This window comes from Lynx rufus, unplaced genomic scaffold (genome assembly GCF_022079265.1).
Source record: "Lynx rufus isolate CCGP_SWC_20201006 ecotype Redwood Valley unplaced genomic scaffold, mLynRuf1.p SCAF_2, whole genome shotgun sequence".
Lineage (NCBI taxonomy): Eukaryota > Metazoa > Chordata > Mammalia > Carnivora > Felidae > Lynx > Lynx rufus.
In genome coordinates this window covers 26,291,968-26,364,056 of record NW_025814834.1, presented here as the reverse complement: position 1 = coordinate 26,364,056, position 72,089 = coordinate 26,291,968, and the positions used below count along the sequence as shown (strand labels likewise).

The 72,089-nt window shown below is 38.9% G+C and overlaps 1 protein-coding gene across 2 annotated transcripts; it reads right to left on the bottom strand.

Annotated features, from left to right (window-relative positions):
- Positions 1-34,515: 34,515 nt before the first annotated feature.
- On the bottom strand, positions 34,516-69,547 carry LANCL1 (LanC like glutathione S-transferase 1). Of its 2 annotated transcripts, none has more exons than XM_047084661.1 (10): positions 69,319-69,547; positions 69,135-69,231; positions 65,908-66,025; positions 50,344-50,551; positions 41,770-41,905; positions 41,074-41,220; positions 38,681-38,863; positions 36,711-36,887; positions 36,196-36,268; positions 34,516-35,573 (listed from the first exon to the last, which is right to left on the bottom strand). In XM_047084661.1, the coding sequence occupies exons 2-10, from the start codon at positions 69,213-69,215 to the stop codon at positions 35,497-35,499; spliced, it is 1,200 nt and encodes a 399-aa protein (XP_046940617.1). In that variant the 5' UTR covers positions 69,216-69,231; positions 69,319-69,547; the 3' UTR covers positions 34,516-35,496. The 2 variants fall into 2 exon arrangements, with proteins under 2 accessions (XP_046940617.1, XP_046940618.1); XM_047084662.1 differs by having other exon boundaries at positions 69,407-69,547.
- Positions 69,548-72,089: the final 2,542 nt, after the last annotated feature.

The following is a 72,089-nucleotide window of genomic DNA, read 5'->3' as shown; positions in this document are numbered from 1 at the left end:
CAAGTGGGATTTATTCCTGGGCTACAGAGCTGGTTCAACATCCACAACCCAATCAACATGATACATCACATTAGTAAAAGAAAGGATAAGAACCACATGATCTTCTCAATAGATGCAGAAAAAGCATTTGACAAAATACAGCATTCTTTCTTGATAAAAACCCTCAAGAAAGTAGGGACAGAAGGAACATACCTCAAGGTCATAAAGGCCATATATGAAAGATCCACCACTAATATCATCCTCAAAAGGGAAAAACTGAGAGCTTTCCTCCTAAGGTCAGGAACACTACAAAGATGTCCACTCTCACCCCTGTTGTTCAACATAGTGTTGGAAGCTCAGCAATCAGACAACAAAAATAAATAAAAGGCATCCAAATCAGCAAGGAAGAAGTCAACTTTCACTCTTCACAGAAGATATGATATGCTACATGGAAAACCCAAAAGACTCCCCCCAAAAACTGCTAAAACTGATACATGAATTCAGCAAAGTCTCAGGATATAAAATCAACATACAGAAATTAATGCATTTCTATACACCAATAATGAAGCAGCAGAAATAAATCAAGGAATCAATTCCATTTACAATTGCACCAAAAACCATAAAATACCTAGGAATACACCTAACACAAAAGGTAAAAGATCTGTAGGCTGAAAATTATAGAAAGCTTATGAAATAAATTGAAGAAGACACAAAGAAATGGAAAACCATTCCATGCTCATGGATTGGAAGAACAAATATTGTTAAAATGTTGATATTACCCAAAGCTATCTACCCATTCAATGAAATACTTATCAAAATAACATGAGTATTCTTCACAGAGCTAGAAAAAGCAATTATAACCAGAAAAGATCCTGAATAGCCAAAGCAATCTTGAAAAACAAAACCAAAGCTGGAGGCATCACAATTCCAGACTTCAAGCTGTATTACAAAGTCATAATCATCAAGACAGTATGGTACTGGCACAAAAACAGACACAGAGATCAATGGAATAGAATGGAGAACCCAGAAATGGACCCACAAATGTACGGCCAACTAATCTTCAACAAAGCAGGAAAGAATATCCAGTGGAAAAAAGATAGTCTCTTTAGCAAATGATGTTGGGAAAACTGGACAGTGGCATGCAAAAGAATTAACCTGGACCACTTTCTTACACCATACACAAAAATAAACTTAAAATGAATGAAAGACTAAAATGTAAGATAGGAAATCATTAAAATCCTAGAGGAGAAACCAGGCAACAATTTCTTTGACCTCAGCCACAGCAGCTTCTTATTAGACCTGCCTCCCGAGGCAAGAGAAACAGAAGCAAAAATGAACTATTGGGACCTCATCAAGATAAAAAGCTTCTGCACAGTGAGGGAAACAATCAATAAAACTAAAAGGCAATTGGCAGAATGGGAGAAGATATTTGCAAATGACATATCAGATAAAGGGTTAGTATCCAAAATCTATACAGGATTTATAAAACTCAACACACAAAAAAACAAATAATCCAGTGAAGAAATGCACAAAGATATGAGCAGACACTTTTCCAAAGAAGACATCCAAATGGCTAACAGACATGAAAAGATGTTCAACATCAGTCATCATCAGGGAAATATGAATCAAAACTACAATGAGATACCACCTCACACCTGTCAGAATGGCTAACATTAACAACTCAGGAAACAACAGATGTTGGCAAGGATGTGGAGAAAGGAGAACTCTTTTGCACTGCTAGTGGGAATGCAAACTGGTGCAGCCACTCTAAAAAACAGTATGGAGGTGCCTCAAAAAGTTAAAAATAGAGCTACCCTACTACCCAGCAATTGCACTACTAGGTATTTATCCAAAGGATATAAAAATGCTGAATAGAAGGGGCACAAACACCCCAAGGTTTATTGAAGCACTATTGACAATAGCCAGCATATGGTAAGAGCCCAAATGTCCATAGAGTGACTAATGTATAAAAAAATGTTTTATATACCTACACACACGCACACACACACACACACACACACACACACTGGAATATTACTCAGCGATCAAAAAGAATGAAATCTTGCCATTTGCAAGATTTGTGGATGGAACTAGAATATATTATGCTAAGTGAAATAAGTCAGAGAAAGATAAATATCATATAATTTCACTCATATGTGGAATTTAAGAAACCAACTGATGAACATAAGGGAAGGGAAAGAAAATTAAGATAAAAACAGAGAGACAAACCATAGGAGACTGTTAAATACATAGAACAAACTTAGGGTTGCTGGAGGGGTGTTGGGTGGGGGGGATGGGTTAAATGGGTGATGGGCATTCAGTAGGAAACTTGTTACGATGAGCAGTGGGTGTTATATGTAAGTGATGAATCACTAAACTCTACTCTTGAAACCATTATTACACTATATGTTAACTAACTTGCATTAAAAAAAAGTGTTGATTCTTAATCTTGGCTACACATTGGAATCACTTGGGGAGCTGTGAAAAAACCCACTGATGCCTGGTGTCCTTCCCGGAGATTCTAATTTATAAAGTGTGGATGCAGTCTGGGCATCAGAATTTTAAAGAAACTTCCAGGTGATTCTAACGTGCAGTAAAGTTTATGAGCCACTGCATTAAATTGTTTAATTTTTTTTTCTGTATGAGAGAACTTGAAAGTGTGATTCAAAATTTATTGAATCCTAATTCATATATAGTCCTAACCACTGTTGAATCAGATTATGCAGATTAAAGGTAACTAGTTAAAGGCTAATTCTGTGTAAAGCCAGGCCCAGTGCAGACTGTAATGAGAGCCGGCAGCCAGAATGCAAGGGAGGAGGAGGAATGCTCATTCTTTCCTCTTGTGTGAGTAGAAGCAGAAGCCTATTAACAGTACTTCTGGATGTTAAGCATCTGAGAAATGATGTCATGAGTACTGAGCAGTGCTTTGGACATAGTGAGCATCTAATACAGATTCATGAAAAAAAATGGATGAATAAATGAACAAAAGGAGGAAATGTTGAGAGGAATACTCAGTGAAAGACGCATGCTTGGGTGAACTAAAATCACCCTGTAATTCTCTAACACTTCTGAAATAAAGAGGTTGCGAGTTTCATCTCTCTCTTCTATTTATTCCCCTGGCATTTTCTGTAGAAAGGAACTATATCTTTGCAATGTTGATTCTCCCTGATCCTAAACAGGAATGGAGATTGCTGTTCATCTCCGTTCTGGTTTGAGTTCACTCATCACTTACTTCCCTCCCAGGAAGCTAGAAAAGGAAAGTACTTTCTTCACAGCTGTCCCAAGATCAAGAGGTTCCCAAAATAAAATTAAACACCGAACATTCAAGGACATTTCAAGATGAGATATGCTTCCTTTTTTACTTTCTCAGCACTACCTTAAGTATTGAAAAGAACATTTGATGAATGATAGTTTTGGGGCGATTTTTAATTTCCTCACCAGCTCAGGAAGCATGTTCCGTCTCCCACTTTGCCATGCTTGCCTCGCTGCCCTCTGCCCTGCACCGCTGTAAACTTGTTCACAGAGGATGTGCCTGCGCTTTGAGACAGCCCTCAGCTCCCTCACATCAATTCTGTTAACGGGCCTTCGTCTCAGGATATTTACACCACTTCAGGTTGAATTAAGTCCTCCTTAACCTTCCCGGAGGAGGCAGGGAAATATTGAAGTGCCTGCTTCCCTTATCCCTTCGCTAAATCAATACTGCACTTGACTGGCTTCCACTTGACTCCTTATGTGCAGTATTAAAGAATTTCTTTCCAGCAAACACTGAAGAGGATCGGACCAAAAAATGAAGTGCCTAAGTATGTCAGACTAATGAGGACAGAGAAAAAAAAAGTGGGAAAAAGTTTTGTCTATTTTTGCCTTTTATGAGTCCTGGTGTCATGATACAAGGTTGCCATTTCCGTTCAGTCTCTAATACAGAAGGGAAGAAAGGCATAGGGAAGTGTCTGGTTTTTCACTTTATTTTTTTAAGTGTATTTATTTATTTTGATAGAGAGAGAGACAGAGGGAGAGAGAGAGAACAAGAGGAGGAGGGGCAGAGAGAAAGAGACAGAATCCCAAGCAGGCTCCATGTTGCCACCACAGAGCCTGACGTGGGGTTCAAACTCACAAACAGTGAGATCATGTCCTGACCCCAGATCAAGAGTCAGTTGCTTAACCGACTGAGCCACCCACGTGCCCCTGGCTTTTTACTTTAAAAATAGAATAACCGGGTTTCCTGGGTGGTTCAGTCAGTTAAGTGTCTGACTTCAGCTCAGGTCATGCATGATCTCAGGGTTCATGGGTTCGAGCCCCACGTGGGTCTCTGTGCTGACAACTCAGAGCCTGGAACCTGCTTCAGATTCTGTGTGTCCCTCTCTCTCTGCCTCTCCCCTGCTCGTGCTAGGTCTCTCTCTCTCTCTCTCTCTCTCTCTCAAAAATAAACATAAAAAAAAGAATTGGTGCCACTTATTTATTTTAGGAAAAGTCTTATTTTTTATTGTAAGTAAAATAAAAATTTTAACATGAAAACAAAAATAGGCAAAAGACTCAATGACGTAACTCTTGGGTTAAATTTTTTTTAATGATTTTCTTTGTTGTTGTTTAATAAACTAACATCTGCTCATTGTAAAACATTTAAATACTGTAGAATTTCATAATTTAGAAAAGGCAAAATTTCCGTAATTCTAATCCCAACAATAATAGTTAAACATATCTTTTTCAAGTTTTTTTCTATATCTATCCTACCATATATAAAAATAATGGCATTTTAAAAATAAAAACTAGATTGTATTTATGTATTGCTCTGCAACTTTCTTTGTTTTAGTTCACAATATATCTATACTAGAGTGTGTTGTATTGCTCATTCTGGGTCACTTAATCCAAAAAAATGTGTGTCAAATTTTCATATCTCAGGTGGATTCAAAACCTTACTCTCAGGCAATTGCCTGAGAAAGGATTTTGCTACTTGATTGTTTATTCTCATTCATAGAAATAGTAGCCAAGTTCCATTTGGAAAGGCAACACAAGCATTTACTGAACACATACCATATACCATGTGTAGGGTGACATAAAAATGAAGAAATTGTTTCAGCCCAGGATCTAGTGCAGGTGACAGACAAGAGTAATTACAGTCTAAAGCCATTCAGTTTAGGTTCCACAACAGTGGTCTAAGTGAAGTTGCTTGGTAGAATAGAGGAGGAGAGACTAATTCTGACCCAGGAGAATGAGCAACACATTGAGAAGAAAGTGCATTTTGCATTTTAATGACCTCAGAGGTTGGGTTGGATTTTGAAAAGTGGGTAAGGAAAAATCTTTTGCACACAGCTCAATTACAGAACAAAGCATGTTGTGTTGTGATTGTTTACTTATGTGGTTTGTAAATGTCTTCCACAAAACAAAACAAAAAACCCCAAACAAACAAACAAACAAACAAACGAAACAGCGCTTTTGGAACAAGAGATCATTTCTTATTCAGCTTTATAGACCCAAAACCTGGTAAAGGGACTGTCACAGTAAGCATTTAATAACCATTCAGTCGGTTTTTAAAAGTTATTTATTGAGTAACTGCTGTGAGCTAAGTAGGTTCTCACACATGATATTTCAATTACGCTTGTAAGACAAGTATTATATTCTTCCTTTAAAGAAATGATGAAATGGAGCTCAGAGAAGTTCTGCATTTGGCTTGGAGTCACACAGCTAGAGAGCTGCCATTCAAACTGAGGGTCTGTTAGCCAAGTCCTGTTTTTCTTCTCTTTCTTTTTCTTGCTATTCCACATTACTTCCCAACAGAAATTGCCATGCTTAGAGTGAATTTCTGGGCTATGAGTGTACCTTTATGTTAAGATGCATTTATAGTAGAAAATTATTTTTTGTTTATCTGAAATTCAACCTTAACTACGAGTCCTGCATTTTCATCTGCTAAATCCTGCAACCCTACTTATGTACAGTTAGCCTTCTCCAGTTAGTCCAGCTGATTCTCTTCTTTTCCTTTCTCTTGCTTTTTCTTTAACACCTCCAGATGCAGCCTCTAACTGGTTAGTTGTGCCAATAAGTGCTAGGATTCAACGCTCAGGGTTGTTTTGCAGATCTATGGGAAGGGGATGGAGATCCTTTCTTTCTTGTATGCTTTTAACGGTATCAGCACCCAATAGCTTTGGGAAAAGAGATTGCGATTCTGCTTTGTTTTGACTTTGAAGACATAAGCGCATGTAATATAAGTTCCCTCTCAGGAAATTTTGATTAATATAAGACCCATCCTGGACTTTGAGTCAACCTTGTGCTTAAAACAGCTACTGTAGGGCACACCTAAGAGAGATACCAGGTGTTTGCTTTCTGGTACTCATGATGGAAGTTTTTATTCTTTTTTTTAACCTATAAAATTATAAAGTATTTCATACATATAAAAATATAGGGACTCGGGGCGCCTGGGTGGCGCAGTCGGTTAAGCGTCCGACTTCAGCCAGGTCTCGATCTCGCGGTCCGTGAGTTCGAGCCCCGCGTCAGGCTCTGAGCTGATGGCTCGGAGCCTGGAGCCTGTTTCCAATTCTGTGTCTCCCTCTCTCTCTGCCCCTCCCCCGTTCATGCTCTGTCTCTCTCTGTCCCAAAAATAAATAAACGTTGAAAAAAAAAATATAGGGACTCATAATAAAATACACTTCTATATTGTACATAATGAATATACTTCTTCATTTTGCTTTATAGATTTAGCATTGTTTTCAAGATTTATTCCTGTTAATACATGTTACTCTAACCTGTTCATTTTTCATGACTGTATAATTTGAGGGTCCAAATTACCATAATTTATTTATTCATCCTTCTATTGATTTTGAAATGATTATTCCTGTATATATGTCCTTACCTACCTGTAAGAGTTTCTTTTAGAGCTATAGAATGGACTTGCTAATTCATAGGGTACAGGCGTCTTCAACTTCGCTAGATATTGTTGGATTGATCTCCAAAGATGGACCTCAATTATACATTCCTGTCATGGGTGAGATTTCATAATGCTACAATTTCTCACTCCAAACTGAAAAAATCAGGCTTTGGAATCATATGTTAGTCTAAATAGGTATAAATTAACTTCTAATTTTAATCAGCATTTTGATTGATTATTAATGAGGTTGAGTATTGCTAGTAATATGATTAGTAGCCATTCAGATTTACATTTTGTGAAATGCCTGTATGTAGCCTTTGTCTATTTTATGACTTTTTTTTGCCTTTTTCTAATTTTTGTAGGAGTTCTTTCTATATTCTGAATATAAATGATTTTTATATGGCTTGTAAATATCTTCTTTAAATCTGTGGTATATCTTTTCATTCATGTGTTGTTGTATATGAGTTTTTAATTTTAAAGTCAAATTTAATAATCTTTTATAGTTTGTACTTTTTCTTTAAGAAATTACTTTTTTTTATTTTGAAGTTTATTTATTTTGAGAGAGAGAGAGAGAGCAGGAGCAGGGGAGGGACATATATATATATATATATATATATATATATATATATATGATATATCTCAAGATAAGATATAAGATATATATATATATCTCAAGATAAGAGAGAGAGAGAGAGAGAATCCAAAGCAGGCCCCTCCCTGTCAGCCTGGAGCCCAGTGTGGGGCTCCAGCTTGCGAACCATGAGATCATGACCTGAGCTGAACAGGATGACACTTAACTGACTGAGCCACCTATGTGCCCCTTAAGAAATTATTATTATTATTATTATTATTATTATTATTATTATTATTTTAATGCTTATCCATCTATTTTTGAAAGAGAGAGAGAGCACAAGCAGGGGAGGGGCATAGAGAGAGGGAGACACAGAATCCGAAGCAGACTCCAGGCTCTGAGCTGTCAGTGCAGAGCCTGATGCCGGGCTCAAACTCATAAACTGAGACATCATGACCTGAGCCAAAGCTGGCCCCTTAACTGACTGAGGTACCCAGATGCCCCAAGAAATTATTTTTAAGAAAACTTCCCAAATCCAAGTTCTTTAAGATATTTTGTCTTTTCTTCTATACTTCTGTATTTTTGAGTGTAATATAAAATAGGGATAATTTTTTACATATTAATAATATTTCTTAACACTAGATACTGAACAGCGAATTTTTCCCCTACTGATTTGTCATAACACTTCCAAGAAACATGTGTCCATATATCTGAGAATCTGCTTCTTGAATTTCTGTTCTGCTCCTTTATTCATTTTCTCTCTACCTCCACTAAAATCTCAAGGGCCAATCACTACAGTTGTATAATAGCCATGCTGTAAGGAAGGATACTTTTCCCAGCAATGCCGTTTTGGAGAAATATCATATTCAAGTGTGTTGATGGTTATTATTCAATTAAAATACATTTAATCCTAAATGTATGATTCATAGAACAGACCCACGCACCTCCTTATTCCCTCTAGTTCCCTCATTTTTATATTGTAAAGAGGAAATTAGACTCTTGGCTATAAGATCTCTTCCTCTAAATTCAAGCTTTGCAAAGAGTACATAGCATGCTTGAAGGTCATTGCTGATGAACATCTTGGAATCAGGCTATTAATATTCACGGAACATGCCTATGCTAAGTGACATGATTGTAAAATATTCTAGAAGCCAACCTTGTAGTACTTTCTGGTAGCATTAAGTGTTTCCAATAAAATCCCATTAAAGATGGAAAACTAGTATCACTAGTAACAACTTAGTATGTTTCATCTCACTATAACTTTATCAAAAAATGAATCTAATGTACATAAACCTTTCTGTCTTTAAGAATTGATCACAGTTTCTTCATTTATTTTTTTCCCATTTTGCTAGTTACCTAGAAGTTTTACACCTATTGTTGAATAAATTTAAGGATAGTTACAAATATATTTCACTATGAACCTTAACAATTAAGCAGTTTCTACTGGCTTCCCCCTGAGAAAGCTGAACACTTTACATACATTCTTACCTTCTCCCTCTCATTTCCTAGAATTTATTGATCTAATCTGGAATTTTGGATTCATATCATTATTTTTTTCATTATACATCTTCTTCAAAAACCATTTCTTAACATTGACAATAGTTGTTTGCATAATTCTTCAACTTATTTTAAATTTTAGGTCTTCCTCTTCCTCAAGTTCTTTATTCTAATTTGGATGGATCACATCATTGAATAAAAATTTAAAAACAAGATTTCCAGCAATGTCACCTAACCATACAACCTATACATGTGGGTTGTAAGAAGTTCATGGGTCCCCTTTCAATGTAGACTCCTGTGTTGATATGGAGAGACTCAGGCAAGATGGAACTTCTTTCCACAGTATTGTTCCATCCCCTTCTCATTTCCATCTCATCTTCTGATTGAGAGAATTTTCCTGGGAATTCAGAGACAAGAGAGAATCCATTCTATCTTCTACTTGGCTTTTCCTCAGCCTGTGATAAACAGTGACTGACATTGCTTCCCTCATACTTTTGTTTTTTTTTTAGCTGCTGTATTTCCTGTAGAATTTATTCAAAATGTCATGGTTTTGGTGTGATTCAGTTTCCCACAGAGGTAGTAAGGGTCATTCGTATACTCAGAAAATGCCCGTGTTTCCAGGTTATGGGCAAAGCTGTCATCAATTGAATTGTGGTGTTAGACTTGACCTAGCCGTAGTGCTTAATAAATATTTGTTGAATAAATAATGCATGAGTTCCAATTAAAGTAAGGGCAGAGAGCTATACTGTCCTGGGGTTTCCTACTCTGAGAAAATGCCGGCTCATGAGAAATGCCTCAATTCATTTTTTCCAATTCCCTTGTTGATAGGTTTCTGTGGAAAAATTTTTAGTGTTTCCTTAATCAATTTTACAATGATTCTGTATCCAAAAGTTGCAGTATTTTTCATTGAAATGGATTTTATTTAGTAAAATGTTGCTAATCACTGAAGGTAACTTGTAATAAGAATCGATACGCATCTCTAATCACTTAAATATTTTTAAAATACCCAGAAAATGCTTTTAATTACTAAATTTAATGACAAATGTTTGTAAAGTTCTCTTTGAAAGCATTAATATTTAACGTGCAGCATGGAGTCTCTGGACATGCACATTCTCTTTCCAGTTGGAGATTTTGAGGCAGTGCAAAGCTCTCTTTCAAATATAGTGCCATTGCGCTTAATTGAAGGCTATTGGAGAATACAATGGGGCTTAAAGTGGTATTTGTGTAATTAGTTCTAAATGCATCTTGTTGATTGTGTGTGAGATTCAAAAGAAAAAAGGAACAAGGCTTCAGCCATGGTATTAAAATGAACGACAGCAGAATATTTCTGAATTCTCTTTCTGAGCCTATTCTCTGTTCTCAGAGATTATGTGAACAATGTTCTTTTCCCCTGAGCAGCACAGAGTAAAATGAATGGAGGGAACAGTCCAAGAAAATGATGCTGGGGAATGCTTATAGCAATGACATCTGGAATCAGGAGGACTTTTTTACTCAAAATCTAGATGGCTCAAAAATAATACAATAAAATAAAAAACAATTAATGCACCATTAGGGGAATATCTTCTGGAAGCTGGTGTTACCCACTTAATCATTGTTTTAACAAATACAATGGTGATATAATGGTAGGATTTGTAACTTTTTGTACGTGGCCCTGGCAAGTTTGAGTATGAGTTTTATCAGCAGTTATACCATATTATACTTTTCTCTCTTCTTTGTCATAACTCTTGCTCAGATTTTAAATTACAAGAATGATTAATCATTGACAGGAATGAGTGTCCAGCATGTGTGTGGTGCGACACTAGGGCTAGAGGTGCAAACTTGGATTTGACAACCCTACATGGCCAACCCTCACTAGAATTCTGAAGAGTTCTCCAGACATATGTACAACTTCTTACTCTCTAGACATGTGACTCTGAACCGCCCCCCCACCCCGGCCTTTTACTTTCCTTTCCTTTTTCAGATCAATGTGAATTTTGATGCCTTGTTTTCGTCTTTTACCTTAAGGTGTAGATTGAATGCAGTTGAAAAGGACCTGTTCCTATTTCCCTTTTGCCAAGGTCTTTGTGAAGCTCTGGGGCTTTTTTTTTTTAATTGCTAGAGAAGGAGGTAAGGAAAAGTACAGAAAAAAAAAAAAAAACAACCCAGAGAGACATCCTTAATTCCCCAAAGAGAACTGGCCTAACCCTCAATTTCCTTTCATCTGGTTCTATTCAGATTCTGTCTGACATCCAAAAGGGAGTGGACACCTCTGTGTCCCATTTACCACACAAACCAACAGCAAGGGAGAGAGGGGAGAGTCATTGAAAGAACACCATGTAAAGGAGAATTCTGAGAAGAACAGAGTTCTACAAAGTGTTTGTCTTGACCTCACACAAAGGGTTCATGCATATGTTTCTTAAGACTCCATTTTGCCCAAGACTTATATCTCTGAGCTTCTGCTCCTGGGGAGAAAAGTGGAGGAGGGGAGAGTGGGAGGTCAGTGTTGATCCTTTGAGGGTCACTTTTATTGCTATTTCAATGGTCCATGCTGAGTATTTGAATATGTAATGTAGAACACATGTCAAGTATATTGTCTATAATTTAATTCTAAATACTCAAGTATTTTAAAACATAAGAGGTATGAAATGTATGCATATGGTTTAATGTAGTATATACCCAAGGAGCAGGAGCACATTAGTGGTTCTATAGTGTTTGAAAAACCCTCTTCCGGAGCCTGCACTCCAGAAACAATAAGTACTTCAAATGTTGCTCTCTGAACCTACATTAGAGAGTTCATTACCTAGCATGAAGGAAGTTAGAAGTACTTTTTCAATGGTGAATTGAGTGGTGTTAAAGATAAATGGATTGGCCAGAAATACAGAACACGCACCTCTACAAAACGTTTTATAAATATGGAGGTATCAAAAATATCCTTTGAAAGGTATTCTATTCTAGGGCCCCTTTGTTTCTGGTCCCCACAACTTAACCAGGAATTCAGTTGACTTCTCTGACCTGAAGGTTGATGATCCTGCTGTTAGAACACCGTCATATCTGCCTTGGGACACTATTTTGTGCAAGGTGCTGATTCTGGTGCCGGATGGACAATGGGCTGGATTTCACAGAGCTTCCCAGGACAGGCTGTGTGCTTAGATAGATGCTTTTGTGACAGAATTCTGTCTTGAGATTCATTTTTCTAGATAATATGCCAATGTGGTAGCCAGATTACAAGGAGATATGGGTCTCACCTCTTTTATTGTTAGAGGCTACTAATATCTACCAGACAGATCCAACCACTGTGAAGCTCAAATTGGCTTAAGTCACTTTGCAATATCAGGAAGAATACTGATAAAAATAAGGCTCAACAAACACTGGCACTTCTTGGTGGGATGACCATTATTTTCCAAACTGAGACACTTTTAGTAATGAAAAGAGCATGATTAGTAATTAGGCCAATAACAGTAGGCATAAATCAGGACACTCCCAGGATGTGTGGTCATCCAATGTCTTTGAGACCCTATGTACCTGCCACCGTGCTAAGTCCTAAGGATAAAAAGTGAATGTGTTTGCCTTTATGGTAGACAGAAGGTGGTGAGAAACCTGGGTGAAACTGACCAGCAGAGTATAATTCCTATATTCACTGTGTTCACTCTAAAATTCCAGTTTTCTCTACTAAGTATTTTTGTGTCTAAATAGAAGGGCTGAGAAACACCACTTTTCTGGACCCTGCCCTATTTTAATCCTGATGAAGTCTTTATTAATTTTTGAAATCGTTTCTCCAATTCATTTAAAAATATTAACTTTGTTAATAAATGGCAATAAGGCTTAGAATCTAGAGTTCCTAAAACAAATCCATTTCAGTAATTAAAAAGTAAGAAGATAGATTTCTAATAAAAAGGTTATTTTTCTAATTTTTTTATTGAGATGTGACTTATAAAAAGTACAAAAGGAATTTTTACTACCACTTAACACAAGATATAGATCACTCTCGACAGCTCAGAAGGTCACCTTATGCCTTCTTGGGAAGCCATTTTGATGATTTCCAGGTATAGTGGATACTCAAATAGGCGTATTAATTTGTTGTCAAATTTCATATTTGGTCTCAAACCCTTTGCATTCAAAGGCTCAAGAAACTGTTATAACAGCAGGGATTGGCAATTTCTTCCTAAGTCTCCAAGGAAAGTAGGAAAGGAGTGGAGGGGTAAAGGAGCAAACGCCAAGTTCTATGTTCATCCCAGATAAACTTATCTAGCATAAACATAGAACAAGCACCGTCCAGCTCTTCTTCTTCCTTGATCATTCCAGAAATGATAAATAGCTAGTTGCATCTTTTTTTTTTTAATGTTTTATTTATTTTTTGAGAGAGTGTGAGTGGGGTGGGGCAGAGGCGGGGGAAGAGGATCTGAAGCTGGCTCTGCACTGATGGGATGAGAGCAGCGAGCCTGATGTGGGGCTCGAACTTAAGAAACATGAGATAGTGACATGAGCCAAAGTTGGACGCTCAACCTACTGAGCCACCCAGGTGCCCCATCAGCTAGTTGCATCTTTAACATTTGAATATTGAGTATTCACTAGGAGCCTGGGAGCCAGGTGTGCTAGACGCTTTTTGTGCTTTATGTACGTTGCCCTGTGGAACCCTCAAAACCACTCTATAAAGTGAAGAGCAGTATCATTGTCTTCATTTTATACTTAGGGAATCTAACGTCCCAGAAATGTTAAGCAATTTGCCTCAAATCACACAACTTCTAAGTGTAGGAACCAGGATTCAAGTCCTTTCTGCCATTACACCAGTTTTCTGCCAACAATGTAAATGCCATTCTAGTGCAAACTTCTCATCTATAAAATAAAAGATGGACTTGCCATTGGTGAAATAACTTGATTGGCGTGGATAGTCTCCAGTCAACAGCACTCGTGTGCAGTTTACCACTAGTTAGGCAGATAGGGAAAGGGGAGGATAAAGCTAATAGCAATCAGCATTGCCTTCTTTTACTCCTTATTCATTTGCCTGTACATTCTTTATATTTTTGTGGGCAATATATGAACTTGCAAAGAGGAATTCCAAAAGATGTCTACACAGGGAAGTAAAAGAGAGAGCTGAGCCAATTATCTGGACATATAAATAAATATTATGTGAAAAATAAATATTTATGTGAACCATATGAAATTGCAGTTTTATGGGTCAGAAAACAGTAGCATATCAGCGAGGTTATGATTCAACTATTATTGCAGTGGAAGAGAATCTGTGATTTGAATATGAGCTCTTTTCGAAGATGAAGTCAGGTATTATTCTTTAACTCTACACCTGATGCTGTCTCTAAAAGCCAAGTCTATTTGCTCCCTCTATTTTTTTTTATTTTTTTATTTAAAAAAATTTTTTTAATGTTTATTTATTTTTGAGAGAGACAGAGACAGAATACCAGTGGGTTAGGGGCAGAGAGAGAGGGAGACACAGAATCAGAAGCAGGCTCCAGGCTCCGAGCTGTCAGCACAGAGCGTGACGCAGGGCTCGAACTCATGAGCTGTGAGATCATGAACTGAGCCAAAGTCAGACGCTCAAACGACTGAGCCACCCAGACGCCCCTATTTGCTCACTTTTTTAATCTTGATCTTAAAAACACTCTATTTCACCCAGGAAGTGTGGGAAAGTGTGGGAAAAATCGCTCTCTCAGGAAGACTTCATTAATTTATTTTTGAGGAGAGATGATTGTAAGCATGTCAAGACAAGGAGGCCGCCTCTGTGATGTTACGGAACAGCTGCACAACTGGTTTGCTGCATACTGGCTTGCAGGACAGATACAGCATGTGGTGCTTCTACTTGAGGAAGCTTCTCTCAGGGTTAAGGCAGTGTGGGCTTCACCAGTGAGAAAGTGCTAGGCCTTAAAATGGGAGCAAAGGGACTTGGGGACTAAAATAAAACTAAACCAAATGGTGGAAACATGCTCAAGTCCTTAATTTATCTGATTAGAGCCAACAGGCACCACAGCGTAGAACATTTGCTCCCATCCCAAATACCATTAAGGAACAGAGAACTATTTCTAGGCTTGGCTCCAGATTGGTGAAGGCATGAACTAACCGTGGATTTGGTTTCAGCTTGGAGTCACTGTCGAACGGTGACAGACTGCAGTCACTGCAAAAGTCTGTAGGCATCAAGTGTCCCCAGTACTGCCTGAAGAGGCTTCCCTGCCCCTCAGAAACATTCCTCTGACCCCATCCCAGTCCAATCCCACCTCTTCCCCTATATTTCTCTGCTTTGTTCTTTTAATACAGGAACATGGTTGCTTAGACTTAAGAGTTTTGAGTAGAGTTTGTTACGCGTAGTAGGCTACCTTAATACAGTAGTTAATCATTGCCTGTTAAAATTGCACTATGAAGAAGGTACAAAGGGGGGTAAACTATCTTTTGCTGTTCTGGGAAAATAGCTATCAGCAAGAAAAAAAAAAGAGAAGGCTTTGTTTTAAGGCAGTGTATGGAAATTCTGACAACCGTCTCCCGACCTTCCGCCAAATCAGTAGGCCTGTGCCTGCCCCCTTCCCTCTTCCCTCCATCAATCTGTTGCTAGCTGTGTGCCCTTGGATTACTTAACCTCTTTGGGACTGACTGTTCACTCATTTACAAAGGGAAATGTTTGAAGATCTCTTAGGATTTTCAAAGTGCCAACATGTAAATGCTATGAGTATGAATGTGAAAGTGGCTTTAAAAAGATTAAAATTTCTGTAGAGAAAATTATTACATAAAAATCTTCCCCAAATTAGCCCCTTCCAACTCTGTTGTTAGGTGACTGGTCAATACCATTAACTCTGTTTCACAGAAGTAGAGATGATTTTTCTAATAATTTAATTGAAATGTTTATTGAACCCTTGTGCTAGATACAGACGTGTGTCCAGGTTTGTGGGAACTGAGTCTTCTATGATTTGGGAGACGCTGTTTACAAAAAGGCAACTACAAATACAACCTTAGATGCAAACATTTATTTGGAATGAGAAAGGCAATCATAGCAAGATACTGAGGCTTACAGGCTTAAGTCCCTTTCTTTGAGCATTCTTTAGGCAATTTACCAGAATTGCTTATGTAGAAATGCTTCTGATTGAAACCTGGCTTCATTTCCTTACCTAGATAGAACATTCTACGGCTTCCAGCAACTCCTAGTGCTCAATGGAGCCTATGCCAGCGAACATCCCTGAAGTTTAAGCTTCATGAAGCTTCACGGTAAATCTGCTTCTAATTCCCTAAGTTCTTTAGGGAATCAAGACACATAAAATAGGGTTCCCAGCCTCAAGAAAAATTATAGTGGTTTATAGCCACTACCCCCAGAAGAACTGTCTGGTAGTGTTTATTTATCTGGAACAGTTCCACAGGCCAGCAGAAGGATTCAAATGATGACGGTTATTTACTTTATTTAAAAATTAATTTTGAAATACATTTAGACTTACAGAAAGATTACAAAAATATTATGCAGAGTGCCCATATAGTCTTCACCTACCTTCCTTCATGTTAACACTTTACTATGTGTAATTATGGATGCCAGGACATTAACATTCTTACAATACTATTAACTAAATTACAGATTTTAAATTTTACCAGTTTCTCACCAAATTTTCACCACTGGTTTATTGTGTTTTAGGATCCAATTCAGGATCCTACATTGCATTGGGTCATCCCGTCCCCTTAGTCTCTCCTGTTTGTGACAATCCTTCAGTATCTTTCTTGACTCTTCTGAAGAGTACTGCTCAGGTATTTTGTAGATGTTTCTCAGTATGTTAGTTGTCTGATGTTTCCTCATGATTAGATTGAGGTTATGTATTTTTGGCAAGAATACTACAGAAGTGATGTGCTCCTGGGCCATAATCCAATACTATTATTTATTTTCTTGCTAAATTTCTTCAGCTTTGGCTCTTAGGAGCAGCTTCGATTGGCTCTTGTGTCATTTCAGCATTCCCTCAATATTTTATTGAGCATTTCCTTACTTTGTGGCACCCAAAGAGGTTTCAGGCTCATCCTAGCTTTCCCCTTCCCACCCAAATCTGGATCAGTCACTTCCACAAGAAATTTAATATCTGGTCTTTTTGGTTAGTGGTTTCTTCTCTTTGTTCCTAAAATCCTGGGTCTTGAATAGATTCTTTCCTAAAACAACTCAAATACATGTATCGTCAATCACTGATAATAGGACTGTATATTCCTTTTTATTTTAATTTTTTTAAGTTTATTTATTTATTTTAGACACAAAAAGAGAGAGAGAACAATGGGAGGGGCAGAGAGAGAGGGAGAGAGAGAATCCCAAGCAGGTTCCATACTGCCAGCACAGAGCCTGATGCCGGACTCAAATCCATGAACCAGGAGATCATGACCTGAGCCAAACCTAAGAGTCAGAGCTCAACTGACTGAGCCTCCCAGGTGCCCCTGCATATTCCTGAAATTGTAAAAGAACACAGGATGTGAGTTCTGACCACACTATCAAAGGCCAGGTGTGCTTCAAGGATTTCCAAGCAAGCCTTTCAAAGCAGTTGCTAAATAGATCATCATTGACATTTCCCTCCCCTTATCACCTACATTAAACTCGCCCCCCACCTACAGTTATGACAAGGGTACCCCCTGTGTTCATCTTCACTGCCACTTCTTGAGTTCTGATCTTTTCTGGGTTTCCCTGGGACATTGCACAGCCTCCAAATGGCCTTCTTGCCTCTAGCCTTTTCTTTCTTCCAATCCATTTTCCATGTGAATAAATCAATAATCTTTCTATTTGCAATTCTAGCCATATCATTTACTCTGCTGAATATAGAAGAAGATCATTTTTCCCCTCCATTTTTGGTGGTTTCTCTGAACCTATCATTAGCGATTTGGCTCCCTAATGTTCTCAAATTTTAGTGTAAATCAGAATTGGCTGGAGGACTTGTTAAAACACAGATGAGTAGGTTCCACCCTCAGATTTCAGAGTCAGTAGGTCTGGAATGGGGTCTGAGAATGTACATTTCCAACAAGTTCCCACGTGATGCTGATGATGCTGGTTCCGATAACACTAGCCAACAAGGTGAAATCCAAACTGCTTAACAAGAAACCTAAGACCCTGTCACAGTTATGTCCTTGCACTTACTTCCCACCTCTCCCCACCTTTTCCTCAACTGTGCCTTCGCTTTTCACATCTTTGCATGACCCTGAATGTACTGATCCCCCGAATGGTTTTCCCATGCCTCCTTGTCACCCACGGTTTTACACATGTTGCAGACAACTATCCTGGTTCCCCTTCATTTCTTTATTTTTCTCGAATCTCAGAAGGACTGTCTCTCTTCTGTGCTCCAATACTACTTGGTAGCACTGGCCATGAGAATTACAACTTGGTATTGGATTTAGTGGTTTACTTATTTGATTCTCTCTGTAGTTAATGAGTTTTCTAAAGGCAGGACAGTGCCAAAGTCTTATTCGGCTTTGGCTCCTCAGCACCCAACCCTTGTAGTATCTGGCTGACATCAGATGGGCACTGAATAAATGCTGTTGAATGAAACACGACCTTTTCAAGGAAGGTAATGCGGTCTTCACACTAAAGAAGGTAATAAAGAGTTTATAAGAACACTTCAAGGTTTATTACTGTTATAGGTGAAAAGGATATTTTATTTATTTATTTTTTTATATATCAAATTTATTGTCAAATTAGTTTCCATACAACACCCAATGCTCATCCCAAAAAAAGGATATTTTATTTATTTTTTTAAGTTTATTTATTTTGAGAGAGAGAGGAAACAAGCAGAGAAGGGGCAGAGAGAGAGAGAGAGAGAATCCCAAGCAGGCTGTGCACTGACAGCTCAAACTCATGAACCCTGAGATCATGACCTGCGCTGAAATCAAGACTTGGATGCCTAACCAACTAAGCCACCAAGGTACCCCAAAAGGATACTTTAAGAGAGTACACTAAGATATGGAATTAGCCAAATGACTTAGGGGCTCTGACCAGTTCTTTAAACCAGGTAATTAGAATCAGTGTCCTCTCACAAGTCTGGGATGGGCTATATGGTCTGGAAACACGGAATGAAATGGAATGGATATCTGACAATGCTGCTGTGATTGAGATAGGTGGTTCAGCCCTCATATCTGTCTAGGCTGTTAATTAGCTAACTAAGGAATTGCAAATTGCCCTTTGCATTTTGTTTTTGCCATCCACACTTGCCAGCCTAGTGACCGCCCTTAGTCTTAATGGCATCATACACATCTACCTAACTATAGAACCACAGTTCTTAACCAACCGTGATGGTTGTTAAGTAGATTTGGTGGTCTACAAACATGGGTGGAAAACAATCACACTTTAGTTTTTGCCATGTTTTAACTGAACTTAACCATTTCCCTCAATTATTTTTTTAAAATATTTATTTTTGAGAGAGCACAAGCAGGGGAGGGGCAGAGATAGGGGCACAGAGGATCTGAAGTGGGCTCCACACTGATAGCAGTGAGCCCGATGTGGGCCTTGAATTCACAAACCATGAGGTCATGACTTGCATCAAAGCCACACGCTCAACTGACTGAGCCACTGAGGCTCCACTCCCTCAATTATTAATGTAGGTAATGAAAACAGTAGTATTTGCACTCCCCGAGACTTTGTCATTGCTGGGAATGACCCATATTTTTAAATCACATGATAGCAATTATTTCTATTTGTCATACTTCAAAATAATAATAGATACAGCACTAGATTTAGTTATTAGATGTGCTAATAAAAAAGTACATATACAATATCACAATGAAAACTACTTTGGTATCTATATTTCAATACAGTTGTTTTCCTTTGTAATCTTACATATTAAGATGTTATTTACACACTGAAAACAAAAATCCTAAGTATTTATTTTATATATTTAAAAAATGTTCTAAGAAGGGATCCATAGCCTGCAATAGATTGTTAGAAAGATCCATAACACCAGGACAGTTAAGCACCCTCATTGTAGAAGGGAAGGTTAGGATTGAATTTTGTTCACATTTACTCTGTAGCATAAATTTGGTAGGAGAAATTTTTAAAAGCAGTACCAAAAATTCAAATTCACTCTGGGTGCTCAAGTTTCCATTTAAAGAGTTTGTAAAACAATAGAATAGTTAATGAGCAGTAGCAGAACATTCTCTTCTATTGTTGTGTACAAACTGCAAGTGAAGCATTCTTTGATTTCTTGGGCTACATGCTCACAGTGCAGTAATAGTTAAATTAATTTCTAATGTGTCTCATCTCATTATAGATCTATGCAATCGTCTCTTTCAATTTTAAATTGAGCTTCAGGGAAGATTAAATACTTAGGTATTCCAGTTTGTATAAAATTTCTAGATCCATACAAATTAAACTTCCTCTGTCTAAATGACCCTAATCATTCTAATTTAACTAGATGGAGCCTATTTCCTTTTGACAGAGCTTGTCATGTTGAATCTTATCCATGGAGATGAACAGCATGCCAAATGGGTAATAAGTATTCCAGATGTTGTCTTGCCACTTTCCAACAAAGTTATTAATACAAGTCAGTTGCTTCTTGTCTTTTTTTATCCTCTAATGTTGGTGAGAATATAAACTTCCTTTCTCCCCATTAAGATATGGTAATTTAAAAAGTACAGTAATGGGCTGCTGCAGAGGAAAGTGATTTTATAAAAGTACCTCTCCATCGTGAATGGTACCTCAGGGACTCAGGGTAGTGTGAGACGTGTTGGGACTGTGGATGGGTGAAGTATTAGGGGATATGAAGAAGACTATTGAGCCCTGAGGTTGAGATCGTGTGTGTGTGTGTGTGTGTGAGTGTGTGTGTAGGAGACTGAGCTTCAAAAGAGCCATTTCATTTACTGTTGGTTAGGAATAAGCTGATAAAATGGAAATAGCTGCTCAATTGACAAGGACCTGTCCTGGCTGAAGTGTGGCAAGATGCCCAAGGCCTGGCAGCGTACCTTCTATCTGCATCTCCCTGCACTATCCCTGGGGCAGCAAGAGAGACCTCCAACCTGTGACCTCTGAGGTTTTTTGTTGGGATTTCATGAATCTGTCCTCAAGGCAATGGAAGGAAGATGTGGGTGCAGTGTGGAGAAGAACAATGGAGGCTGGAGGGGAGAGTCAGAGGCCAAAGGACACCGAGCTTGATTCCAGGACAATCTGTGCTAGATGAAGATGTTTTTTTTAAGCTTTACCAGAAGGATCTGACGTTTCTTAGCTATAAACAAATTAGACATTCAGAGCTAGGAAAAGCCTAATGATACTAATGATAATTATAATATTTCCATTGTGATGGTTTCATCAGTCTCTTTCAAAACACTTTGGGTTTGGTGAATTTGAAATGGATTTTCCTTCAATAACACACACACACAGTACTTTTACTTTGCCCCCTCTGTTTTTAAATGTAAAGCCATGGAAAGGCCTTTCTATTTCTAGAAGTATAAAAGTATCATTTAATATTACTCTACAGAAAGAAGTCCAAATAATTGGTGAAGTGAAATAAAGTTCTGGTCTTCAGAAAACAGTCTCACCAGCATCATAATCCACATATGAATAATCTTATATATACAGCCTTGCTCTCCTCCCCTCACTAACGACTTTGACTCTAGTTAGCAATAACTTGATGTCCAGTGTAAAATACTTTGAACTTTGAAGTGGAAGAAATTTACCATTAAGGCCATGGTTGTTTTGAAGTCATATACTGTTGTGAAGTCGATACTTGCAGCATTTCCAATATGCCTGAATTGTTGTAAGGAGTTTTTGTTGCAGACGCCATTTCTTAAATGTCAACAAAGAAATGCTATTCTGGTTGAAAGTATTTTCCCTCTCATCATCTCCATTAATTTTTCAAGTTCATTAACAACTAAATTATTAAACTGAACTCTACTGACATCTGCTGGACAAAACCTGTTTTTCATTGTTACCAACTCTGTAATGCTCAGGTTTTACTAACTAGATGGTTACTATTAAAACAACCAAGCAAAGTTGTACTTAACAAATAGAAAATACAACTAAGCTAAATATAAGATCAGCATGTAGTAAATCTAAGTAAAGGTTTCTAAGTCCATTTCTCTAGCTGGTCAAATCGTATTTCAGTTGAATATTTAACACACATTTTCTCAGTGCTCTGTGTGTGCTATACAAGTACTTACACATTGGGTCCAGAACTTGGAAGGGCCCCTTCCTGCATGAGGTGCTGACTTAATAGGTCTTGGTTGGGCCTTAGAATGTGCATTTCCAACAAGTTTCAGGTAATGCTACTTAATGTGGCTGGTCCAGAGACCGTGTTTTGAGAACCAAGTTGGAGAATGTTAATTAACCTTTTTTGGCTTAAGCAGCCAGGTAATACCATTAACTGAATTAGGAAATTCAGCTGAGGGGCAACTTGAAGGAGAGGTAGAGAAGATGATAAACTTGGCCTTTTCAAGGCAATGGAAGAAAAGATCATCAAAGCCAGACCTAAAGAGGTTCATTTAATATATTTCAATAAAATATGAATGCAACTCCATTTTTAACAGGACACGTAAGAACTTGTAAAAGATAAACATTCTCTGTAATAAGTGGTAGGAAATGTACTGGTAATGTGAGCCATCTAAATTTGGATAAGTTCCTAGTACAGAACACCCAGGAAATACCCAGGAAGGTTATGTGAACACGAGTATATGACCACACTTATTTGTATTAGCCTTTCAGTTTAGGAGTTGAGAACTATTGGGTTCTTCCTATTTCCAGTGAAGCTTCCAGACTTCCTGGGTCACCCCTGTTCTTTAGTTCTGAAGTTTTCCCGGATGAATGGCACCTGAGGCACTGTAGACCCATAGCCCTTGATAAAATTCTCATTTAGGAAACATGGCAAATGAGAGATGATGGTAAATAAAGGCAAACAACACCTCTAGCGTCCATTTACTACTCAGAACATGCTGAGGAAAAAAGTGGAAACAGGAATGTGATTGACCTGCTTTGGTGTTTCAAGCACCTTCAAAAAGTTGGCTAGCTAATTATGGCTCCTCATAAATTCTAAACAAGGGGCAGAGGGGTCTGATTTTCCTCATACAAGCCTTGACGATCCTAGATGACTCAAATTTAACTTATTTTATTTTATTTTAATTTCTAGTTTTTTTTAACTTACATCCAAGTTAGTTAACATATAGTGCAACAATGATTTCAGGAGTAGATTCCTTAATGCCCCTTAACCATTTAGCCCATCCCTCCTCCCACAACCCCTACAGTAACCCTCTGTTTGTTCTCCATATTTGAGTCTCTTATGTTTTGTCCTCCTCCCTGTTTTTATATTATTTTTGCTTCCCTTCCCTTATGTTCATCTGTTTTGTATCTTAAAGTCCTCATATGAGTGAAGTCATATGATATTTATCTTTCTCTGACTAATTTGGCTTAGCATAATACTGTCTAGTTCTATCCATGTAGCTGCAAATGGAAAAATTTCATTCTTTTTGATTGCTGAGTAATACTCCATTGTGTGTGTGTGTGTGTGTGTGTGTGTGTGTGTGTGTATACCACATCTTCTTTATCCATTCATCCATCGATGGACATTTGGACTCTTTCCATACTTTGGCTATTGTTGATAGTGCTGCTATAAACATGGGGGTGCATGTGCCCCTTCGAAACAGCATACCTGTATCCCTTGGATAAATACCTAGTAGTGCAATTGCTGGGTCGTGGGGTAGTTCTATTTTTAATTTTTTGAGGAAACTCCATACTGTTTTCCAGAGTGGCTGCAGCAGTTTGCATTCCCACCAGTGATGTAAAAGAGATCCTCTTTCTTTGTATCCTCGCCAACATCTGTTGTTGCCTGAGTTGTTAATATTAGCCATTAGGTGTAAGATGGTATCTCATTGTGGTTTTGATTTGTATTTCCCTGATGATGAGTAATGTTGAGCATTTTTTCATGTGTCGGTTGGCCATCTGGATGTCTTCTTTGGAGAAGTGTCTATTCATGTCTTTTGCCCATGTCTTCACTGGATTATTTGTTTCTTGGGTGTTGAGTTTGATAAGTTCTTTATAGATTTTGGATACTAACCCTTTACCTGATATGTCATTTGCAAATATCTTCTCCCACTTTGTCAGTTGCCTTTTAGTTTTGCTGATTGTTTCCTTTGCTGTGCAGAAGCTTTTTATTTTGATGAGGTCCCAGTAGTTCATTTTTGCTTTTGTTTCCCTTGCCTCTGGAGATGTGTTTAGTAAGAAGTTGCTGCAGGCAAGATCAAAGAGGTTTTTTCCTGCTTTCTCAAGGATTTTGATGGCTTCCTGTCTTACGTTTAGGTCTTTCTTCCATTTTGAGATTATTTTTCTGTATGGTGTAAGAAAGTGGTCCCGGTTCATTCTTCTGCATGTCGCTGTCTAGTTTTCCCAGCACCACTTGCTGAAGAGACTGTCTTTATTCCATTGGATATTCTTTCCTGCTTTGTCAAAGATTAGTTGGCCATACGTTTGTGGGTCCATTTCTGGGTTCTCTATTCTGTTCCATTGATCGGAGTACCATACTGTCTTGATGATTACAGCTTTATAATACAGCTTGAAGTACAGGATTGTGATGCCTCATGCTTTGGTTTTCTTTGTCAAGATTGCTTTGGCTATTCAGGGTCTTTTCTGGTTCCATACAAATTTTAGGATTATTTCTTCTAGCTCTGTGAAGAATGCTGTGCCAGTACCATACTGTCTTGATGATTACAGCTTTGTAATACAGCTTCAAGTCCAGGATTGTGATGCCTCATGCTTTGGTGTTCTTTTTCAAGACTGCTTTGGCTATTCGGGGTCTTTTCTGGTTCCATACACATTTCAGGATTATTTCTTCTAGCTCTGTGAAGAATGCTGGTGTTATTTTGATAGGTATTACATTGAATATGTAGATTGCTTTGGGTAGTATTGACATTTTAATGATATTTGTTCTTCCTATCCAGGAGCATGGAATATTTTTCCATTTTTTGTGTGTGTCTTCTTCAATTTCTTTCATAAGCTTTCTGTAGTTTTCAGTGTATGGGTTTTCATCTCTTTGTTTAGGCTTATTCCTAGGTATTTTATGGTTTTTGGTGCAACTGTAAATGGGATCAATTCCTTGATTTCTCTTTCTGTTGCTTCATTGCTGGTGTATAGGAATGCAACTGATTTCTGTGTGTTGATTTTATGTCCTGCCACTTTGCTGAATTCATGGATCAGTTCTAGCAGTTTTTTAGTGGAATCTTTTGGGTTTTCCGTATAGAGTATCATGTCATCTGTGAAGAGTGAAAGTTTGACCTTCTCCTGACTTATTTGGATGGCTTTTATTTCTTTGTGTTGTCTGATTGCTGAGGCTAAGACTTCCAATACTATGTTGAATAACAGGGGTGAGAGTGGACATCCCTGTATTGTCCCTGACCTTAGGGGGAAAGCTCTCAGTTTATTATTGTTTTTATTTCTGCTGTGTTGGTTGTGATCTCTCCTCTTTCATTCTTGATTTTATTTATTTGGGCCCTTTCCTTTTTCTTTTTGATCAAACTGGCTAGTGGTTTATCAATTTTGTTAATTCTTTCAATCAGTTTCTGGTTTCGTTGATCTGTTCTACTCTTTGTTTGTTTGTTTGTTTTGGTTTCGATAGCATTGATTTTTGCTCTAGTCTTGATTATTTCAAGTCTTCTGCTGGTTTTGGGTTTTATTTGCTGTTCTTTTTCCAGCTCTTTAAGGTGTAAGGTTAGGTTATGTATCTCAGACCTTTCTTCCTTCTTTAGGAAGGCCTGGATTGCTATTTACTTCCCTCTTATGACTGCCTTTGCTGCTTCCCAGAGGTTTTGGGCTGTGGTGTTATTTTCATTGGCTTCCATGTGCTTTTTAATTTCCTCTGTAACTTTTTGGTTAGCCCATTCATTCTTTAGTAGGATGTTCTTTAGTCTCCAAGTGTTTGTTATCTTTCCAAATTTTTGCTTGTGTTTGATTTTGAGTTTCATAGCATTGTGGTCTGAAAATATGCACAGTATGATCTCGATTTTTTGTACCTGTTGAGGGCTGATTTGTGTCGCAGTATGTGATCTATTCTGGAGAATGTTCCATGTGCACTGGAGAAGAATGTATATTCCACTTCTTTAGGTTGAAATGTTCTGAATATATCTGTTATATCCATCTGGTCCAGTGTGTCATTCAAAGCCATTGTTTCCTTGTTGATTTTCTGATTAGATGATTTGTCCATTGTTGTAAGTGGAGTGTTTAAGTCCCCTACTATTATGGTATTATTATCAATGAGTTTCTGTATGTTTGTGGTTAATTGATTTATACATTTGGGTGCTCCACATTTATAACAATTGTTTACAATTGTTAGGTCTTCCTGGTGGATAGACCTCTTAATTATGATATAATGCCCTTCTTCATCTCTTGTTACAGTCTTTATTTTAAAGTCTAGATTGTCTGATGTAAGTGTGACTACTCCAGCTTTCTTTTGTCACCCATTAGCATGATAGGTGGTTCTCCATCCCCTTACTTTCAGTCTGAAGGTGTCTTTAGGTTTAAAGTGGGTCTCTTGTAAACAGCATATAGATGGATCTTGTTTTCTCATCCATTCTGTTACCCTGTGTCTTTTGATTGGAGCATTTAGTCCATTGATGTTTAGAGTGAGTACTGAAAGATATGAGTTTCTTGCCATTATATTTCTTGTAGAGTTGGAGTTTCTGGTGGTATTCTCTGGCCCTTTCTAGTCTTTGTTGCTTTCAGTCTTTTCGTTTTTCTTTCTTTCTTTTTTTTTTTCCATCTTTTGTCCCCTCAGAGAGTCCCCCTGAAAATTTCTTGCAGGGCTGGTTCAGTGGTCATGAACTCCTTTAATTTTTGTTTGTCTGGGAAACTTAATTTCTCCTTCTATTTTGAATGACAGCCTTGCTGGATAAAGAATTCTTGGCTGCATATTTTTCTGGTTCAGCATATTGAATATATCCTGCCATTCCTTTCTAGCATGCCAAGTTTCTGTGGATAGGTCTGCTGCAAACCTGATCTGTCTTCCCTTTTAGGTTAAGGACTGTTTTTCCCTTGCTGCTTTCATAATTCTTTCCTTGCCTGAGTATTTTGTGAATCTGACTAGGATATGCCTTGTTGATGGCCAGTTTTTGTTGAATCTTATGGGAGTCCTCTGTGCTTCCTGGATTTTGATATCTGTCTTTCCCCAGGTTAGGAAAGTTTTCCCCTATGATTTGCTTACATAATCCTTCTACCCATTTTTCTCTCTCTTCATCTTCTGGGACCCCTATGATTCTGATGTTTCTTTTTCACAAGTCACTGATTTCTCTAATTCTTAAATTGTGCTCTTTTACCTTAGTCTCTCTCTTTTTTTCTGCTTCATTATTCTACATAAGTTTGTCCTCTATATCACTGATTTGCTGCTCTGTCTCATCCATCCTTGCCACCATAGCATCCATTCGAGATTGCGGCTCAGTTATAGCATTTTTTATTTCAGCCTGACTAGTTTTTAGTTCTTTTATCTCCACAGAGAGGGATTCTAATCTATTTTCTACCCCAGGTAGTTATTCTTAACATCGTGATTCTAAATTTTGGTTCTAACATCTTGCTTGTATCTGTGTTGATTAAGTCCCTGGCTGTCATTTCTTCATGTTCTTTCTTTTGGGGTAAATTCCTTCGTTTTATCATTTTGAAAGAGGAAAGGAATTAAAATAAAAAAATTAAAATAAAAAAAATTAAAACAACACACACATACAAAATCACATAAATGATGCTAGATCCTAGGTGTGTTTTGGTCTGGTTATTGAAGGAGCTTGATAGAGGGGAAAAAAAGGAGAAAAAGAGGGAAAAAAAAGAAAAGAAAAAAAGGAAAACATTTTAAAATTTGAGAAAATGAATACAATGAAATAGAATAAATTGAAATGATGGAAGTAAAATAAAATTTTAAAAATTTACAAAAAAGTAAAAAATATAGTAGAAAAAATGAAGAAAAATATTTTTAATAAAAATTGACAAAATAAATTTTTTCTTTCTGTATTCAAGAAAAAGAAACAAAAAAAAATTGAATAGGTGGACCAGTGAACAGACTGAAATTCGATGAAATTACATCGTTTTCCCCTAGAAATAAAAGTATGAAGTATTTTATAGTCTGTGAACTAAGTAGGCAGAGAGATTTGTGGTGTCCCTGAAGAGTGAGGTTGCCCCAGGTTAGTGTAGCAGCTCCATTCTCCATTAGATGGCGCTGCTTAGCTTACTGGGATGCATTGTTGTGGCGCTTGTAGGTGTGTATGTGCACACGTGGGAGGGGTGAAAATGGCATCACCCAGCTACCCAGTCTCTAGTATCGGAACTCTGCTCTCCCATACCAGCAATCATGCACGGGTCCTTTGTCTCCAGCTTCTGTCCACTCCCCGTTTTTATCCTGTCTGTGACCAAGCCATCAGGTTGCCAGGCGGCACCTCCCTCCAGAGTTTTATCTCATATGTGGCTGTGTTTCCAGACCCCTCACTTCTGAGGGACTGTGGCTTTGACCCGTTCAGATCCTCTGGGGAGGGTCTCACCGAGCAATAGCTGGGTGTTGGCCACACCCAGGAACGTTCGTGGGACTGCTGCTGCTGATGCCCAGAGACTGCAGCTGGGTGTCAGCCTGCCCCAGAAAAAGTTCATGCAATCGTGTAGCAGCAGCATTTCAGGGATTATGGAAAAACAGCACACATTTGGTGCCAGGCTTCACCATGAGCAACCTTGTTCCAGCACCAGCATATGTGGTTGTTCTCTGGGGTCTGCTGGGACCGAGTGGCTGCAAAGCCTCTACCCAATGTCCTTCCAGCAGTGGAACTGCTTCTCCCCGTGTGGCCTGAGATCCTCCCAGACCTCACTCTGCTCCTGGGGATTCACCTTTCCCACCAGAGAACCACCAGGTATTGAGCTGCAGAGTTTCAGACTCTGTGCTCCCCCTGTTTATAGAATCCTAATGGAATTTAAACCCTCTCCTTTCTCCCTTTTTAGTTCAGTCCCTGCAGCTGTTTCCACTTTTCCACTTTCTCTCCAGCTGCTTTTGGTGGGAGTGCTTTTCCTGTACTCTCCCCCCATCTCTGTCCTCGCTCTGAAAGCAAAAACAGCTCCTTTCCCTCTGTGGCTTCTCTCTCCCCCAGTATACCTCTACGTGCTGCATACCTGCTGAGTTCTGTGGTTCAGGTTGTGCAGATTGTTGTGTTAATCCTCAAATCAGTTTTCTAGGTGTGCAGGATGGTTTAATGTTGATCTTGCTGTATTTCATGGTCTCGAGACACACAAAAAAAGACTTCCATGCTGTTTCACCATCTTGGCTCCTCCCCTCAAATTAACTCTTTAATATAAATATCTTCCATATGATTCTTAAATTACCAGAAGCTTATTACTCTCTTTGGATTGAAAAGATATCAAATTTTGGCAAATTTTCCATTAAAATTATAAACAAATATATGTTCCAAATCTGTTTCTTTCACTTGCTACCATCACCACTACAGAAAATTAATCACCCCAAGACCTATTGCCTGATGTTATGTGCAACTGAGTCACATCAGAAATCAGACTCCAGGGGTGCCTGGGTAGCTCAGTCAGTTGAGCGTCCGACTCTTGATTTTAGCTCAGGTCATGTTCTCAGTTTGTGGGCTTAAGCCTGGTGTCAGGCTCTGCACTGACGAAGCAGAGCTGCTTTGGATTCTCTCTTTCTCTCCCTTTCTCTCTGCCCCTCCCATGCTCATGCCCTCTCTCTAAGTATGTAAGTAAACATTAAAAAAAAATCAGACTCCAATCATTCCAGCTTTTATGCTCTTTGTACTAGTGCTTGTGCTCTTTGATTTACACGTATCAGTCCTATCAATTCATCAGCCAACTCGTGACCTCACTTCCTTCTTGTCTACTAAGTTGGGATTCCATGCTGGAGTATCTGGGTCCATCATACTGAAAGTAGCCTCTGTGGACAGCAGTACAGGTATTGTCTGAGAGCTTGTTAAAACTGCAGCATCTCAGGCCCCATCAAATGGCATTTTGGTATCATTTTAACAAGATCCCCAGGTGATTTGTATGCATATATGGTTAAGAAGTGCTGACCTCAAATTTTTCTTAACAAGTTTCCTTCACTCTCCAACACCTGCCTTTCCCCCACTCACAAAGAGCGAGTCCTGGTGAGGCTCTGTATCATACCGAAATTATTTATTTATATTTATCTCCAGATTTAAACAGTCTTTTGTGAGCAGGTATCATCTTCTGAATCCTAGCTAGATGCTGTACCTAGCATATGCTAGTAGCACACTTAATATTGTTGGGATTGAAGCGTAGGTCATGAAACCAGGTACTAAAATGCTAATGAATAATAGCAGGTTGATTAACTACCTTTTAAAAAATTTTTGCATTTTAACCAGATTCCCGAAGGAAATGGATTTAACCTAAATTATTAATAATGCTGATGCTGGGAGTTTTGAGAAGTTAGCCAACTGAGTGAAAGTAATTTTGGGGGCAAGTGACTTTATGTGCTCAAATTTCCCTCCATCTCACCCATCATCAGGGTGATCCAAATGAAAGAACTCTTGCTTCTCGACCGGCTGAGTGGCTTTTAAAGTGTCTTCTTCCCTGCAGGATTATAAACTCCAAATCTCCAATTATAGCCAGACACTGTGGATCACAGGAAAGATCTGGGCATTCTTGAAATTTGTGGAACAAGGAAGAGTAGGTGGGGGCTGAACAGGAATATTCAAATACATTTCATTGTAACTTATCTCATCACTCGTCTTCCTCACCAGGTTGAGTCACCAGAGTAGGGATGTCTATCCTGTGCACACAGAATGCCCCTGCCAGGCACCTTGCATACAGACATCCATGCTTAATGAGTTTGGGGGATAAAATGGTTTTAAAGCATTGCTCATGGCATGTTTAAATAAAATGGCATGTTTGCAGCATATAAACAGTGCCACCACTTTGGATTTTACCAGCAAGGGGGTGCCCATCTTAATTCCTAAATGCTGAATCCTGAGAGACCAATATTAACCATCCACTTTCACAGTGAGCCACCGCAGTATTTTTTGGGTCACAGATGCCTTTCTTACTATCCCAGCTACATCAGGGAAGAGAAATTAGGCAACTATGACATTCCTTTATAAACTGATTTATCAAGAGTCCTGCCTTTCCCTGCGTAATGACTAAGTGCCTCAGAAATGCTTTCTCGAACACTTATTTGTAGAGTGACAGAACATTAGCTGCAGATTTAATGTCACCATGGTTGTCATTTGCATGTGCATGGAAGTTAACATAATGTAGAAATGTGAAATTGAACTGGCTGAGTATGAACAGTGGTCCTGCTAAGATCCATTTCTCTATGCTCATTATTTCACCTCTTGGTTTATTGTGTGCACTTTCTCCCATTACTCACAAAATTGTCAAAGAAGTCCCTGAGGATGCACAAGCACAGGGCTTCTGGAAAATACTGTTTCAATACTTTACATAATGGGACCAATCAAGCCAATATGTTCTCCATTGTAAAAAAGCCAATGTTCTCTTGCTTTGTTAATTGACCCTCAGCTTTAGAAGGAAAAGGGCAAGTCTGGATGGGAAACAGAATGTGAAAGAAAATCATCAGGGAGTGACTTATAGGTTTTTCTCAGTTTCAATGACGCTTAGAAGAATCGAGAATGCACAAAACTTTTAATGACACTGAATCCACAGTGGGAACTATCTAGGGAAAAAGAAATGACACAAAAAAACTTATTATTCTATTCAGAGAGTGTGGGGGGAGGGAGGCAAAGGTCTTTTCTAATGCAAAGTTAGGGGAAAAAAAACAACTATGGGTTAAATCGCAGGAGACTTAGTTCTTCAGGTTTTGTTTGTTCATGAGCTTACAAGTGTGGTGCAATTTAATATGCCTGTCATTATTTTTCCTCCGTTCGAAGGACGAGCCAGGGAGTGGTAAACCAGACAGCGGGGCTGGCCAGCCTTACCCACTGCAGTGTAATCTTGCCGACAGGGAGCAGGAATGCTCCAGACATCAATTTGGGGTCTCTGGGTGGCCTCTGTGAGCCACTGTCCCCTTCACTCATCACCTGCATCTAAAGATGTGATTATCACCAACTATACATTTATTCATTCAAAGGAGTATAATAAAAATAACTGTGCATTTATCCTTCCTATGATGAGTCATTTAGACACAACACTAGAGGGATGAAGGGCATTTTAATGATACGTGCCAGAGGATGAAATCTTAATTCAGGGATGAAAATAAGGATTTATTATTTGGCAGATCTCTGTTGTGCCATCACACTACACAGCTGTGGCATGAAAGTTAAGTGCCACAAGGTCCTGCCAGGTGATACAGCAGAGCTCCTTTCCTACCTCTGAATATACACTTCATAATTATGCCTCATGTAATCTCTTCCTCTCTTCAAAGTTCCTTTCAGAATTGGTCAGCAGGGAAATCAATTTCTAGAATTAGGCCTTTACTTATTAACCACAGGGTGGATTCTCATATGTATGAGATGGTTAATACACTGCTCTGTTTGGATCCTAGTAGATTCCTCCTAATTCTATAATAATCAGATTTAAAAATATTTCCCTCTGAATCTATCTTGTTTGATAAAATGATGAAAAGTCAGGAACAAATCCTAGGGAATGAGAGTATAGAGGAAAAGCCCTCATTTACCATATAAAGAAAAGATTTCTCAAGTTTAAACCAAAGCAAACAGAAAGCACATGACATATATAGTCCTAATAAGATTTTATTGAGAATCAGTAAGTGAAATCCTTTACAGAACATAGAAATACCTATGACCCCAGCCCTTCCCAATAAATGGCAATATAACACTGGGGTGGGTTCCCTGAATATTCCACTCTGTTCTGTATCTACAGGAGAAACAGTTCTACAGCTCAGTACTAGAGAAATGGGGTGCTCTGACCTATTGATGGGAAGCAAAGGTGGAGTTAGAATTTGGTATGAGTAATAAAGGACTGCAGATAAGTTCTAGTAGCCAAAGGAGTAGATGAATAAATGTTCACTCTTCACATTTTGTATTTCAAATCAGCCAGTAGCAGGCGGGATCATCTTGGGTCCACTTTTACCTAAAACTCTTCCTACCATGAAGGCTTTTGATGCCAAATAATTGGAACTGACATCAAAGATGAAAATGAAATCAATGACTCTAAGGATTAAAGACCAACAACTCGAAGGAGACCAAAACCCAATGGGATGATGGAAATGGCTGTGAGAATGTTAACATTTTTACATGATGAAAAGTTAACTACTGTAATTTCTCATCACCACAGGAACAGAAATGCATGGCAAGATAAATGAACACTGCTCAAGAAGCTTTTAGGATTTTACTACCTCATTTTTGTATGGGGAGGGAAGAGATACTATGAAGTTTTTTGGGAGGCAACTTTTGGAAAGGTTTTTTTTTTTTTTTCACCAAAAGAAAAGAAAATATCTGAGGGAAAAATGATGTAACAGAAATAGAACTGCAATGATGCCTCTTCCTTCTAAAACTAATAAAACTATAAAAGTTTCAGTTTCCTCCATGGCTTTAGGATATTGGTCTTAGTTTTATGGCTTTTGCTGGAGTTTAAAATCCTATCCGATTTTCTTACCTCTTAAGCATAAATAAAAGAAATAATGGCATGAATAGAAAATCCACCAGTTTAATTAAAGTCCTAAAAAGCTTAAGAAAAAAAAAAAAAAAAAGAAACCTGAATTGTGTTTGTATTGATGACTCTGTTAATGGATGACAGTAAATTGCAACCTAAATATTAATGACTCTTACTCAGAATGTTCTTCTCCCCGCCTAGAAGTCTTCCTGGGGTTAAATTAATCAAGATGCTGGAGATGCACTGTGATCAAGTTTCCTCTGGCTAAGAGAAAGTGTGTTTTGCTCTCTTTCCCTTGGTAATTACAGTAGCTAAAAGTACAGGCACAGTATTGTAAGACATTTAACTAAACCAAATGGGTTTTTTTCTTTCAAGTTGGATATCCAGCCAAAGGCAAATTAGCTTTACTAGGAATGCCAACAGTGCTCATCTGAAACACCCAGGAGAAAGGCAAAGTTTACCAGCGGCTTCAGACATATGAGAGGCATAAGGTTTTCCCAACTAGTGCGAGTCACTGAGGAATAAGCTAACCCTAGGAACTGAGCAGTGGGCTGGTTTTTAGATCCTTCCATCAGAAGCCTTTAAAGGGTCAATTTCCAATAATATAAGCTATTTTGGGACTAAATGTAAAATAATAGGGGACTACTATCCTGAGGAACCAACATATACCCATTGGGATTTGGTTCCAATTTAAAATAAAAACAGCATGTTTTTATGACCAAGAAAGCCACGAAATAGGCACATTTAAAATTCTTAGACCCTGATTTTCAAAGCTGCAAAATGTTCTAAAATCAGTCAGAACATGCACGAAATGATGAAACAAGCCTGGGAAAGGCAGCAAAGGAAGGAGGAGGAAGGGAAGCTGATGAGTGAAACATTTGTAGAGAATGTGAAGCACCAGGGACCCTTCATCTACCAGGTTAAATACAGGATCCTGAGGGCTCAGAAACTGATGAGTGTTAAACCTAGGATATGCAAAGAGATGGGATGTGTTTGTTCTAATCCTTTGCACTGGATAATACCTCCCAAATAAACAGCATTTCAATGGAAAGCTTAGTGTTTTCATTCAAGTTATTGGCTATATAGCACCCCTTCCCCCTTTTAGAGAGATGCAGAGTACTATACTATTCAGTGAAAAGACAAACATCCAGATAGATTGAAAGGAAGGAAAATATCTTATGGCTTGTACCAAACTGCGAGCAGTAACGCATAGTCATTGCCAAGTAAGTAAAACGCAAGTCTAAGTTTACAAGGTCAATTGGACAAGGTGAACTCAAATCCTAAGTCACCACATACTCACATATAGAAAATCGTTTCCTGATCTTATACTAAATCCAAGGAACAAACAAATGTAAATAAATAGTTCAAAGATACAATAACTTATTTTAGGATAAACAATAAACTTTTTTGTTAGCTTATCTTAAACTAATCTTCAAACCAGAATTTTCAAAACCACCATTGCGTTTTAGAAATTTTTGATAAAAATGTTGACTAATAGAACCTGGATGCTTTACTACCAAAAAGAAGTAAATCTGAAAGTATCGTTATCTAGTTAAACAAGCACTATGGTCCTTAAACCAGTTTGCATCTCTTGCAACTTTTGTCTCAGAAGCAGATAGTTAATATTTTGTCCCCCTTCATAATCAACCACCTAAAGAAAAACAAAGTTATAAAACTGTCCGCCCTGTTGGAGGAAAAATACTAAGGAGGTGGATAGCAATATCCAGCAATAACCATATATTTTTCTTTATCTACATTTTTAGTTTCTTTTAAACAGTTCTAGAATAGCAAAGGATGGTTATATTCATAAGCTTAAGTAAGAGTAAGGTTTTCTCCAAGTTCTGAAATATATACATCTATGCCCTCAAAACACTGCACATATCACTCACCCTTCCTTTAGGAAGAAACTGAAGTTAAAGTTAAAGGATTTCCTTGGATACTTTTAAGTACAAGTAAATGATAAACAGAAGCAACTGAACTGAAGACAAATTCCAAAATTAAAAAAAAAAAAAATCAACTAAATCAAGTACACGGTTTGACCCTATGTCTCCTTGAAAAGCAATAAAAGCATTTTGTCCAGGTTTGATACACAGAAAGGCTCATGCAGTGAGTTGCAGGAGGCAGGCTTTCCTTTTACAATTCAAACGCAGGGAACCTGGCTTTTGTGGGCACTAGAAGGTCAGCCAGGAAATATATTGTTCCAGCCATTCCTGAAGGAAGAAAAAGAAGCAAAAGTTATCACACCACATGACTCCGTTTTATAGAGTGGCTTCAGTCTCTAGCACCAACGACATTATGATACTAATGGCAACGACTTAAAGGAACCAAGCATCTGTTTAATATATGATGCAGGTCAACACGCGAGGAGATCACTAGTGAGGTGCTCAGTCTCTTCATCCAAGTGGAAGACAGGAGGGAGAGTTGAACCAGAGAAGTTCAAGGCACAGCCCTGTCATTTATCACGTCAGCTCCTTCACATGGCACCACGGGCCACTTACCTGTCTGAGCTTCCGTGTCCTCATTTGTGACATGAGGATAATAATGTCTGTATGTTTTTGCTGAGATGATTTATGGTGGCATCTGCAAAATGCCAGGCCTGTGCTTGGCTCCATAAAGGGTAGTCACCATTATGACTACTTGTATTAGGTCTGAGATGGTCCATGTACTACTTGATTTTTAATATTGAGTTGTCATATTAGGAAGTAAAGAGGTAGTTTAAGAAATGACTATAAAATTAACTTGTTGATAAAGTTCAAATTCAAATACATTAATTACCAAGCAGAGAAGCAGATGCTGACATTATAAGGCAACTAAGTAAGGAGTGAAAAATACCTTCAAAGAGGGAAAAGGGGGTGTCCGGTGTTCTGCATCCGTGTTCTCCGTAATCTAAGCACCACTCAGCAAACTGAAAGTGAGACCATGTTAATTATGGTAGTGATTTCTTCCAGAGACCCCCAAAAGTTGATAAGGATTCCGTAAGAATTACTCTGAAAAGTCCAAAGCTATCTTCAGGGCAGAAAAAAGGGGTTAGTACAGAGAAACAGATGGTCTGAAAGAGTATGAAGGATGGGAGGGAGGAATGTCATGAGCCATCTGAGCCACTGTCTCCAAGGTTATCAGAGAAAAATTTCTTTCTTTTTTTTCCCCCCATAAATGTTGAATAGAACTGTGTCCTTATACAAGAAAGCTAATTCAACTGAAGGGGTTTAGAAGGCTTTTCTTAAATAACTGGATTTGTTCTACAGACTCGTGGTTATAAAGGTAAATGAATTAAATCAGATTGACTGGAGCCCTCTCTACAATCTCCTGGGGGAATGTGTTTTCTTGCCGGTGGTTCTGGTGCCTACCTTACAGGCCCTATACAGGTACTTCACGTCCTGTGTGAGGTTGTACAGTGTCAGGAAGGCATAGGCGTTCCCGGCGGTGCCGTGGCACAGCCCGTACCCCTTCTTCAACAACCCATACTGCCAGATCATGTCAGCACACTGGTACGCATCATTGAGGTAGTGTTCCTCTCTGAACACCTGCAGAGCCAAGGGAAAGTTTTATTACAAGGGATATAAAAAGAAACGTCTATTGACATTCCTTCCTGATGGGAAAGGGGGGGAGATAGGGCAAGAGGGGCGAGATAGAGGTGGCTTGGTAAGAAAGGGTAAGGGATTTAGAGCCAGAGAGATGTGTCGTGTGGGTGGGGACAAATTATAAAAGCTTACTAGCTTTGCTTTTTTTTTGCTTTTAAATAACTGCACATGACCTTGTCTGTGCCATCCACGTTTTGTGTGCGCTCTGTGTTTATGTACATAGGTGTTAGTGGTGAAGTAGCATTGATTTTACTTGTGACTTGCTATTATCATCAGTTAATTTCCAAAGAACGGCATGCTATCTTCTTTGGTTAACAATAATGCCCTTCACTGTTAGGAAGTTTCCTTATATATGGGGAAGAAACTGTATATAAAATTGATTATAAAAACTGATTTGATTACAAAATACTATGTCAGAAAAATACAGACACATCTCTCCAATCTTTTGTGGCCTCCTATATATTGATCAAAGACTCAAGAAATATTCTCAGTAGACAGCTTTAATATCTCATTGCAAACTAAATGTTATTAAAAGTAGAATAAGGTGGTTTAGAAAGTTCTTCCATTATATCCAACTTTCTGAAAGTAAAATTTGATGTACTAAATGCTTACTTAGAGTATGAGATACCAATGCCTATTCATAGTCCACAGATTTGTAATTTGTAGATTGGGCACCAAGAGACACAGGTATCTTGGTTTACTTCTATTTTTTTTTTCTTTTTCTTTCAAATAAAACCCTGTTCTTTGATTATGGCTCTGCCATCACATGCTTTTTAAGAAATGATATTTGCATTTCTTTTATTTGGTAAAGTAAGAGAAAATATAAAAGTTGTAAATTTTGTCATTTGAAGTGTATAATTCAGTGGCATTAACTACATTTACAATGTTGTATAATCATCACCAGCATTTCCAAAACGTTTTCATCATCCCAAACAAACTCGGTGCCCATGAAGCGATCCTGCACCTCGTCCCCCATCCTCCCCACCGGGCACCAGTCCCTGCTAGCTTCTGTTCTATTCTCTTCCTGTATGCATTTGCCTGTTCAGATATTACATATTAACCATCACATCATATAAAAGGAATCATAGAGTATTTGTCCTTGAGCATCTGGCTTATTTCACTTGGCATAATGTTTCCAAGGTCCCTGCTGTTGTAGTATGGACCAGAAGTTTATTCTTTTGTATGGCTGAATAACATTCCAGTGAGTGTGTAGGGGCGGGATATCACATTTTGTATTTTGGCAATTGTGAATGATGCTGCTGTGGAACATATGTGCACAAATATCTACATGAATCCTTGTGTTTAAATTTTGGGGAATATAAACCTAGGAGTCGAACTGCTGGATCATATACTAATTCTACGTTTAATTTTTTGAGGAACTACCAAACTCTCTTCTATGGCAGCTGCACCGTTTTACAATCCCACCAGCAATGCACAAGAAAGGTTCTGTTTTCAACCGAACTTCTGGGATACTTCTCTTGGCTCCACTACTGCTGCTACCATCTTGACTATTCTACCTGTCAGTGAAGCAGTCTCCCGATCTAGGAAAATAGTATCTGCTTTGGTACAGAGGGATACTGTAAGAATGATTAGAGTCCATTTAGCAAAACGATCTTAGGTCCAACAAGTAATGTATCTACTGCTCCTTTAAAGATTATACATAAAAATAATTTTAAGTTATAGAATTTTATGTCCCATTTTCCAAATTATTTCAAAAATGAGAAAACTCACAGTACCTTATAGGCCTGGATGAGCATGTAGATTACTCCAGGTGAACCATGACACCAATGGACTAGCAGATCTCGATTATCATCCACACAAGGAGGGTAATTGCCAGAAGGAAATTTCAGCTGGCAGACATAGTCTACACTGGGCTTGACCAAACCATGTAACTTCATATGGCTCACCTGAAGGCTGGGCTAAAAATGAGGAAAGGAATCATTAGTTCTGCTGAAGCAAACAGATCTTCCTAAGTCTCAGGGATGAGATTTAAACCAGAAAGAAAACATGACCACAAGGAACTAGATTTGGATTCCATTCCATATATTTTAACCTATTGGAACAAACTAAAATTAGGCTATCAGTTAACTCTTGAGATCTTACATACATACTATTTTTCAATATTTATCGTTGTATACATACATATAATTTTCCTAAGTCAATGCAGGAACACAAGAGACCTTTCCTAAGGTTTTAATACCTTAAGCAAACTCTGAAAGCCACAAAGAGATGCATTAGACAACACAAGCATAACTTTCACCATTACATTGAGAGAAATGGTAGCTGTTTCCAATAGAGGAGGATGCTAACAAGTTGGAAGACCTGGAATTTAGATCCAGGTTCTAGATTAAAGCCTTTTTGCAGAGGATTTGGGACTGATATTTATGCAGGATTATTCTGATACAACGATGTACGGATTGATGGGACACACTGCCATAGGGCATATGAGCCTCATTTTTGATCTAAGTTTTTAGTTTCTCCTTTGGTCCTGTCCTTAATTCATTGCATTGCTCGCTTTTTCAAAGAAAAAAATCAAAGTGTCTTTGCCAGGCAGCGGGTGGGCATGTGGGGTGAGGGAACAGGCAGGGGCATGAAGCACACGTACTGACCGTGCACGAAGTTCTTCAGGGCATGTACAGATTTCACTTTACCCACGGAATATCGTACAAGCTCAGTTTAAACTGCTAGAGGAGAATTTTCCTTAAATTTGCAGAATTTATCTCAAATGAACTACAAATAATAGTTCGTTTTATGTTGATACATAAGCACCTACTGGAATGGACTTTTTGGATTAAGAATTAAGTCATTTCAAATAGACAATAATCTGCCAATGGAAAATTTGGAACACAGGTTTCCAGATTTCTCACTATAGCCACCAAAAGGAGGCAGATGGACAGTAAAATGACTCCTGATGATCTGCTTCAGTGAAAGGTCATGAGGCTGTCCAGTCACTGACATGTAGGACTCTACCTCACCTTTAAACTTCAGAACACAACTCTCTTTTCCTGAAAACTTAAGAGTATATATTTACTTCTGGAAATACAGAGCCAGTGGAGGCTTATGCCAGAAAAACAGTCTAAGTCTGAATTGTCAAAACCCCTCATTCTAAAACTCTTAATTGAGAAGTGCAGAACAAATACAAAAGTTGGTCTCTTACTGCCACTAACACTCCAAGTGTGACTTTGCATTCAAAGGCAATAATAACCTTGAGTTTTTCAGCTTCGTTGTCATTGTTTAGCTATAGGGAGAGGGAAAGTCTGACATTGATTTTGCATTATTGCAGCCGGCTACTCAACCAGCTAATAGTATGTATATCCAAGCACTCATGTTGAACATATTAATGAAACACTTTTCTTTATGCTGCATTGTACTTTGGGAAGGTGAGGGGGGCACCTTTGCTGCCATTAAAAATCAATTTTCTTTTGCTATGGATTTTTATTGCCGAGTGCCAATTTCTCCTTAAAAAGAGCTAAATAAGCCCCCAGAAAGGATGCTTTCATGAGAAGTCCTCTTCTGACCTCCCCTGCCAGGTTACGCTTGCTGCAGTAAATTTTATTTGGCCTTAGTCTTTTCGACTTTGGCTAACGTCCCTCTATAGTATTAGATCCAAAGAGCTGTTGGGCACAGTGCATTCAGCTATTTTTCAGGTAAGTTACACAAAATCCGCCAAAAAGGCTCTGTGGCTTTGCTCTCTAAGTGAACCTCAGGCAACATATGGTCATTTGTTTTCTATTGATTTTGTTCTTACTTCTGGAATTTGTTTCAATGGGTTGTGTCTAATCATATGCAATAATATTAATCCAAGGCATCTGCTGAGAGAGCAGAGCAGAGCACGAGGCACTGCGTGCTGAAGGACAGGAGAACACTTCAGTCTGCAGGAGTGGCACTAGGTGGGCAAGGACGGTCACCTACAAATTGAATGTCATCTCACAGCGCGGTGCCTTTTATGTGCATGCACTTTCACATGCTCCTTGGCAAACGCTGCCCTTGTTTGTCTAGGCCAGGAAACTGCAAGGAGAGTGATGCAGCAGTCAACGGGGTGCAACACCCGAGGGCAGTGCTGGTGTCCTCACCCCGGACAGTCCAATCGGCAGGCGCATTAGCAAGTTACACCATCTTCCCCTCTTACCTGCAGCAGGTAGTAATAAATTCCTGCCAGGCCATGAGCAGCCCCCACATAATATTCTTGGTACCATTCATACATCAGTGGAGTCTTTGCTGTGAAGTTTCTCTTTTTAGCTAGGTTTTCTCCAGAGGTTAAGACTGTTTCACAAACCTACAGGGAGAAAACCGATAGCAATAATGAGAGAACCAGAATAAAAATCTTCCCAGTGGAACTTTCTGCTAAGAGGTATGGAGAACATAATGAATGGGACATGATCTTTTGGCCACGGATGGGCACAGATTAATTCTCCTCGCAGAAAGTAGGGGTGACTGTATTCTGCCTAAAGGACAGAGATACAGAAATCCTGAACTCTCTTTACTAGAGCTGACAAGAATTCACTTGTCCAAGGAAAGCATGAATTCCTTCAGGCATGAAAGCAGACACCTGCACGTGGGAGGTGAGATCCGGCCCTCATCTTTGGAAGGGCGATACTCTCACACGGAGCAGGCTGTACTTCTCCCAGTCACTCTCTGTGTTTCCAACAGCACTCAGAAGGACAGTGTCAGCTCTCTGATCCCACCTGATCTTTAGAGGCCGACACACCTATTTTCCACCTGGGCTATGCTAACTGGAGAAACAAAACCAGTAGTTGAGGCATCCTAACAAGGGGATCCTAACTGAGATCCTAACAAGATTCCAAAAAGCACAAAAATGTGGTACCTGCTGAATATGGCTTTGAGGAATCTTTTCCACTCCAAAGTTCTTATTCACAAAGAGAAGAGCGTAAATGTAGCCCATTCGTCCATAGAGAATTTCATTTGGAGCATGGGGATCAATCTTATTTAGATGAATTAGCCTGGGAATAAAAATACATGCCTAAGATAACTTGAAAGGGATCAGATAATGGTATATACTTAAACTGGGACATTCAAAAATACATACACATAAATATATGCATAGAAATATTATATATTAATTTACTATTACAGTTATTTTAAACATTTTAAATATATTATAATATATAAAGTAAACATTTTCATGGGTTTATATTATAAATTGTTATATATTATTACACATTAAGTGCACTGAGCCAGACCACAAAGGGTAGTCCGGGTTCAAAAATTATCCCTCGACTAAATTTTTCTTCAGTTCACAATAGAAATGAGACACAAATTCAAAGGATGAAATCTACTTGCACTGAATGAAAAGCCTGCTACACCCCAGTTATTTACCTCCTTCCTTAGTTCATTTCTTAACATGTCATCAGGCCTCCGTGAAGTGTCTGTACAACGGCCTGATGTACCACAGCCGATAAGATGTGAGATAGCACAGTGGCATCATTCAGCCTCCCTGTCTTCCCAGTTTCCCAGCCGTCCCACCCTTCTTTTCAGAAACAACCATGGTTACCAAATTCTTGGATAGTCCTAGAATTATTTTATGCACATGGAAGCATAAATATGCATATCTATATCTCCCCAAATGTTCTGTGGCTTGCTATTTATCAATACATCTTTTTTTTTTTTTTTTTTTCAACATTTATTTATTTTTGGGACAGAGAGAGACAGAGCATGAACGGGCGAGGGGCAGAGAGAGAGGGAGACACAGAATCGGAAAGAGGCTCCAGGCTCTGAGCCATCAGCCCAGAGTCTGACGCGGGGCTCGAACTCACGGACCGCGAGATCGTGACCTGGCTGAAGTCGGACGCTTAACCGACTGCGCCACCCAGGCGCCCCTATTTATCAATACATCTTGACAAACATTCTACATCAGCACATCCAGAGTAGTCTCATTCTTTATCGCAGCTGTATAGTAATCCCACTGAAGGGATATATTATAAGATATTGATTCCCTACTGATAGACTCAGCGTGGCTTGCCACAAAAAGTTGTTTCCGGTTTTGGCTCCATGTAAGACGGAGTAAGCACACTCCAGCCTGCCTCTCCTGGTAAACGCAGCTCCAAGACCTGGAGAGAATGCGCAGAGCGGCTCTTTGAGGACTCCAAACAGTAAACAGCAGCAGGCAGAGTGGGGAAGACCAGAATTTGAAGTACCACCAAACCAGTGGTGAGTTTACCATATTTTCATCTACGGTATTCCCCTGGCCTGAATTCAGAATAGTCCCAAACCTGGAAGTGAGCCCCAAGGGCTGAAAGAGAGTCCAGGAAGAAACCCTTGAGTTCTGTCTCAAGAAACAATGGGAAAGGGCATGCATGCCTGACATCAGAGACAGTGAGTAAAGCCTCTCAGTTTTCTTTATTTTCTCTCTTCTTCCCTCCGTTTACTCACACCCTGGGCCGCAAGCAGTCTCACAGTGTTGGCAGAAACGAAGGCAACAGGAGCCCATGGAAGCCAGGTCTCTGAGGGAGGGACCCTTCCTCACAGACTGGAGGAGCTGTGGTCCCAGGAGGGTGGGGTAAGCCTCTACTGTTTCACTCCTTTCTCACGTTGCCAGCATTTAGCCCCAGATTCAGCTGCAGTCGTGGGAATACTTGGCAGAGTGGATTTCTTTCCAGAGGACCAAAAAGAGAAGCCCCAGGGAACCAGGAACTAGGTGGGGTTCGCAAGGAAAGGAGCTCAGGACAGCAACCATATTTGTAGTCTGAACTCAGAGAATGAACCTTTCTGCCTTTCATAGGGGGGTGGTGGGGAGGGTGTGGAAAGCAAATAGGATAAGTAGGGAAAATGTCTTTGCTCTTTTGGATTTTTATCACATGAAATTTTGAAAGTACATCTCAATTACCCCTAAATTACCCTATATAGTCAATGTGTTTTCAGTTATTAAAACAATATAATTTTTGGTGAAACTTGACAAAATATCAGTCTATTGGAAAAGTAAGAGGGAAGAGCCAGGGAATTTCAGGAAAAGAGCAGTAATGAGAGGACATCGGCCCTACCAAATAATAATGGCTTTGTCCTCAGGTAGCAGATGACACTGACCGCACTGCCTGAGGACAAAGCCATTATTTGTTTGTAAAATTCTCTTGTTGTCTGTGTAGAAATTTACTTTCAAAGTAGTTAAGTATAAACAGTGCCTGTGCAAGTATCTCATCTAACTTTATATATCAGGAATTATAAGCATACAAGCACTATTTAATATAAACACTATAATAAACATTTGAAGTATCCAGAATCACACCCCTGGGGTGACTGGCTATACTTGAACGACTCTTATCAGGAATCACCATTCAGAGGCACTCGGCACTTGAAATAAGTTTATCAAAATCTACACCAGAGGATTTGCTGATAAGTGTAGTAAAGAATGTTAAAGACGGTTTTTTTGTTGGTGGGATGAATGGTGAAGACAGGTGGAAGGTGTGGAAGATGGTACTGGCTCTACTACTGTTTGATCAATAAGACCTAATAAGACTGTCTGGGGACAAACGTGGTTTTCTCTAAGTCAGAAGAACAGGGCAGGAGACTACCTGTGTGTATGTGTGTGTGTCTTACTTCCTAATCAGTGTTTGTACACTTGGTTTCTTTATTTGGTAGAACTTGGTTCACTGCTCGTGCTTTCATTTTAACGTACTTAGTGTTAAAGTTACAGCTGAGGGGGGATACAGCGCCTACTGCTAATCTCTGGAGGCCACCAATATCTACAAACAACAAAAACAAACAAAAACCTAACAAGTGCTGCCACGTCTATAACCAACGGGTATAATGAAGACTGTCCTGGCTCCATAGGGAAGGTACTTGTGGAAGAACAGACAATTCCTTTAGCCCAGCCCTCCCCACTCCACTTCCATAAGGCTGTGGTCGGGGGAGAGGAACACCCACAATTTAAAATTAAAAAGCCACGTCTTAATAACCAGAATGAGATGCTTTTAGTGACTGAGAGGGGCTAACAATTATGAAATAGACTGAGTAAAAGTTATAAAAGTGTCCTTAAGAGAACTCACTCCTGGTCAGGAAAGAGGGGTGTGAAAAAGCACGGCAGGTTGCAGTTACCGACAGTTCTATTATACCTTGTCGGTTATATTATACCTCAACAAATGGAGGCATCTCATCAGATTGGTTAAACATGCAAATGCTGGCTCATGTATGTTTTTTCTTCTATATGTATAGGCATTAAACTCGCAGTGGAACAGTGGTTATCTTAGGAATAGGGACATGGTGGGCAAAGGTCACTTTCAATTTTCTTGTTGTTTCTTAAGATTTTCCCCAATGTTAACAGGACTGTCTGGTTGGTAGAATTATGGGCCATTTTTTTTTCTACTTAGTATCATACAGAGACACACCCTTAATATTTTTAAAGAACTTAAGAATATTTATTAAGAAAAATTCTATTTTATTCTCATGCCACAACTGGTAACTCAGTAATGTTGAGATCTTAACAAAATAAAATCTTTTTACTGGATAAAAACTCAACTGTTGTAGTAAACAGAAGGAATACTTCAGAGGTTTGATTTAAAAATTTATTACCAAGTTTTAATGTAAGCATATTAAATTGTATTGAATTTAGATATGAAAAAGCATTTTTGGTCTGCTATTATAAAGGAAATTGAATTATTCAAAAAAGGAAAATTACTGTGAATTTTTTAAACAAATACTGCTCTATGGAAGTTACTCAGAACAATTATTGCATTAACTCCAATGATGTTCTCACCTAAATGTGTTTGAACCACGTTTCTTTTACAGGCCAATGTTATGGATTATATTACCACTAGGTGGCGATACATAATCAGCATTCCAATTATTTTGCAGCCAAACGCATTTGCATTTTGGAAGTTTAAAGTAGATAGCAAAATCCTTTCAAATGTTTGAAGATGAAGTATTGCTCAGAGTATCTTCTTAAAATAATACTTCAGATTTTAGGGTAAGAAAGGAAGTATTTCTTTTTTTTTTCTGGATTTGAATTCAAATCCTTAAAACTCATTAGCTGGTTCTGATGATTACTAAAGGTAGCATTCTTAACTGCATGTTTTACAAGCTACATTCTCAAGATAAAGTGAAGAAATGATAGCATATATAGTCATAAGGTTATTTTGTGTGTTTTCAAAAACTCAAAACCAGAAGCACATCATTGCAGCGCCATTTGTTTTGCTATGTTGATATTAATAGCAACCAATCTTCAGAAGAGACATGGTACTGAAATGTCACTGAAGGAATCAGGACATATAAAACCAGGATAGTTCTGTTCCACTCCTATTTCCCGAGGGTGTTACTGGGGAGAGTTTTTACCTTATATCATCTAAAGGTTTGTAACTTTTTAAAAAGGAGTCCTTTTCTTACTCATCACACTACAAAAGAGAGAGTGGATACTTTCTGACCAGAAAGCCCAAAATCATTATTCTAAGTCTTGGCCCCAAAGCACTTTGTATATCACATCAGTCACTGAACAGTCAGTAGGAACAGTCAGTATGCAGTGCTCTCTCTGCACGGTGGCACGAACTGTGTGTGGAAGGAAGGGTGAAAATGAACACAGTACAAATCAAACAGAACGAAAAAAATTGTGCTATTTATCCTTTTCCTTGCCACCTGCCTCCACTAACAGCAGGACATTTGAACATGAACACAGACACAAAGACACACACTCCTTTTTAGGGAGTTATAGACCCGTCTGAAAAAAGTGTTAAGTGTTCTCTCCATGCTGACTACAATTTGGGGTTTTCTACAGACCTGTGGAAGCCCTAAGATTCTCAGAGCCCCAAAGTTAAGAATCCCTATCTTAGGGAAACATTGACTCCTTTGTCTCTATAACTCAAAATGATGATTCTGAAAGACCATCATATTAAGAAAAACCAGGAAAGGTAAGCTGAAATGGGATGTTGGTGGTGGATTATAAGAGGTGCCACACACAGAACTCTGCCATTTCCAAAGGGCTATGTGATGTGAGGAAGAAGGGTCAGTAAAAAATGAAACAAACCAGTAGGTTTAATATCTAATGACATCAAATTATTTCAATTGAATTGAGAAGACTTACAGATTTTTCCCTTAAAAGGGAAGAAATGTGAAAGCAATTTATAAATAATTCCTTTTTTTTCCCCTGTTGTGCCATGAACTCTAGAAATGAAAAATCAAAACTGTGGCCATGAGTAGCCTATTTTCCTACCGTATATCCACATTCTATATGTTTCATCTTAACAAATCTGTTGGCTATAATTATTATCGAAATGTTGATAAAGTTTTTAAAAAGATGTAAATAACAAAAACACCTTTATTATCAAGGTGTCAAAAAAAAGAAATTTTAGTTTACCGTTAAGAGTATTTTATAATAAACCAATATTAATATATGGTACTATTCCCCCAAAGAGTGTTTCTTCGAACAGTAGGCCCTGAAATGTCCTGAGAAAAGGGGCTGTCTACTTGACAAGTTTGGCAAATTCCACTCCCTACAGTCACGAGTTTCCCCTGCGCATAAAAGCTACTGAAGGCTCTGAGCAGCCAGTAAAGGTACATATTTAACTTTGTTTAATTAGCACGTACCCAGTCTGAATACATAAATCTTGTTTTCATGTTTCACATAACAAACAATTACTATCTGGTTGTACATATTTTGAGAAAGGCTGGCATTATGTATAAAATACTGGGACCACTACAGCTTATTTTTATGATACTTAAGAATGATTCACTGAATGAGACTCCCTTCAGAGTCTATAAAGCAGATGTGTGGCTAAAAAAACCCAGAAAGGTAGTTTCTGTGTTGCAAATCTAGATGGTATATGCATTTGCCAAAACTCAACAAATGTCAATCAAACTTGGGCAGGTCACTGTGTGTAAACTTTATGTCAAAAGAAGAAAACTAAACAGGTATTGAACCCAAGTAAATGATATATATGCTTTAGTATTTAGAAGGAAGGATACCGATGTCTGCAATTTACTCTGAAATACATCCCCCCCCCCCAAAAGGATTAATAGTGGATAGAGGAATACATTGATGGATTAGATCTGTGATAAAGCAAGTATGGTAAAATGTGAATGTGAATGCTAGAATTTATGTGGGTAGATATACAGGTATTCACTGTTCTTTCAACATTTCTGTATATTTGAAATTTTTCATAATAAAATTTTGAGGGGGGAAAAACCTGTAGTTATTAGAATTTTAGGCCAAAGCCTGTTAATGAAATACACACCACTGCACAGTGTAAAGTTAACCAAAGATCCTCCACAAACGAAATCAGTGATGATAATGCCATTCCAACAGTAATTTATAAGAAAGAGTAGTGGGAATCAAAAACCATGGTCAAACTGGGGGCAATCACTGATTAAAATGTTGCTGGACCCAATTAAAAAATGCACTAAAGACCTTAACAGACACTTCACCAAAGAAGAAATACAGATGGCAAATAAGTATATAAAAAGATGCTCCATATTGTATGTCAGGGAAATGCAAATTAAAACAAGGACGGGGCGCCTGGGTAGCTCAGTCGGTTAAGCGTCTGACTTCGGTTCAGGTCATGATCTCACAGTTCGTGAGTTTGAGCCCCACATTAGGCTCACTGCTGTCAGCACAGAGTCTGCTTCGGATCCTCTGTCCCTCTCCCTGTGCCCCTCCCCAGCTTGTGCTCTCTCACTCTCTCAAAAAGTAAATGAACATTAAGAATAAATAATAAAACAAGCAAGAAGCAAGGAGATACCACGACACATCTATTAGAGTGGCCAAAATCTGGAACACTGGCAGGATGCGCAGCAATAGGAACTTTCATTCATTGCTGATGGGAATGCAAAATGGTACAGCCACTTTGGAAGATAGTTTGGAAATTCTTACAAAATTAAACCTACCCTTATAATATGACCCAGCAATTGTGCTCCTTGATATTTACCCAAAGGAGCTATAAGGTTACGTCCACACAAAAAATTGCACATAGACATCTACATTAGCTTTATTCATAATTTCCAAAACTTGAAAGCAACCAAGATGTCCTTCAGTAGGGTAATGGATAAACTCTGGTACATCCAGACAATGGACTGTTATTTAGCACTAAAAAGAAATGAGCTGTCATGCCATGAAAAGACATGAGAGAACCTTAAATACATATTACTAACTGAAAGAAGCCAATTGGAAAAGGCAACATACTGTATGATTCCAACTATGACATTCTGGAAAAGACAAAACCAAGAAGACAGTAAAATGATGAGTAGTTTCTGGGGTTAGGGAGGAGAGAAGAGGGATTGATAAGCAGGGCACAGAGGATTCTCAGGGCGGTGAAACTACTCTCTATGATAGTATGATGATGGATACATGTCATTACACATTTGTCCCAACCCACCAACTGCACCACACTAAAAGGTAACTAATGTAACTAATGTAAATTATGGGCTTGGGTGATCATGGTGTGTCAGCATAGGTTCATCCACTGTAACAAGTGCGCCCCTCTGGTGGGGAATGTTGATAACGGGGAGATTATGCAGGTGTGGGGATAGCACGTATATGGGAAATCTCTGTACCTTCCTCTCAAGTTTTCTGTGAATGGAAAATTGCTCTAAAAAGTAAAGTCTAGGGATGCTTGGGTGGCTCAGTCAGTTATCATGTGACTTGATTTCGGTTCAGGTCAAGATCCCAGGATCATGGGATTGAGCTCTGCGTTGGGCTCCGTGCTGAGTGTGGAGCCTGCTTAGGATTCTCTTTCTCCCCCTTCCTCTGTCCCTCTCTCCCACTACGCTCTCTCCAGTAATAAATGAAATGAAAAAAAAAAAAAAAGTAAAGTCTATTAAACAACAAAACAAAACCAAAAGCCTTTGCTGGAATTGCAACTTCCTGTGTGTTAATATGCTCAGCAGAGCCTAACAGCACTGCTTGCAGTATTGCATGGAGCCAGACTTCTTGATAGAATTTGTGCTCAATAAGCTCTAGTCAAACAATAATTGTAGTTTATTAGTACCACAGTTTAGTAATTCTTCATAATTCACAAGCTTCTAGTGAGCTGCTCTGCTCTACATTAAAAATAAGAATCTGGATTTGCATGGTATTTGCTCCTAAGAAAAACAATTTTGAATCAGTCTGTCGTCTGTTAGGAGCCCTCCCCCAGCTCACGAGAGGAAGTGAAGCACATTTTTTGGATTATTGATCTTGGACGCCACCTTATGTAAGTAATCACACGATCAAACTCTTGATCTCATTTTTGTTATTAAACTAATGTTTGATCTGGTGTGTGTCAGTGTTATTACATCTTACAATAAAATAGGAACTATAATGGTTGTTCCTTAACTAAATCGGGATTATGTATGAAGTGATCAAATGACAGTAGTAAGATTTACTGCTGGAAGAAAAGTACCTTCACTAAAATGTTCTTGTGCTAACACATACATAATACATTATGACATCTAGATCATAATCCTCAAAAAGAAATATGATTACCGGGTGATGCAGTCTTCCGCCTGCTTCTCATTGTTCATCTTGTGATACACCACAGCGCCCACCGCCAGGGGGCCCGCGTCCCCGCACAGGAAGGTGATGGAACGCTTGGTCAAACTGTTCAGACCTTGCTTTACGTAGCCATGTGCCATCTGTAGGTAAGCAGGGTCCCCGAACACATCATAGAGATGTAAGTAAAGCACAGAGATACCTGAAAAGCAAAAAGAGAATAATGTAACGATGAAGAATGGGCCACTGTTTTATTTTGGTTTGCTACCAACTCAGCAGTGTTGATTGTCGATAAGCCATAACACATATATAAGTAAACTCTCCGGAAGTTTAGATGACCTCAGTTCTAGACTCAGCAGCTCTAAGAACCGGACAAAGGCACTTGCTCTGCTTCTTCATCATTGCAACTGTGCATAATAGGAACTCTGAGACCATCTCTGAACTCTAACCTAAGTTTATTATTAACCCTTGTTGCACTCTACTGTGTGTAAATGTATTCTTCTTGATGGTTAAATGACAGGTTATCAAAACTATATTTCTAATAGTCACTTCTTTAACATATAATCATTTACTTAATCAATAAATACACAAGTAATACTTGTTCTTGCGAGCTACAGAAATTCAAAGACTAGGGAGCGAAAAATTCAATTTCTCTTTCTATGGGAAGGTAATTTTGTGAATGAGAAGGTAGGGACAGTAACCAAATTCCCTACTCCAGTATCGTTCCAGGCAGGGATTATAAAACAACTACTAAGTTATTTGAGATCTGAGAAAATAAATTCAATTCCTCCTTAATTTCTTTTCTCTGTCAAGGACTCCGCTACTTGAGAAATTATACTGTAAAAACTGCCAATGACTTTTGCTTTGGGCCTTCCTTGATTTGCTTCTTATCCTTCAAGAGAAGCCTGCAATATATATATATATATATATATATATATATATATATATATATATATATATATATATTGAGGTGTTGTCTGAATGCCTGTCACAGTAGATAGAGCCTTCCCTCTGAAGCCGATTGGTCTCAGGGCAGACTCAAAGATGTGGAGTAGGGAACCTACCTGCCTGCAGCATTTCCAGAAACTCATTTCTCCCCTTAAAGTACATTTTCCATCTCATTTACCATTTTTAGAAGATACAGAGCCTCTGTTTAAATCTAAATTAATAGAGCCAATCTCTTCATGGATTTCAGTGCAGTAAAAATGCAGTCTGCAAAATTACTTTTCACTGTACTGAGGACAATTTTAAATTTAGATAGTTTTCTCATTTTGCATGGGTAATCTCCAAAGCTTTGTGCTACAGACAATTCAATTTCACATGTATATTAAGGCCAAATTTTCATTTCCTGCCTAAGTTAATAACCTTGTCTGCTCTTTCAAAGTGGCTTGGTGTTAGGAATTCCACAAGCTGATGATCGGATGTACCAGTGCTGAAGGTCTGCAGACGTAAGTGTACAAAACCATGTATGTAAGAAAAAAAAATCTCCTTTTCACAAATGATCAATGTCAAGAGCTTCTTCTGCAATTAGGTCCTTAAATGGCTTCATCTCCATCCACACAAGGCATCTGCCGGTGATCCATTTAAATTGTTACCCTTTCGTTTTGGCCTCCTATTCCCATTGCTGCCTGAACTCCCCTAATTGAGTTCTGTAAGCACTGCAGCCAGATAATGACATGACTGAAGTCTGAGAAAATACAAAGTGATTAAATACAAGCCCAATGATTGTTTTCCTTTTCAAACCTTTGTCTCTCATTATCAACAATTCCTCTTGGCCTAAATATTTAACAAACAAAACCCACTGAAGTTTGCAGTGGTAATGTTTGATGCATTTCTCACGAAAAACAGGTAGTCATTTCTCCATTCCACCATATTTCATTTAGATGGAAAACTTTTTTTCTTTTTGATTAGCAGAGAATTCTCTTCCTGGGTTCTGTTCCTCTCCTTCTCATTCTGGGCCTCAGCATCCCTGTATTTTGGTTCAGCGATCTGCGCCTCAGTTTACGGTGTCTACCTCCTGTCACAAGACACCCATGGATGAAAGGGTTTCAAGTGAGGAGTGTTGCTGCCAATTCACAGAAGTTTCTTGTATAAACTTACTAGAAATGAGTCTAGGTCCAGAAAGTAAGACAAAATGTGTAAGTCGAAGACATTTAATGACTCATCAATTCTGTGTACCCCAGATGACCCGATAGAAAAAATGGGGGAACTGTGTGTGGCTAAATGTCTTAAACCCGATCGTTATGCTCTCCCAACCTTTAGCAATATTCATGCATATAACATCACCTTTGCATAAATACTGAATGCTGAGAGATAACTAGCAAGGTGGGAAATAAAGACACAACCTTGAAGGCTTGGCAGGGAAAACTTACCCCAGTCTCCTTACATATACCTGCAACCCTGGCCTCAGTCTATGCTTTAAAAAACTTTTCAAATGTTAATTTTTATAAAAATAAATTTGTTATTCATGGAAAAAGTCAAATAGTACTGCAAGGCTACTATGCTTCTCACCCACTGAGATATTAATATGCCTCTAGGGCAGGGCCAGGTTTGGGAGGGAGGACTGCAGTTGCATCCATTCATAAACTCATCCCCAAGTATGATTTCAGCCTGTAAATGACATTTAATATAATGAGAGAGAACATTCGTACTGGCTTCTAGGATAACAACCATCCAAACTGGTCATGAGACTCAACAGGATGATATATGGAGCTTAATCTTTTTAATGTTTCATTTTTATTTTTATCACAAGATGTGCCACTTAATCAGAGTATTTGGGGCTTAAATTTGAGCAGCAGATAAAATTTCATTCTATAGTGTTCACTAAGCGAAAGGCAGGATAAAGGAGATTTGCTTCCTTCTTCTACCCTTTCACCTTTTCTTCCAGAACAGAAAAGACTAAAGTCAGACATAAATTTTGATTGCATTGGGGTGCCTGGCTCAGTTGATTAAGCGTCCCACTCGATTTTGGCTCAGGTGATAATCTCACAGTTTGTGGGATCGAGGCCTGCGTGGGGCTCGGTGCAGACAGTGGAGAGCCTGCTTGGGATTCTGTTTCTCCTCCTCTCTCTCTGCCCCTCACATACTCACTCTCTCAAAATAAATAAACTTTCAAAAATAAATTTTGATTGCATTTAGTTGTAAAAATATACTTCAAATAGTTTTAGATATTAGAATTACTTTATAAAAAGGAAAAAAAAAAGGTGCCTGGATGGCTCAGTCGGTTAAGCATCCAACTCTTGATTTCAGCTCAGGTCATGACCTCACTTTTTGTGAGTTTGAGCCCTGTGTCAGGCTCTGTGCTGACAGTATGAAGCCTGCTTGGGATACCCTCTCTCCCCGTCTCTCTGTCCTCCCCTGCTTGTGCGTGTACTCTCTCTCTCAAAAATAAGTAAATACACATTTAAAAAAAGAAAGAAAAAAAAATAAAGCTGCCCCCTGCCCTTAAATCTGGAGGGATTTTGACATCTTCATTGACATAAAATTGATGTTAAAATATCCTATTTCTTAGCTGGTCCACTCCCTGATAACTACTGTCATTATTAGGCTATGAAAACTAATGCTTTTTTGGTCTGAATTTTATTGTCTTGTTAAATTTGCTCATATATATGACTTAAACTTATTGACATATTCTAAATGGGAAAATAATCCATATGAAGAGAGATACATTAAGAAATGAATAAAGCAAAATCTAATCCATTATTTGCCCATTAATCCCAAAGTCATTAAAGGTGACCAATAAAGCATTTGGGATAACTAATCCTGTTCAGAAATGAGTATTCTCCTTCAGGAACAAGAGATTATTGCTACTCTGGTTGGTCGTACTTCATTTCCTAAAGGGTATAGGAAAGTTGTAACAGGGATACCCCCTCTATTTTACATGCAAATCCCGATAAATATAAGATCAGGAAAAAAATCATTCAAGTACCTTTTAGAATCACGCATGTGAAGTCAGTAAATGCTTTAGATATGGCAAGTGCATTCCTTAGTTATTCACAGCTTTGGAGGCTGGGTTGGTAGAAGAAGCATGGACAGAAGTGGGTAGAAGTATTCCCTCCATCCCAGGGTGAAAAACAATACCATCAAGGAGAAGGAGGTATGATGGGGCGTGGACCACAAGGGGAAGAGTGAACTGGAGCCAGTGCATGGTACTCCCGGAGAGTGGAATTAATTACCTGAGAAAATCCAAGTGGATGAGAAGGCTAGGAGATGACATGGTTAATAAGGACAGTTTCCTTGGGGGTTCAAATTAAAACCAGACATAGAAATTTAGGTTTGATGCTAGTCTATGATTGGTTTATGTCGAGGAGTAGTATTTTTTTAAAAAGGCATTTTTCAAAGGTAACCCGATGGGTTAGTCCAGGCCCTCCAAGATGGGACTGAACATGCAGGACTTTGTTAGGGAACTGCATCCTGGACACCTACCACATGAAGAAAACACCAGCAATTACACGCTTTGGCTTGAAATCACATGCCACTTCCACCTGCACCCCCTGGACTCGAAGAGCTTGCCTCACGTAACTACACTGAAGTTGAGAGGTTTAATCCTCCTAGGAGTCCAGAAGGAGAGGGACACCAGATATGGGTGGGCACTAGGCACGTCTAACACAGGACATGACAGTGGGGAAGAGGCAGAGAATCAGCCAAACCTGTACAGTTCAGGTTTGGGATGTTCACTAGACATCCAAGCAGAGAGGTCAGATAGGCAGTTGGATGTAGGAGTCCAGAATTCAGGGGAGAAAGGCTGGACAAATGTCCTCCAAAGGTGTGGGGAATCATGTGACTACTAGAGTAGTCAATGATTCTCTGATGCACTTCAGGAGCAAGTGGGCTGCAAGATTCATCAATCCTATGTAGGCAGAGGTTGCTTTTAACTAAAAAAAAAAAAACCAAAAATCAAAAACCTCCTTTGTGGTCTGAAAGGCCAGAAGTAGTCCAGACATACACTACTTTGAGCTTACAACTCCTAAATCTTGTCTGGTTACTTATAACTGGGGGGCCAGTATGACAGCTTCTAACCGTAAGTGTCTACACAAATTTAATTAAAAGTGAACAATTTACAATAAAGTGTCTCAGTCACACTAGCCACATTTCAAATGCTCCAGAGCTACAGGTGGCTAGCAGCTGCCATAATGGACAACAAAATAACTTCTCTATCACTGCAGAACGTTCTAAGGACAGCACTGCTCTGAACACCAGAGACAGATGTCATTCTGCATAAGAAGTTCAGGAAGCCTGGCACTGCCCCCACAGTTCATCCTAGAAATCTGTTTTTGGAATGTTGGTAACTAATTTAAAGAAAAAATGATACCATGAGGACTGAAGAGAACTTTGCTGTAATAGGAATCTGTCCTGATTTTTAGTATGGAAGCTCTGAACTAGATTTTTCTGTTCGGTTTCCTTCTGTAGCTACTACTTGGGGAAGGGAGGATAAACTGCTTAGGGACACTTCTAAATCTGCAATTTCCTTACTCAGCTACTTATCCCCAGTAGTACTATATATATAGCCAGCTGTTGAGAAGTAATTAATACCAAGCCTTTGAATTTCTGAGGGATCATTAGTCCTATTCATCTTGACCAATCAAGACCTTGGTGTGTCTCAAATGTATATGGAGATGATAAAAATCTCCACAGATGTATGAACTCTCAAAAACACTTGTCTGTGAGTCTGCATTTTAGAGATTATGCCTTAACATTATTCATTTATTTTATGACCAGTCTGCACTGATGTGAAAACCTCTGCCATTGCACATCCTCTTACGAAGTATTTGCTTGCAGGTCAGGGTCTTTTCAAGATTCTCTTCGTGTAATCTGGTGGGAAGAGCCGTGTTCAGATTGCAATACTGCTGGAGTCACTAGAGATGCTAACACCAAGGATGGTCTTAATGGTTCTGAGCGGTACGGAAGCGGCGACTCCCTGGAAGGTGATGGATGACTGAGTTTCAAATAAACTGTTCCCTAGTCAAAACTTTGAAAGTTCATCAATTACCACATTTTTCTTTTTTCCTTTCAGATTTATGAAAACATAAGTGACTGTTTTCTCTAATTAACCCCGTACAGTATGATCATCTGTCTACATCAGGTTGGTACTTTCTGATATGCTGTTTATTTTTTCAACAAAATCACAGTTGTCTTTAGGGCACAGTTCCCATTCCTAGTCACTGCTGTTTCTGTGCACAGCGCTCTCCATGGAGCCTGCAGTGGACACTGCCCGGACCAGTAGCTCTGCTCAGCTGTCAGAGGAAAGCCAAGCATGACAAGCTGCTGCGCATCGGGAGTACAGGTAGCACGGGGAGAAGACCAGTGTGCCTCTGCACCATTAATTACGTAGTATCGCCCCGCACAGAGAAGTAGGAAAGGCAGAGGGCAAAAAAGCACTTGGAACATGTGTCTTCTTTTCTCTCTGATGCATTTCCAGAGCTGACTGTCTGAGAGGAAAACAGATTTTCAAAAAAGGACACATCATACTTTCCTCCTCCTTCCCTCAGTACCCTGCTTCGTAACTGTCAAATTAGGAAGTGCTCCTAGTCTTTTATTCAGACTGCCATTAATAGGTGATAAATCTTTCAGCATAGTGGTCATTAAGAGCATGGGCTCAGGAATTGATGTCTGGGATTGAAGCCTCACTCTACCACTCACTAGCTGTGTGATTTTACCTCACTTACTAAACCTCTCTGTGCCTAAGCATGTTTACCTATAAAATGGAAATAATAGTAGCTACTCTATAGCTACTGTGGATCATGCTGATCAGTACAAGTCCCCAGCACACAGTGACTAAATAAATGCCCAACTCCATTATACTGTGAACTTTACCGAGTGTTGAAAGAGTGACTCCATCTTATTTGTGATGCCTGATTGAAAGGGACAGAAAGTACAGAGGGAACTATACTCTTCTTCCCATGTCCCTGCCTCTCTCCACCCTTACTGGCTCCTCGGACTAGAAAAATGTTCCCTATACACGTGCCATCTGGCCCCTCTCTTGAGCTTCTGGGAGTCTTCTCTGTTTTCAGGCTCTCCCTCTTTTCTCTCCTGTTTCCCAAGGGGTAATCCATACATGGGCTATCCAGATGCTCTGTTTGAGTCTAAGGAGGTAAGTTCAAATCAAGTGGCAAGAAGGAAGAAACCCATTTGACATCCAGGTCTAAACAATAGGCTCTCTATCCAGCTTTACCAAGTATAAAGCAGATGTCATGAGCCCTACCTAATTTCCGAGTTCATTTCTCAACTGGATCAGAAGTCAAGGGGAAAGAGGTGTGATTAACTCTTCTACATCCTAACAGAAACGAAATGAGTTGAATTCCACTCTCTTCCCATTCCATCTAGTTTTGTTTAAGTGACTGTTTTTAGCTTGCATAGGTGGTAGCTAGAATAGTAATAGCAGGACACTGTCCATTCATTCATTCGTTCATTCATTCAACAAATATTTATTAAGCACCAACTATGGACCTGGCATTGTGTTAAATGCTGAAGATGCTCAGAATCAAAATGACAAAACATAGCCCCGCCTCCTTGGTGTTGTCTAGAAAAGTCAAATTGCTTAGATAGGTCTTCTTTCTTTCCCTCCTGCCATTTCTTCTGGTCTATCAACATTCTCTTCCTGTTCTCAGTGTTTCGCCCAAGCACACTGGTAGCATTTGAACCCTATACTTGTTTCAAGCCCGTATCTTAGCCACTTAAGATAACCTACAGTGTAATGAAATCAACACAGTAAAAAGTGCAGTCAGAAAGGAAGTAGGTGATACTCTGGCAGTTCTCTGTCTAGTGCTCACTGTGAAGGGCTCTAATAAACCCAGTGTGGATCCACGCCCTTTTTTCCTTCCACTTGCCTTGGCAGCGCTGGCTGCGAGGCACAGGCGCTTCTCATGAAGGTGAAGGACACTTGGCTGGGGCTCAAATTAGACACTGAAATGCTGGCTCTCATTGAAAAGTTACGTAATAAAAAGATGAAGTTGCAAAGAAAAGATACCTGGCCAGAGTGATTCCTTCTGAAATAAGTCTGGTATCAGCAGAAACTAAGCCCCACGTGCTAAAGCTGTAGCTCAAAGGCTATACATTTGGCAGATCAGAGGAACAGCATCTTGAAACACTTTAATGACTTGCATTTAGAGCGCAAGTTAATATTACTCCAGGGATTATGCTGCATATCCTCTTATTTAAAATGTTATCTAATACTTGAAAAGGGGAAATATATGCTGATCTTAGCCTCATTAACTTTGTGAGTTGGTTATAGAAGATTGGGTTATGTCTTTTAGAACTAAAGCCCCTAGAGTCCTGTGTGTGTGTGTGTGTGTGTGTGTGTGTGTGTGTGTGTGTGTTTAAGTGTGAGCTGATCATCATTTCCCTTAGGAATCATCATAGTTAAGACTGGGAAAAAATGAAATTAAATGAGGGCTAGCACTTTCCCTCATTCTTTCTTAAAGACACTAGTGAGATCAGCTATCTCTTGGGTTTACTTAACTTTTCTACTATGCTATCTGCAAGGGAAGCAATCTTTTCTCCTAAATGCTTATTTCTAACACAAAAATACCTCATCTGCTCATTTAATTCTCTGTAATATCAATTCCTCACCAGTGCTTTATAATTTCTATTTTATTAAGGTACTTTAAAATCTCTTCCTCCCTGGAAGCTACCTGGAATGAAAACCAGAGCAGCCCAAAGATAGGTGCCATCAGGCTCTCGAATGAGTCCCAACAGATTCCAGGACACCACCTAGGACCACTTAGTAGCTGGCCATTGAGTATGATCTTCAGGGGACTCCATGCTTGTCATTTTTCCGTACTGTCTGCTGCTATGTGCACAGGCATAAAGAGCAGTTCTTGATGGAGCACCTAAAGAACAGAAATGTTTTCCTTGCTTCACAAGCTGGGAGCACATTCTGTAAAGAACTCCTGGTAAGTCCAGCAGGAAAGGATTACGGCTAAGAGCGAACAATTCAGTGCTTATTGCTGGCACATGTCATACATCAGTATCACGATGCATTACACTTCAATGTATGAAATTCTATAAAGGATATTCTATAAAGGAATTCTATAAAGAACTATAAAGTTCAGTGAAAGGAACTGGGCCTGTTCATTTCAAATATTGCTTATTAACAGCTGTAACAGCTACCGATTATTTTCAGACTAACAGATACTTCATATGAGAAGATCCACAACAAGCATTTTCAAATACAAGCAATTATGAGGAAAAGCTTCTGTTCTGGCCCAGTGAATTTTCTACCCTGAAACCATGCTGAATATATTAATTTAGGATTAGGAAGCATGGAAACAACTTCTATAGCACAATGCTGGAGATTTCATTTTTCTGGCTGTAAATGCCCATAAATCTTTCCACGGTTTGCTTTATGTCCGATCCCAAATAACTTCTTCCTATAGACTTTGAAATAGTTATTACTCTTGCCTGTCTAGCTCATGTTTCCCTCTTTCCTTCCAAATTCCTTTCATGTTTTATCCTAATTTTTTTCTAAAACACTTAAAACTCACTAGTCATTAGTCACCTCTAAAATGTTTGGACAGCACGAGTATCATCATGTTACCACTGCTCAAGCGACCCCACCCTACAGCTCATGTGCGCACATTCTCCATACGTGACACATCCTAAAATGTAGGGAGTGAACCCAGATGTAGAAGTGGAGAGTAAATACACACACAGGCACACACTCTCATGGGGTAAAGACAGGGCCTCTAAAGCCAGACTTGCTGAGCTGAAGCTTAACTTTCTAATTTACTGGCTATGTAACCTGGAATAGGTACTCAGCCTTGCTTTGCTTCTGTTTTCTCATCTGTGAAATGGGGATACAAAGAGTATCCACACCACAGAGCTGTTCTGAGATTTAGGTTAGTTAACGAATGCCAAGCGCTTAGAATGGTGTCCTGGCATATAACATTAGTTACTGGCATATATGCGCACACACTGGATCCTGTCATTCAAATGTCAATCCCAGCAACGTTTTATTAATAGGCATCATTTTTAATCTTTACTTCTGTCCTTTATCAGTCAAATGATCATGAAACTGCATATTGATGATCCTCATTCCCTTGGGAACCAAAATTTACTCCATATATTTTATTATTAAATTACTGAATTCTTGTTTCTGAACATCAGTACTAATTTGTTAACTCTCAATTACTGCCTACAAAATTGATTATTCACAATACTTCATTCCTGGATAAGCATGAACCCCAGAGCGATGTATCACCGTAACTGCCTCAATGGCCAATATGAGACAGCTGCAGGTTTGAACAATTCTCCCCTCCTTTCTTTCCTAGGGTAAAGGCATCTTATTTCTCTGTTGTGAATAATAATAATTAAAAAAAAAAAAAAAGGTAAAAGTCAGTTAAGCCTCTGACTTAGGCTCAGGTCATGGTATCACAGCTTGTGAGTTCAAGCCCCGCATCGGGCTCTGTGCCGACAGCTCAGAGCCTGGACTGCTTTGGATTCTGTGTCTCTCTCTCTTTCTCTCTCTCTCTCTGTCTCTGCCCCTCCCCCACTTGGGCTCTGTCTCTCTCACTCTCTCAAAAATAAACATTTAAAAAAAAAAGGTAAAAGTCAGGAATACAGACTGTAAAACTGCACTGTGACACCCACAGCATGTAAATATGTAGGCTTTAGTGAAAATGATGCTTGAATCCTATTAAAAGCCTACACTGACCGTTCTCATCACTGTGTTATATCCTCTGCTTCCATTTTATAATAAAAGCCAAGATAATTTCAGTTGTAAACTAGTTTGTAAAGGCAATGTACTTTCTAAAGCAATGACTTGCTACTTTTAAATTTTTATTTAACCTGTACACATCACCCTTACCAATAAAGCATTATGCAGTGTTTTCTAAAGCATATATAACACAGGTACAGAAATTCTAATAAGTAGCTTGTCACTCTTAGTCTCAATTTTTCCTAAAAAAATGATGGGAGTCCAATTTTTCAGTTTTAAGTGCATATGTGATATTAAAAACACATGGGCACGGCACCTAGGTGGCTCAGTCGGTTAAGCATCCGACTCTTGGTTTTGGCTCAGGTCATGATCTCACGGTTTGTGATTTTGAGCCTTGCATTGAGCTCTGTGCTGGCAGCAAGGAGCCTGCTTGGAATTCTCTCTCTCCACCTCTCCCTCTGCTGCTCCCCTGCACATGCTTTCTCTCTCAAAATAGATAAATAAACTTAAAAAAATAAAAGAACAAAACCAAACCACATGGGCTTCTTTACTAAAACTTTCATTTTTAAGATCAAGTGAGCAACTGAGGCAAATCCAGTCATAGCATGAATGAGGTATTATGAAGCTGGACAGTTTCCATTTGTAGCTTTTTGTAGTCATGAAGCAGAAACACAGACATATGACTATGGGGTTTACTATGGATTAATGCAGGGTACAAACAAATTAAGAATTTTATAACCCTGTGACAAGCAAGCAGGAGTTTGAGAGGATGTGGAAAGGAGAGGCAGGTAATGTTTCAGTCACGCTGAGAAAACGCTAACATCTCACAGTCTTTAGAACCAGTTGCAGCCCCTTTCTTGATAGAAGTTACACTTAGCTCTAGAAAAATTACTTATGGATTGGCATTCCTATCATACTTGCTTTCAATGGCAGGTTTTATGAAAGGACTATTACTTATTGAAATGAAAACAAAATTAAAATAAAAGTGTTTTGAAACAAACTCCAAATGTGAGTCTCCCTAGACACCCAGAGCAGGCAAAATATTGTTTAGGAAACTTCAAAATATTTTAAAGATAAAAATTCCCTCCAAATTGGCAGATGTTAGAGATCTTTCTGTAGGTGGAAAAAAATTAAGGCTCATTGTCCAAATGCTTTGTGCAAACAATAAAAAAAATCATTTTTCTTGTTATATAGGACTTATAGCAGAGATTACTAGGATCTTACCCCAAATCCACTTAACCCCAGCTAACAGACTACGTTTACTATCCTTCCTGACAGGAGTGACCATGTGACTATGTTCCAGACAATGAAAAGTAGGTAGAGTTGAAATGTTGAGTGGGACTTCCAGAAAGTCCTTTAAAGGGGACGAGGGAAGCTTGTTGGATGAGAGGGCTCAGTTGGTTAAGCTTCCGACTCTTGGTTTCGGCCCAGATCATGATTTCACAGCCATGGGATAGAGCCCTGCATTGGACTCCATGCTGACCCCACAGATCCTGCTTGGGATTCTCTCTCTCAGCCCCTCTCGGCTTGCACTCTCTCTCTTAAATGAATAAACTTAAAAAAATAAATAAAGGAGAGGAATGCATTCTTTTTTTTTTTTTTTTTTTTTGCCTCTTTTTCCTTTCTGCAGCCTGAAAGGCTGATGTAATGCATTAATCTTCAGCAGTGATCTAGCCAAGAGGTAGACGCCAGTGGCTGAGGGATGATAGAGCAGAAAGATATCCTGAGGCCATTATATCAACCCTGAACTGCACTGGCCTTCTTTTACAGAAGAGAAAAATAAACTTCTATCTTATTTAAGTCACTGTCATTTTGGTTTTTTCATATATGTGCAGCAGAACCTAACCCTATTCTAAATCCTAATTCTATCTGAATGAGCATTAACTATTAGATCATGCTTCCACTGGGGAATGAAACTTAACAAAATAGGATGGTAACTTAAAGTTCTAATTAATAATAATCATAAAGTTCTCTCATACAAACTACATAATGATCACCAAATGCTCAATAAATACCAATGTTGAAGAAGGTGATCAAGTTTTAAAGCTTTTCTGTAATAAATTAGTGTTTCCCAAAGTAATATAATTTTGGACAAGTTAGCAACAAGAACAAACAACAATTAATATTTATAAAAAATATGACACTAAATTTTGGGAACAAATTAAAGAAAACAGAATCCTTATTTTCTAAAAAGTATCCCTCTTTGGAAGACAGAAAGGGGAATACAAAGAGTAACATACAAATTAATACATAATTATGTAAACACTGGTTTGACACACAACACCAAGTGTGTTTATTACCTTAAAATGTTTATGAATCCACTTAATGGCAATAAAATAGCAATAATGAAGAGATGATACTTGGTAAGATAGAACAATGGGAAGAGAAGGTACTGACATGATTTCTTGTGTCAAATTAGCATTACGTAGTTTCTTATGCAACTCAGAGTTTTATGCTATTCAGACCGTCTGAACACTGGCAAGGGAACAAAAGCATTTTACTTACGAAAACATTGGAGGAGACAGTCCATTTTATGTGGGAATAATGGCTTTTTAACAGTGCTCAATTAGCAGACATCAGGATCCCTTCCCTCCAAAGCCATTAGCAAATTTATCTAGAAGATTTTATGCTACATCATAAAACAACCCAAACTGCTTAGTATGCCAATTTGCCTAAGACACTTGCCATATAAGCTGCTTTCAGGAGCCAGCAGTAAGTATCATAAATACTTAAAGACAAAAAGTTGAAGGATATTGGCATTCAAAGGAGATGACACTGGAAACTCATACTGCCAAAACATTTAGCCACACTTGCATTTTGCTTGGAGTGGAATTCCTTTTCTATTTCCTCTTCTATTTAACCTTTAGTATCTCATTCAGCCCCAGCAGTAGAGGGCCTGACTGATGGTTTTTCAACAATGTCAAAATACTAATTCAAACCTGAAGTCAATCCCCACTTCTTTTCTCCCTAAAGCAACGTACCTTATAATATGTAATAATAATAGCTCACCTGAATGAGTGAGTAGGACAGAGATTTCAGTCATTCTTTTTGTAGTCAGGGAATTAAATCTAGCCATCTGTCTTATTCTTTTTTTTTTTTTTTTTGGCAGGAATAACAAAATAATAGAAACTCCAAATATATTGGGAAAAGATCTGTAAGTGTGGGCTTTAGATGTGGAAATCAAGAGGAAAGCTAAAGATAACTATGCATTGTACTTGTTCTATTTTGCTCAAATACTTGTAATTTTATTTTTTTTAATTTTTTAATTTTTCTAAAGTTTATTTACTTTGAGAGAGAGAGAGCATGAACAAGGCAAGGGCAGAGAGAAAGGGAGAGAAAATCCCAAGCAGGCTCCCCTCAGTCAGCATGGAGCCTAACGTGGGGCTGATCCCACGAACTGTGAGATCATGACCTGAGCCAAAACCAAGGGTTGGACACTTAACCAACTGAGCCACCCAGGAGCCCCAATTCTCACAATTTTAAATAAAAAATAGTAATGTTCATTTATTAATTTTTTTTCAACGTTTATTTATTTTTGGGGGGACAGAGAGAGACAGAGCATGAACGGGGGAGGGGCAGACAGAGAGGGAGACACAGAATCGGAAACAGGCTCCAGGCTCTGAGCCATCAGCCCAGAGCCCGACGCGGGGCTCGAACTCACGGACCGCGAGATCGTGACCTGGCTGAAGTCGGACGCTTAACCGACTGCGCCACCCAGGCGCCCCATAGTAATGTTCATTTAAATGAGAAATGTTGTTACAACTTTCTTCTTGAAGCAAAATACTTTCACATTTATTCTCATTTTCAATAAACCTTGTATTAAGCTTCTAAAATCCCCCAAAATTATAAAATGAAGCTAAGAAGGCAGGCCGAACATTAACTAGTCTATTCCTTTTATTTTAGAAAATAGTGACCTTAAATATCCCTAACAGAATTTTATTCTGATTTTTATCTGCCTCCTTGCCCTCATAAGGACAGAATCACTTGTCATTACTAAAAGGTTTGCTATTAGCAAATTCCTGCCATAGAAAAACTCTCCAAGTGCAGTCCACGGAGGACTATATACATCAGGACCACTGAGGCTTGCAAAATGCATATTCCTGGGCCTCACTCAAGACCTGCTAAACTGATATCTCCACTGTGAGGCCCAGGAACCTGCATTTTCATGACAAGCAACACTGCCTTAAAATCTAATTCCTTGAGCTGAAAACTTGTTCCTCCTTTTGCCTTCTTTTCTGAGTAACTGGAAAACACGGAGTCTCTAAACCGTGCTTCTTCAAGATTATAAAGCCGTCTTTCTGTCTCTCTACATCAGTAAACTAACTCAAGTTCTTCAGCGTTCCTTCTTTGGTTTGTCTCTCTCTCACTTCCTTGAAACCTATATACTATTTCTTCCCAAACTTTGTCCACGTCTCAATGACCAGCAAAACAGTGAATGCAAACCAACTAGCGATGACTATCTGGAAGGATCAGTTCAAGCAATCTATGGTTCACGCTGGGTTCATGTACGATCCCTGTTTGTTTCCTGTGGATAAATTGCCTTTATTTCTGTTTCACATGTTGTATTCTGAGATGCTTCCCAGCTCTTCCCACTGAAATTCCATCTCCAAATTGACTATGTAATGCTAAGCATCATGTTTTCTTTCCACAAGCAGCTATCCAAATTTGTGTCAGGTATGACATATTCCATGAATATGCTTACCCTGCCCTAAATTCAGAGCACTGTTAAAAACCCAAAGATATCAAGGCTAGGCTGAGAGCACCGCATTCTCCCGGAAGCAATTACTCATATACAGATGCAGTAAGCACTTAAGGGCGTCCCATTCTGTCAGACAGCTCTCCAAAGGTAATGCTTTGGCTCTCCTCTGTAATGCTTATGCCAGCTCACGGTCAGCACTTCATACCTGTCCAGCCAGTGTAAACAGTGCTATCCCGAGGGTCTGCTGACTTTAGGCCTCTCTCCATTTGCTGAAGAAGCTCTCGAATCTTATTGTTCAAGCGTTGTGAGAACTCGGGAGTTAGCTGTAGGTATTAAAGGGAAAACAAGTATCAAAAAATATGGACCACTCAACTTCCCAGACTATAGGCTATCAAAAATAGGAGGGTACTTCATTTCCACTTAGGTCACATTTTTTTTTTTTTTTTGCCTGGGATAACTGGACAATTATTTTATTCTTAACAACAAATTAATAAAACTTTAAAGTGCTACTATATTTTCCTACTCAAGGCAGGAAATATTTTTGTTGCAACTTAAATGTTTTACATAAAATTTGTAAATAAATGCTAAAATAGACTGCTGTAATTTCCACCTATTAGGGAACATCTGTTATTTAAACCAATATTTTTTATTATAATAAAAATCATTTTAATAAGAGAATTAGAAAGAATATCAGACCTAGTATCAAAAAACCCGTGCCCAGCATAGTGCCTGGCAAAGGAGGGGCTTTGCCCAGATGAATAAGGCTGCCTATATCTTTATCCGTGATTGGTTGGGTGATCTCGCTCTACATATGACTTCTTTATGCTTCAGTTACCTCTATAAAGTCAGGATGATAATACCTGCCCCACCAATTTCAAAGAGTACTTTGAGGATCAAATGAAATCATGGGCCTTGGGTCTTTCACATTCAGGGATATAAATGTTGATATTTTTAAAAAATTTAAGCAGTCCAAGGGTCTACAACAAGTAATTAGTTGGATATGGATTAAAAGCACACTAAAGTGGGGGCTGTGGGTTAGTGACATCCATATGAAGGCCCATAGATGCTGGGCAAACTGTTAGGCCCACATAATCATTATTGTTATTCATCCTACAAGCAACTGAAAAACATTTTGAAAGTTCTGTATACACTGAAGCATGAAGTGTCTTAAAAGGTCACTTTAATGTATCCCTCAAAAATTTTAGGAACCTGCTGTGATTCCCAGACTTGGACTTTACAAAGCAGTAAAATTTCAAAAAGGTTGGGGAATATCACATGGTTACAAACATTTCATTTCACCATGTAAGGATTATAAACAAACCTAACTACTACCTGTTAGCATCATAATTTCATTTTTTAAAAAGGGCATCTCAACACTGAAAAAAGTAAGAAGACAGTATCAGAATTATTATAAAAGATATAAAATTTTACTTCTGAAGAGCATCTCTGATAAGGGAAACCAGACTATCAACCATATCTGGATTATTTATCCTGAAGTACCACTATGATCCCTTATTTTATACTCTGAAGAAGAAACCACATTGTTTGACAGACACACTCCCATTATTTAACAATTTCTGCCAAGAGCTTAAGATTTCAACAAGTCTTGAAAATACATTTAGTAAGATAAAATATACTTCAGTATTAATATAAAAGGTCTATAAATCTCAACTAGATAGAAGAGTGCATCTACATGAGAACATGTCATTTTCTGTTCATAGATCACGGATAATTTATCGTCTTGCCTGGCCTTACTCTGAGCCCAAGAATGAGAACACTTCAATCTCAGGAAGGGAAGTCACTTCCTATTTGTCATATAACTGCATTTAATAAAGGTAACCTGTCTGAGAAAATTGATTGTTTGTGGCAGACCACAAAATTATTCAAACTCTAGCAATAATTTGCAGAGTCTCCAAAAGCCCCCCCCCCCCTTTTTTTTATAGACGCGAGAAAACAGACCAATTCCTAATTGGAAGGTCTGTGTTAACAAATTAAGGAGGACAGATCTCCAGGGTCTGAACCTTGATGTTCAACGTTAAACAATTTTAGAACTGGTATGCTGGTTTCTTTCTGGAATCTCTCCAAAACCATGTGTTAGGTGATAAATCACTTTATTTTTGGACCAGAGTTTAAATTTATGAATACCTTTTTTTCTCCCGTGGAAACAGTTAAATTGGTAAAAGCATTTAATTTATAAACAGTCTGAATAGCAAGCTGTATTTTACTGAAGGCTTGTGTCATTTGGATAAATCCTCAAACGTTCTCTTTGCCAAGTTAGCATGAAACAGCAGGTCTTTCTCCAACAAGACCAGACAAAATACTTGAGCTTCCGGATCGGCAAAGCTAGACAGAACACAGGTCCAAATGGCCAAAAGGAAGCCATATGACGTCAAGATTGTTCTAAGAAGCTTTGCTTGGGTAGTTCAATTTTGATCTAAAAAAAATCGACTGACTCTAGATTCATACATACTTTGGTACTCTTCTATCCTGCAACTCTTCTCCATCTATTTCATCCCTCCCACTTGCATTACTGATGATTATGTTAAGTTAATCCATAGTGACAAGTGTTTTAAGGAAAGAACCAAAAGAGCCACATAGAGTTGACTTGGCAGATACAAAATCTCTAAGGCCTTTATACATGTGAAATGCTTTGTGCATGATGAGTTTAGAAGGAATAAACTGGTAGAATTAAAAGTGTGTGCACTTCAAAGAGATCACTCTTCCAACCTAATGCACTCTGATTTCTCAACTAGGTATTCTTAAAAAGAACTGTATTCCCCCTTAACAATTACATTCACTCAAAGAGGCATAAGAAAACACAGGCCTCTGGTATCTTACATCCAGCTTCTCTTTTGCTCAGTGGCTTATAAAGTGCTAACCATTAATTTACTGGGGTTTTTTTTGTTTGTTTTGTTTTTGCTTTCCAGCTGTGGGGGTGTTCTGCAGAGTGGCAACAGTAGGAAGAATTTCAGGCCTATGTCCCTAATTTCTCTTAGCACTTTCAGTTTAAAGATCTTTACCACACTCTCCAATTTACGCTCGTCATTTACCCTGCCCGTATATGTGTACAAATATAAAGCAATAACATGGCACATGTGACATACCACCAGGACTCCTCCCTTCTTAAAAATGCATACCAAAATCGAACAAAACTGCAAAATTACATGGAAAACGCCATATTCGTCATCTTTGTAATTTAAATTATCAATGACTGAGGTTATTTCAATTCTAAATTATTAGTAACAATGACTTTTACAAATGTTAAAACTCAAATTGCATATTTTGACATGTATTTGATATATTTATCTTCCAATTATATATATATTTTAAAAGGGGATGCTCGTCCCTTTCTTTCAGGCAAAACTGAGCTCCTTTCTGAACACCAGGGCCTGGATGGAGGTAGGGATGCAGGCAGATGTATCCCAAACTCACCCTCCCGGCAGAATCAAAGTAGCCTTCGGCCAGGGATTTGTTAAAATCGGCATAAGGATTCGGGAAGGCCCTTTGAGCCATGACGCCGGAAGCGAGCCTGCAGAACAGGGGAAAAAAAAGAACCTAGGTTGAGACAGGGGCCTCGGCCGAGTTGCCAGGACAGGGGCAAGCCGCCGGGCAACACCTTCCTTGCAGCTCCTGGGCCACCCCGCGGTCTTGGTGGTCTGAGTGGACCCCGCGCCGATCGTGGCCCGGCTGCAAGGGCGCTGCACCTCCGCGAAAAGGCTGTCAGGGCCCCGCGCCCACAGCGATGAAGGGACCCCGTTTTGCACCCTCCGTTCCCACTCCCGCGATTTGAAGCTACGGCACAGCGTCCAGAAGCCCAGCCAGGCCTCGGCCTCTCACCCAGCAGCCTCGGACACCAACAGAAGCCACGCTTTCACCGCCCACTTCCTGCCAGTCGGACCAATCAGAACCTTCGGCACTCTGGAGGCCCGCCCTCTTCTCGCTTACAGTTTGTTAAAGAGACAGGAGTGTGATTTCTAAAAGCTATAAGGGTGATTTAATTCCTGGGTACTTCGGATGCGGACGTACCTTATGGTAACGTGCAATTGTGCCCCATATTTCCTGCCTTTCTTCTCTCTTAATATTTGTTTATTAAAAAAATAATTCAGGTCCACATGATTCATAAAAATTAGGAATGTATGTGTAGAAGAAAAAAGACTGCCTTGAGATCTGAACATATTCGTATTTCTACTGCTCAGACTGAATAAAACAGGGAGGATAATGTCTCTCCAGAGACCTTCCAAACTTTTTCTTTTGTTTCTAAAAAACAAACAAACAAACAAACCCCAAAAACCCAAAGAGACAAAAAAAAAAAACAAACAAACAAAACAAAACAAAACAAAAAAAAAACACTGCCACCATTAGCTTCATCAAGGACAGAAAACAGGATTATGTTGAAGAGCTGTAAAAAGAGTCTTTTGGGGATAATTGATAATTTAACCTCCAAGGTACTGAAGAAGAGATGTGAATGCCTAAGGGATAAGCTGTCAAATGGCAATTAACACTTCAAGGAAAATGCATGAAAACACAAATCACAGCTCTTAAGAATTTTGATCTGCTCATTAGCCTAAATTGGATTGTAACACTGTGTACCCGAGTACTTAAAAAAATTAACGAAGTCCAACAAAGCAGGACATCCATAACTTTGAAATTCAATGTTTTAACTGTCTCCATTATCTGAAAATCAGTCCTTTCATTTACACTTAAATCCCACCTGGTACACATTGGGCCCGTTCTGTTGCTCAGAGAATTTTGGAGTTCAGTTTAAAAAGTCAGAAACAGTCACTCTCTCTGCTCTTTGCCTTCCTCTGGTTTCAGTGGAGGACTCTCAAGCATCAACCATCCAATGACTGAAGCTCAATCACCACCCCACTGCCACCTTGGCTTCTGACCCCCTCTGGCTCAGTCTGTTTTTTAACTGTTACTTCTAAGACATTTGTTAGCTCCTTCACCTAATTCATGAAGATTTAGTAGAGGCCCTCAGTGAATCTCAAATTGGATAGCCTTCCTGTTTTAATAGATGGGTGTGTGGGGGAGCAACTTATAAGGAAGAAGAGGAAAGGGAGTGAGAGGCACTTTATCAATTACTTTTCTTGAATTATTAATGGCTTACTATCATTTTATCTCATTCACAGTCTTTATATGAGCAATTAAAAGCAGTGTGGTATTTAATAGATTAATGACTACTACGGGGAAAGAGGCAAACTAAGACTGTTGATTGTGCTTGAGCAGAAATAAAAGAAGAGTAGAAGCGGGCAACGATGGAAGGAGAGTAAGTAGGAGAGTAGGATGGGAAAGGGGAAAGGAGTATCTTGGTCAGCTTGAAGGACAGCCTCTCAAAGACCGAAGCAGTAAATGGAAAAATGCAGTGAGGTTGTGTAGAGACTATAGGGGTTCCCAATCTCAGCACTATTGATATTTGGAAAGGGATGCTTCTCTGTTGCCTGTCTTGTTCATTGCAGTATGTTTAGCAGCATCCCTGGCCCCTGCTCACTAGGTGCCAGTAGCACCCAATCCCTGAGTGGTGACAACCAAAAAATTTTTTACAGACATTGCCAAATGCCGACTATCCCTGGGAGGAGGCGACAAATTACCCCAGGGATTGTGAATACAGAGATAGTATAACCAAAAGTGTTTAATAAGATTCGGCAACTGTCTGGTTAATTCCAGTATCCTCATTCAAGATTTAGCTTGCTGGAATAATGTGCTGAAAAATACAGGAGGAACTTGGGGAGAGGTTTTGTTGTGTTTGTGTGTGTGTGTGTGTGTGTGTGTGTGTGTGTGTATTTAAATCTCAGGTGCAGAAACGAGCTAATTATACTCCTTGGTTTTTAGTATAATATTATTGGTGCATACAAGACCCTATTCTAATTTTTCTCTTAGTTCCCAGTTCCCACCCATTCTTCTCCTCTAGAAGGCAAATACCACAATATGTTTAATTTATATATCCTTTGGAAAATATGGGTTTTGTAGGAATGTCCTTTAAAGACTTTTTTTTTTTTAACATTTGTTTATTTTTGAGAAAGAAAACGTGTATGTGCGAGTGGGGAAGGGACAGAGAGAGAGAGAGAGACAAAGGATCTGAAGCAGGCCCCTTGCTGTTAGTGCAGAGCCCTGCTTATGGTTCAAACTCAGGAACACTGAGATCATAACCGGAGCCGAAATCAAAAGTCGACTTCTTAACCAACTGAGCCACCCAGGCACCCTCGTGTGTGTTTTAATAAATGGAATAGTGCTGCAAATACTCAACAACTTGTGATTTAGATCTGTGTTGCTCTGTATACAGTTGGTTGTATTAGATAATGTATAATATCTTCATAGTTGTCTCCACCTCGTTTTACTTATCCTTTTCCCTAAGGATGGGCATTGTTTCTCACTTCCACATCATAG

What these genes read in the sequence shown, in the direction of transcription:
- LANCL1 (XM_047084661.1), bottom strand. Translation starts at nt 69,215, where the DNA reads ATGGCTCAAAGGGCCTTCCCGAATCCTTATGCCGATTTTAACAAATCC. An exon ending in CTCAAAGCCATATTCAGCAG is followed by an intron (nt 41,221 to 41,769) that starts GTACCACATTTT and finishes TTCTCCCTGTAG; the next exon opens with GTTTGTGAAACAGTCTTAAC. An exon ending in CCCCTTTTCCCTCTTTGAAG is followed by an intron (nt 35,574 to 36,195) that starts GTATTTTTCACT and finishes TTCTTCCTTCAG; the next exon opens with GAATGGCTGGAACAATATAT.